The sequence below is a fragment of the Gossypium raimondii genome, chromosome 1 (genome assembly GCF_025698545.1).
Source record: "Gossypium raimondii isolate GPD5lz chromosome 1, ASM2569854v1, whole genome shotgun sequence".
In the NCBI taxonomy this organism is placed as follows: Eukaryota; Viridiplantae; Streptophyta; class Magnoliopsida; order Malvales; family Malvaceae; genus Gossypium; species Gossypium raimondii.
Window position 1 is genome coordinate 43,651,283 of NC_068565.1, and position 72,089 is coordinate 43,723,371.

Genomic DNA, 72,089 nt, shown 5'->3' on the forward strand with positions numbered 1-72,089 from the left:
ATTTCCTCTAATAAGTCGTTCTTCCATTGAAACAACCTTTCAAAACACTTATTTTGAAGCTAAATATTCAAAACCAATTTTGCTAATAACACGTCTAGCATCTACCTTTTGTGCAAACATTACAAATCTGAACCTAACACCCTTTTTATTATGTTTTGCTGGATTGAAAGAACCCACCACTTTCCCATAGAGTTCAAAGACTTTCCACAATCCTTTCTAATGGAATTTAAGTGGGATACTAAAAAATACAACATCGTCGCCATGCTTTTTTTTCCAAGTTTTTTGCCAATTGCACCTTAAAGAAAAGATGATGGAGTGTCTGCCTTATTTTGATTGGGAATTTTTTTACTAAATCTGTTTGGACCTTAATTTGATGAATGTCGGTGTTTGTTAGCAACCCATTATTGAAGACTAAATATGTTAGAATCAAGCCAAGTAAGGATCAAATTGAAGACTTTCAATACAATCAAAGTTCCCTTAAATAAAAGATTTGATCTTCAAAGGAGTTTGGCTACTAGAAAACCTCTTCCATTATTGAATATTGAAAACCTTTTAAGGTGGTTATTTATAAGATTATGTTATTGTAATTCAACAAGCCTATTTACTTGTATATATATTGAAAGACTTGTTTAGGTTAAAAGCATGAATTGAGAAAGGATTATACCTGTTCAATTAGAAAGTGTTTTATTGTGTGCAAATTTTGTAAGTAAACTGAATTAAGTCAATTAGTTTACAACTAAGCTTTAAGGAGGAAAGTCTTAAAGGGAGAATATCTAGCTTGAAGTATAGGAGTGAGATTGCCTTTAGAGGGAGAATTATCTAAGTTGCTACTTGGTGAATGGGTTGAACTTCAATCATACGTACTTGTTGAATATAATGAATTAATTCTTTGGATAAAATTTATTAGTTGTAAAAAAAATTCGAACTATATAAATCATTTTCTGGTATTCATCTTTTTTCTTTCTTTCTTTCTTTTTACGGTTAGAACTTAATAAATATCTAATTTTTCTTTTAAAGATAACACAATCAACTATATAAAAATTTCTTGCCTTTTAACTTCAATTACTTCCCAAATCTATTTTGCTAATAGTTTAATATACTCATATAAACCAAACATTTGGATTTGTCTTTTAGATTCATGGCATCTTTGAATGCTATTTTTGAACATGAGATTCGAAATGTGTCATGTAATACGTTTAAATAGATTTGACTCTAGTTGTTTAATGTTCATATTCATAGAAATAGGAATTTGGAGCCCTATTTTAGGCTTCTGGATATTAGAATGTCATTTCCAAATCTGGGGTTCCAAATATGTCATGCAATACGTTCAACTGAAATGACTATTAATCATATATACATATAAATTAAGGTAATGATGGTCTCATCATATAATATATTGAATCAATTCCAATAAATATATAGTTTTTTTTTAAATTCGAGTATATATATATATATATTCGTGCATTGATCATAGCATATCTCACCAACAGCATTGACGACAGGCTGCTAATCATTCACATGGAAAGGTCCCAAAAACATTGCTTAAACCAACAATGTTCATATTCATGGAGATGTACCCTTCTGGGGCCATAAAAGAAATGGGTTCATATGTCAGCTGTCAAGGAAAAAATCAGAAATAAAAAGGCACCAACTGGTCACGTTGAATTAATTACATGTAAAATATTTTACAAATCCATAACCATTCAACAAATATAAATAAATATTTAATTTTATATTTAATTTTTAATAACCTAAAATCACTAAACTATGGGTGAGTTTTCGTTTTGGTCTTGAACTAAACTAGGCTTCACTTTTAGCATCAATCGAAAGTTCTCTGTTCCTTCCTCTATGAATCTACGAACAAAATTCAAACAATATTTTCTTCGATCTTCGACACTGACTGCTAGATCGACTTGAGTCTAAGATATGTTATTCTACTCGTCAATGGATACTGATCTACCATACTGGTCTTCGAATCGTCACTTGGAACTCGCTGACGGAACTTTTAAAAAAAAAACTTAACAAACAATAAAAAATTTTGAATAGTTCAATGGTTTATATGAATACTTTCGAATAATTTAATGATGAAATTGTAACTTCTTTTAGTTAAATGATCAAATTGTAACTTTTTTTTAGTTAAATAATCAAAACAAAAGTTTACGTATAATTTAATACTTAACGTAATAATCTATCCTTATTTTTAAAACACGTCTCGAAAATCAAATTCAGAAACTGTTTCGACATTGACCAACGCTAATGGTAAAAAATTTCAACTACTTAAAGAGACCGGAAGCAATCAGAAACGAACTTTAGAATAAATAGCTTTCAGCATGCATATATATATATATATATATATATATATATATATATATATTATCATATCTTTGCAGTTAGGCAATGGTCAACCTAGCAATTTGTTTCTACAAAAAATAGAAAAATTCAAAGGTGGAAGCTCTTCTGAGGAAGGCTTTCACTATATTTGAAACCGTAAAGGGATAAAAAATGAATCTTGTCAAAGAAGGGATGGTCCACTGCATTAAATGTAACAGAACCTAGACTAAGTACATTGTTTTCAACTGTGAGAGTTGAAAGACGTGACTTTTTAACGTAGATTTGATGGAGTTTGAACAACATTATCCGAATTGTCCATCTCTTTGATAAATTTCTAGTGGTTGAGATAAGGGTTTTGTGAACATGATTGCATGATCAGCTTTCCTTTCTATCATTTTTTTTCCCTTTGATAAACATGGACCCGTCACCCGTGGGATCTATCTCTTATCTTGAGATTGTGACATTTGGCTTCTGGTTTATTTGACTTTGGATACCATGTACATTGAATGTCACCTTGAACACTAAGTTTAAAGCTTTAAAATGGTGATTAGAATCGCATGCACCAAATAAATGCAACCCTAAGGAGCTTATAATCCAAAACAAACTTCAATTCTGAAAGAAATACTTCTTTGTAGTCTCATTATTTGATACTATATCCCTCAAAGTTACATCGTGGTTCCAACTTGCTAGGTTAATAATGGAAGGAACAGCAGGAAGCTTATGTAGGACCCCATAAATAGAACTGAACTTCTATTTCATTCCAAGCTGTTGGGCTTTCTTTTCCATTGATTTGTATTTTTCTTTCATCTTTTTCATAATTTGTACAATGATCTGTTTATTTGGATCTGTCTAATCTTTCTTACTTCTGAGTCAAATGAAGGGTGCAAAATCGCGTAGATTTCATCTGTATGTATGTCCTGTAATGTGTTTTCATATTTTTTTAAATATATTATCAATCTTTTTTTTTGTTTTGACTTGGTATCCAAAAGTCATAAAAATCTCGATTAAATATAGAGTTAAACCGGATCGAACTCTATATACTGATAATTTCTTCCCAACCCATAAATATAAGGGTAATGCGTTTCAATACATTAAACTCACGTCTTTTTGCATCGACAATAATACCCATTCTAATCGATCTAAAACTCAATCAACACTAAAAGAAATATTTATAATATTATAATTCCAAACATATCTTCTATACCAAAAGTAAATTATTTTGATTAAAAATATCAATTTCATCAACCCTATTTGATATGTAAATCTTAAAATATGAAATTAAAATTTTGTCCAAATTTATTTATAAATTATAAATGATTAATATGAGTCTCACGCATATTTTTAATTTTTTAAATATAGCCTTTTAGTATTTAATTTTTTATATGCATTTTACTACCATTATATATATTATTAAATTTCTAAATATAAAAACTTATCATATTTTAATATTTACGTTATATTATACTATATTTTATTTTAATATATTATAAATTACATCGAAAAAATCAATATATTATACAATTGAAAACGATTTGAGTTTGATTCATTAGAGTTCAAACTCAACCAATAATTTAAACAAGACTAATATTTTTATGCAAGCTTACTAATATAATAATTTTAAATATTGGATAAATTTTAAGCTTGAATAGAACTTGACTTATTTGTAGGTCTAGAAATAACTAGAAATATCTATGAATCAAGCTGAACATTTTTCCCAAATCTAGGCTCGAGCTCAATCTTACCTATTTTATAATTTAAAAATTAATATTAATTTTTGAGATTGAAAAATCTAAACTCGAGCTTTAAACTCAAAACGTACAGGTCCTCCAACCACGAATTCCTCTAAAAGATTTTTATTTTTATTTTTTGAGAAATGTTTATATTTTATAAAAAGTGTATGGCTACGGGGCCAGATAGGGATTCCTGAAATTAAAATGAGAAACATATAAAATCAAAGACAATGGAACGTCCTTTCTTACGCATTTAATATTAATGTTAGGTAAAGGGACATATCTGCTTTCTTTTTATCCACCTTTCTCCATCATTTATATATATATATATCCTGAGAAAGTTCTCCATAATTGTATTTGTATGACATTCAACATAAAAAATGTATTTATCTATTAAAATAATTTACATTTAACACAATCGGGAAGCTCATTTCCAGAAGCATTAAATCATCATCCATCAAACACGTTTAACTGTAATTAATTATTATATTAGTTGAAGTAAAGATAACCATACATTATTATATCTATATTATTAATAATTTACATATTCTTATAAAAAGCAAATTATTTACATGTACACACCACAACTTCAACCTACAATATAAAATTTAAGATCAACACCCATATTCAATGGACCGTATATTGAATTTCTTATTTTATTTTAATTTAAATTTGCAATTCTTTTTTTAAAATCAAAATCAAAATTAAAATTGCATTGTTTTATATGTTATATTTATTTATCTTTACTATATTTAAATAGTTGATTGCGTTGATAGATTTTAACTTATTTAATCAATTATTGATAATATTATGAAATTAATTTTTCATTTTAAATTATGTAAAAATCTAAAAATATATACTTGATGAGCTATTTCACCTAAAGCCTCATTTGTTGTTAACATTTTTATTAATTTATTTGTTACATATTTTTTTCAGAGTTACATAATATTTTTATCACTCGAATTGTGGCGTGTGTCATAATCTAGTACTATATTTAAGCTTTTGGTGAAGTGATGTCATCTATCAATTGGATCTTAATTTGGTCAAATTAAAAAGTAACCAAAAGTCTTATTTTTACAAAGCAATATGTATTATTTTGAGGATACTTACATATGATGGGATTTGGACCATAAATATTATAATTTTAATCTCTCAATTTTACCATTTTAACCAAAGCCTTATTTAGTAGTTATATCAATTATTTTTTTTTAGATTTGTTACATAATTTTTTTACCAATATTATGAGTGTGTCGTAATGTAGTAAAGAATTAATTGTTTTTGCCTATAAGGTTTGGTCATTGTTTGCAAAAGCTAAGGTCCCAAATTTGAATCTCATCATGCGCAATTGTTATACATGAGTCTTCAGTCTTATTATGTGTTGTTATAATATCTCAGCTTTAGTTTGAATTATTCTGATTTTTAGTCTATTTATTGATTTAATTTTATTTTGCAATTATTTAGGCATATATTTATAATTACATTAAATTTTTAAAAAAATTTGTTTGTTAATTTCACCCGTCATTTGTTGACCTTGGATTAAAATAATATTTTACTAGGGAACTAAACTAAAGTGAACAATGGAATGGATAATTGAAAACCCAATTCTTTGAGCATTTTATACGTAATAAGTAAGCAAGGGTTTTTAGCCTAAGCCAAGGTGAACTAATTAGTTCCACCATAAAGAGAGTAAAAAGTAGAGTGATCCTGTGAAAATGGACGACCCAACAGTGGTTTCCACCATTGGAAACCAAACATTGCACGTTGGGTGGATAATTATTAAAAATATAATCCAATATTTCATGTTATTTCATACTCGCTTTTTCCCAGTTTTACGACTACAAGTATAAATAACATATAATTATAAAAACATATATTTGAATAATTATAAAGTATGGTTAAATTAATATAAAACATAAATGAAGAATTAAAATATAATAAAAATAATTTGTACATAATAAAATTATTTAATGCTCTTGACTTTTATCATTTTTCAAGCACTTGTTTTTGAAAAGCGATTAACAGGGTTTCATTGTATGAAAGATACACATAGAATTTCAAAATTATATAAGTGAAAGAAAGACCTCGATTGATATGTAGAGTAAAATAAGTTTGTTTCCGACCAAAAATATACTTTTGATGAATATTTCATCGAAGAAACTTTTTTTTTTTTTTGGCTGGCAGGAAAATTATTTTCTCAAAATTTATGAGAAATGTGAAATGGGAGGGGTTTGAAATTGAAATAATGGTGCATATTCAAGGAGAATAAAGTATATATCCACTATGGATGGATGGAGTGCCATTTATTCACCTTAAGATTCTTTTAAGAGTCAAAATACTATTTATGTAATTGTCTAATTGTGGCCTATTAAACGATGTTCAATTTTTTAAGAATAATTTGAATTGAATCATAGTTGTAAAAACATATTTTAAAAATTTATTTTGATTTTTATATGTTTAAAATGACTAAAAGTATTGGTGTACATTAAAAAAATGATCATGTCAAATGAAACAAGAATTAAATGTCAAGATTTAATTCAAAATATGAAGGGATATTTTTAAGTGACATGGTATGCTTTTTGAGGGGTCAATTTTTTTAGAGAAGTCTTTGAAGTGTCGTTCGTTGGATAGTTAGTTGAACCCCTAACTGTTGCAGGCCATTTTGCCCGGGCCTAGTAATAAACCCCCAACCCAAAGCCCATCAAAACTAATACAAACCCAAAACAAATTAAACCCAAACTTTCAATACCCAACTAACTTAAACAGCCCAAATGGCCCAACCAAAAAAGAAAACAAAAAAACCCTAGCAGAAAACAGAAGAACCCTAGGCGCCGTTCCTAGGGTCTTCTGACCTTTGGTTTTCTGCCCACCTGCTCTGCCAACAACCACCATCAACTGCCACAGTCACCTCCGCCCACGTGCGCCCATACCTGCAATGACAGAAAGGAAACAATAGCAATTAAAAATAGACTAAAAAAAAACTCTTGTAAATCGGCTATAAAGCCACCAAAAATCTTTGTAAACGGGGGGATGAAAAACAAAAAAAAACATTGGAGAAATAAGAAAAAGACAGTTTCAAAGGTGATTTTTTTTAAGTTTTTCAATTCGGTTCTATTTTTTCTTTTCTTTTATTTTACTTCACGTTTAAAATATAACTTAAAAAAAGTAACAAATCGAACTTACGGCGAAGTAGTGTGTGGGCGTCACGAGTCCTTGGTCACCGAAAATGGACAGGGATGGCGATTCTTGTTTTTTTTTCTTGGCTTTAGGGATAGGAAAGCCTGATCTATAAATGGCTTCTGAAGCGGGGCTAAAAAACCCGACCTTTCGCCTTCTAACCGCCGCCTACGGCGGCAAGCACCGATCGGTGCGGTGGCTCATGGCACGAGCCCTTTAAGGTGAAAGGAGAGGGGTGGAGAGAATGTTTTGAAGTTTTTTTTTGTTTTAAACAGAAAAGAATGATGAAATAAATAAAAAAACAAACTTAAATAGACTCCTTAAACGGCGTCGTTTTGGACTGGCCCCTATAGTCCCAAAACAGCGTCATTTTGACATGGATCGAGTTGACCCGACCTGACCCGATGAAGGTCCGCGTGTTTTCGCACCTAAGGGTATATTTTCTATTCTGGTCCTTCCGTGTTTATTATTTTTCTAATTAACTCCTTTTGTTCAATATTATTTTCTTTTAATTCAGCCCCGAGATTTCGTTTGTTTTTCGATTTCGTCCCCGACCCTCTGGCGCATGGAGAAATGTACACGTGTCCTTTTAAGGGTCTTATTACTTGTTTGGTCCTTGACATTTACGCGCATTTCCATTTTAATCTTTCTTGTTTGTTTTATTGTAGTTTTTACCTTGTAATTTCATTTTGCTCTCGATTTCATCCTACTATTTTGTTTATTTGTTAATGTAATCCTTTTTTATTATGACTTTCATTATCATTAAACTAACTATTATTATTATTATGGTTATCTTTGTTATTATTATTATTTTTTTACTATGGTTTATGTATCCATATCCTTTAACTTTATATACATATGTACATATTTTTTTTATATATATACGCATGTACCCATTTATATATATATTTTATATTTTATAATTTATATATGCATATAGATCTATATATTTTCCTTACGAATACACATATATTAATATCTCTTCTTTTGTCCTTTTATATACACATACATACATATATGTATATACCTATATGAGTTTTTTATTATATATATTTAATAACTTTAAGACATAAATATATGTATGTTTTCATGTTTTATAAGCATATATATATATAAATATTTTTCTTATATACGCATGATTTTTTTATATATATTTTATAATCTGGATGAATTTTCCTTTTATTATTTTGTTTTATTTAATGTTCATTGGTCTATTTATTCATATGGCCATTTTATGTGTTAGTTTATTTATTTGTCATTATATGTACATGATGAATTTGGTTCATTTTTATTTATTTATTATTTGTTTTTGCTCATAATATTTTTAGTCATGTCACATTTATTATTCCATTACGCATATAAATGCCATATTTCAAAAAAGGAAAATGTTTTAAAATAAGGCAATATTTCGCGTTTGGGAAATTCGAGAAAACATGCCCTAAGGTGCTGGGTGTTGATTTTTCTCGTCCAACCATATGGCTTAATATCCTTTTAAAACTTTTAAGAATAAGGCAATGTTTTGCGTTTGGGAAATTCGAGAAAACATGCCCTAAGGTGCTGGGTGTTGATTTTCCTCGTTAAACCAAATGGCTTAATATCCTTCTAAAAATTTCAAAATAAGGCAATGTTTTGCATTTGGAAATTCGAGGAACGTGCCCTAAGGTGTTGGGTTTCGGTTTCTCGTTTAACCAAATTGTCAAATATCCTCTTGAATTTTAATCTATGCTATTCGAGTTTAATACAAGGATCGTATTTTTTCAAATTTTCCAAAATTCTCAGTTTTCGACGTTAAGACATTAAGTAATCAACTAAGGTACCAATTTTGGGCGTATCGAGGGTGCTAATCCTTCCTCGTGCGCAACCGACTCCCGAACCCGTTTTCTAAATTTTGTGGACCACAACCGTTGTTTTAATAAAATCAAATTATTTATTAAAAACAACCTTTTTCAAGGTGACCCAATCACACCTAAAAAAGGATTGGTGGCGACTCCCGTTTTTATTTTCAAAATCCAAGTCGACCCCGTTTTCATAAAAAAAATGGTGTCAACACCAACAATCAAAGGTATTGTCCCTATATCAGGGTTTTGTCCTCAACCTCCTCTAAAAGCCATGTACAGTTCACAGAGGGCACCTCCCTTAGTGGTGATACAAGGATACAACTTGCAAGACTCAATAGAGGTTAAATAAGCTGTGCATGCATATGTTTGCAAGTATATTTGTTAAGTGTTATATGATTTCGAATTTGTCGAATAGATGTATGATGAAGCGTATGTGATAGTCACTAGCTCGATGAATTGCATGAACTATATTATTAGAGTGCATGCAGAGTAAGAAGGTATTTACCTTGACGGGGTAAATGAAGTTACGAATATTGGTGGAATAGAGGATTGGGTAGATTGATAAGGGAATGCAGGGGAGTATGGTTGTGTCGTGGAATGATATCGTTAGGCTCGCTAGAATGAAACCGTGACGACGGTTATCAACTGGTTCTTCGGGGCGACACCGTGATGATGATTCGTGCGGTCCATTGAGCAACATCGTGACGATGGTCTGCAGGCTTTATGGGGTGACATCGTGACGATAGTATATAGGTCCTACGGGGCGGCACCTCAAAGAGGTTCTAGGTGTAATGCTATAGCTTGGCTATGGCAACCAATAGAGTCCATCTAGATAGTAAACACGAGGATTTCAGGGTGAAAGACCATAGTTCGGCTATGACAACCAATAGAGTCCACCAGGATAGTAAACACGAAGATTTCAAGGTGTAATTTCATAGCTTAGCTATGACAACCAATAGAGTCTATCAAAACATTAAACATGGGTTCATACTAAGTAAGACCATAGCTCAGCTATGGTGTCAGGTAAAGTCCGTCAAGATGTTGAATGATTATGGCGTATCTGAGAACGCGCGTAAATTGAGTAGCTCAAAGATCCTCCAAAATGTAATGATAAGAAAAAGCATGTAAAAATGTCTGAAGTTGCAGGTAAGCCCTTGTAACGATAATTAATTATGTTGAGTTGTGGAGAATCTGCAAGTATGAGTCCGCAGGTTTTAGGCAAGTAAACCTAAATTAGGGGTTATAATAGATGATCGAGCAGAACCTAATTCAAAGAGTCGGTGGTTAAAAGGCAGCCAGAGACAGGTAAGTCCACTGAGATCCACTTGGAAGTAATAATTACTCGAACGGTCTAACAGGTAGAGTCAATCAGAAATCTGCAGAGAAGAGGAGTGTTGACCAGAATTACGTAACACCAATTACACCACATGGGGCTAACAGAAGAAGGAGTTTGCCAAGGGCTACGTTGGACGGATATTCTGTTGGAAAGTGGTAGGTTACAGCTTGATATAAATTAGATGTTAATTTCCTTTACCCAGAAGTTTGGAACGAGATAAACCAAAAGTCTAGGGCCAATTTGTAAGCGTAATAATTCGAAATTAAGGAGAATATTGGTGGAAGATAGCCAGTGGTAGGCAATGAACTTTTATCCAAAAGGTAAGTTGGTTAATGTGCAAAGGAATTTGATGTGAGGCAGAATTAGATCAAGACCATAGAGATTTTGTATCAAGAAAAGGGGGCATATATGTCTAAGATAGAGAATAAATTCATCAACGACGAACTATGGGAAAGGGTAGGGTGACGATTACGCCGGTGAGAACTGTAGAAGGCCAAGGATAAACAGGGAGTTGGAAACTTCTAATTTTAAAATTTTTATTTCCTAAATTTTACAAAAGATAGTTGTGTACTATTTTCATAGAATCTCACTAAGTTTAATTGAACTTATGAAATTACTGCTTATTTGCAGGATAAATGTTTGACTCAAGAATCGACAAGAGAGACCAAACTAGACGATGCCAGTTGGACGGGTAGACGTAGATGTCATTCATGTGTATAGAGGGAAAATTCCTAGAGGCTATGCCTCGAGGACTAAATTAGATATATTAGTGTTATAAACTTAAATCAAAATTGTAAATACTGTCAAATCTACTAGTGTAATAAAATTGTAAAAATTGTAGCGTTAGAACAATGAGGATTTTTAGCTGAAGCTAAATCTTGTAATTTAATAGGGTCAAAATATTTATAATAAGTCAAACTAGAAGTCATGTCAAGCTTTCAAGTTGATTGTGACATTCGGTACCCGAACCTGGCGATCGGGTCAAGTATACGGTGTTGCAATTGCACCTTAATGTACCTGCATTGGGATTGAGAATCAACACAAAAACAATCAATAATAGGGTGGCATACTGCAGGTGTAACAGGTTGAGTTGTAATATTTTTAGTGTTACAATAAAACATTCATGTATTTTAAGGATCGAACCCAAGAGAGTTTGGGGACAAAGTGATTCCTAAGCAACAAGCATGCAAATAGGAAGTCTAGTTAACTACTCACTAAGTATCATATTACAATAATTCATAGTCAAGAGTAAATTACACTAATCAGCTATCTAACACCAAATAGGACCAAATTGTAAAATAAGTAAAATTACACAAGTAATGATTCAAGAAACACAAGTGGTCGATTGGCTTTCATGTTGTTGATTAGTCAGTGGATTAGGGATCTAAAAGGCTTAAACTTCTAATTGACTCAATTTTACCTCTTGGTCACCAATTTACCAAATTAGACGATTTAGTCCGGTTTATCTCTCGACCTCACCAAACTAACTCAAGCTAAACAAGTTAATGTTCAATAGGATCTCCTCTCAGTCTCACCTATCTATACGTCCCTTAAAGGCATCAATTCTAAATTTTAAAGTTTATTCAATTTAGTCCTTTTTTTTACAATTTAATCTTTGTACCAAAAACTAACCAAACAACATTTCCATCAACCAACCACCAAAAATGTAGCTACTCATCATCATTTCCATACAAGCACACTCCCACATACAATCAAAATATACATTAAAAGTAAGCACAAAAATAGGGTTAAAGAAATTTTAGAGTTTTCTTGATAGATGCTTGAAGAAAATGAAGATGGCAATAATAGTGGTGGAAAATAACCACTAAAGTTCAATTTTTTATCTAAGAAAATAAAATGGAGCTGAGCTATAGTAATGATTAAGGATTAAACTAAAAATACAAATAGAGTTAGAGAACTAAAAGGCAAATAAAACCAAGCTACGATAAAAACTAACTAACTAACACCAAAAAAAAAAGAAAGCTTAAACTAAACCATAGAAATGAAGAACTAAGACAACTAAAAGACTAAAAAGATGAAAGGAAAGTAAAAAGTGAACAACCTATTTAGTTCTCAGCCAAAAGTGGCTTTTAACTTATGATTACAACCCAAAATTTTGAACCAAAATGCCCTTGGACTTTGTATTTTGAATGGTGTTGGTGTTGGACAAAAACTACTCTTACAGTCAATTTTCTCTTCATCAGGCAACGATATCATGATACCCAGGCTCTGGTGTTGCAATACCCTAGGCAGTATTGAATTTGAGAGTCATGGGGGTCTTGGTGTTGTGATACCCATCCTTGGTATTGCGATATAACCAAATTTTGCCTTAATTTTCTTCACTTCAGTACTATTAGGGGTATCACAACTTCCATGGCTTAGTGTCGTGATACCCTCCCTTTGAAAATATTTCAAGTTTGGGCCATTATCGACTTTCTACACCAACTTAATCATATCGTTAAGTCCCTATGGCACCATTTGGCCAATTTGTGTCTCAAAAGGGCATAAAACTAAAAAAAATCATTTATTAACAACAAAAGCTAAAAATTGACAAAAGTAAAGAAAAAACACCTAAATTGCTTGAGAATAAGCTCCTCGAGTGTAATGGAGAGCCTAATTTGACATACCAAATTACGACAAACCAATAAATTGTCTCCAATGTTGCAGAAAACCTATAACTTCTTAACCACACATTAGAAAATCCCAACTTAGCTTGCCGTAAGCTTTAAACATATCAACTTTAAGTGCCACAAGAATTCCCTTCCCTTACCTCTTTGATAGAATGATATGAATGATTTCACCACCTAATATTACATTATCCATGACACTTTTCTCTTTAACAATGACATTTTGAAAAGGTGAAACCAAATCTTTCATCAACTATCTTTTAATAGTTAATAAGTGATAAGTGCTCATAATTTATGTATTTTAGGCTCTTATTGCTTTACTTTTTATTGATCTTCAAGTAAAATATCATGTCTTAGCTTCATTTGCGTAGTTAGTGTTACTTTTGCATACATTAGCTTTTTTTTCTTTATTTCTACTTTGATTTTATATTAGTTAGTATTAAATAATTATTTTAATATTTTCGTGACTTTAATTAGGTGCATATGAGCTTGGGATACAATATTGAGGATTACCGTGAGCAAAACTGAATGATAACGAGGAAGGATGAAAAATGATAAGTGGGCCACGACCCAAAATATAATAGCCTGTTTTCAGTGAAATCGAAACAGTGGTTTCGAGACCACAAATCCGAGTTTGAAAGAAAATTTATTTTAATATTATTTTATGATTTGCATTATGATTGAAATATTTCATGAAAATTTCGTAAAGAAATGTTACTGATTTTATGTCTAATCTGATAAAAATGACCAAATTGCATAAAATACAAAAGTTGAGTTCTACTAGCTAAAAGTATCAAATAGTTATGGGATTCAAAATTTGAGGTCCTTATATGGAATTAGACCAATAAGTGGAGTTAGTAGATAAGTATGATGATTCATCCATGGAAAATCTAATAAAGAAAAGATTAAATTGGAAAGAAAAAGATGAAAAGATGATAAATTAATAAAATAATAAAATTTCATCATTTTTCATCATCTTTCCCAAAATTAAATCCATGGAAGCCTTAGCTAAGATAAGAGAGTTCAAGCAAACTTTATTGGCTTAATTAGGTATGTATCCTTACCTGTTTTTAATGATTTTTACATTTCCGAGATCGTAATAGCTTAATCTAGCCATCTCGGGGATTAATTTGTAAAGATATCAAAGTACTAGGGTTTTTCCATGGATGAGTATGCATGAATTATGAAATTTATGGTAGAAAATGAAAGGTTGTTGATAGGTAAACAACTTTTGTACAGTGAATTTTGATGAAATTATGATTTAGGGGCTAAATTGAAAAGATGTAAAATTCAAGAAAAAATTCTGATTTTTGTGAAATACATGGGCTGTAAATATTATATGTAAAAATTGGCTAGGCTTGGAATAATGATTAAATTGCATGAATTTTATTTTCTGAGCCTAGGGACAAAATCATAATTAATCAAAAGTATGGGGGCAAAACGATAATTTTGCCTAATATGTGAGTTAGAAGGAATTGAATGTGATTTTTTTTAAATTGAGTTAAATTTACTCGTATAGATCCGGATAGACCTAGTTCGGAATTGGATCGGGGAAAACAAAAAACATCGGAATAGTAGTCTATGAAAACGAACATTGTCGAGGTAAGTTCGTGTAAATAAATTGAGAATTTATATGTGTTAATTGAATTGTATGTATGTGTTTGTATTATTGTTATGTATATGAAATTGACTATATATCTGACAAAGCCCGATAAATGTCAAGTCTCGTTTGAATAAATGAAAATTTGATGGATACATGATTTCTCGTATTGGTTATGGTTCTGCATATGTTGCGGACACACCACAGCTCAAAAGAGAGTCCCGTTATAAGCCCTCTCAAGCTTCCCGTTATATAGTTCTTGCGAGCTTCCCGTTAATAGCTTTTCGGAGCATCTCGATTGGTTGTGACTCTACATGTGTTGTAGACACACCACATCTCTTATGAGCATTCCATTATATGGCTCTCCGTGAGTTTCCCGATTAAAAACTCTTTATGAGCTTCCTAATTAATGGCTCCCCAGAGTTTCCCGATATGGCTCACTTGAACTTCCCGATATATGGCTATTCGGAGCTTCCCGTTAATGGCTCTTCAGAGCTACCCATTATTGGCCCACATGAGCTTCTTGAATATGGCTCTTATGAGCTTCCCGTTATACAGCCCGGATAAGCTTCCCGTTACATAGCTCATAAGACCTTCCTGTTATATGGCTTGAGAGAGTGCTTCCTGTTTATGTGCTCGTATGAGCATTCCCGAATATGAATTGACGAATTTCAGATTTGTACACTTCTTATGTACTACTCGTTTATCGATTGATATTATAAATGATTCAACGAGCAAAATCCTGATATGAGAACATATGAATTCAAAATGAATAGTTACCCGTATATATATAAATATATATATATATATGAAATACATGGAACTTGACTTTTGATGAGCTCATCCTTATTCTTGATATTCACATGAAATAAATAACTAACATGTTTGGTGAGATTATGTGCTTAGGCTTTTGGCCAAGTTGTTTGGAACGTATTTGTATGTTTACCGTAAATGTAAATGAATGGTAAGATAATTTCCGTCATACAAACTTACTAAGTATTAATTGCTTACTCTATTTTATTTCATCTGTTTTATAGTACTCAGAGGCTCGTAAAGGTTGGAAGTTGGTCGAAGCTACATCACCCTATCCTCAGCTCGTTTTGGTATAAATAACAAACTTTCTTTTGAGTATAATGGCATGTATAGGCTAAAGTGGTCAAGGATGGCATGTATGTGTTTAGTTGGAATTAGCCATTGGTATGGCTTGTAAATGGTATGTTTTGATATATAGAATGGTCTTAATATGCTTAATGTGTGTTTGAAATGGATGATTAAGATTAATGAAAACCATATAGGCATATTGGTTATGATAGTAAGATTGATAGAATATGCCTATATATACATATGGCATTTTGGTAAGTATAGATGCTTGAACATATGTGTTGATATGTCTTATATAAAAATTATTTTGGCTTGATTTGAATGATTTATATTAGATTGAGAATGTGTTTAAATGTTAATGTAGGTGGAAGACAAGTTTGGGTGAGAAATAAGGCTTGGAAACGACCGTGTGCACGGGCGTGTGGTTCGACCATGTGTCCCCTACATCTTTAAAATTTTAAAACAGAATGCTCAGGTATTTTTACACGGGCAGAGACACAAGCGTGTGTCTCAGCCGTGTGTAGCACACGGCCTAGCACATAGGCGTATGGCTTGGCTATGTGACCCAAGTCAGTAACCACCCTAATTTGGACACTGGCTGGGACACAGCAGTGTGCCCCTTTTTTGAGTGCCTACACGGCCTAGGACACGGACGTGTCTCTTGGCTGTGTGAGCCACACGACCTAGCCACACGGGCGTATGTCCCCTGCACTTAGGAAAAATTTTGAAATTTTGTGAAAAATTCTCTGAGTTCCCGGTTTAGTCCTAACTTGTTTTAAATACATGTTTTGGACCTCAATGACCCATTTAAGGGGCAATATGATTGATTTCGAATATGAATAGTAAATAATATGAATTAACTGTATTTGTTCTGTAAACTTTAGTAATGCTCTGTAACCCTATTTCGGTGACAGATATGAGTTAAGGGTGTTACACAAAATACTTGCGCCCCAACGCAAAATTGCACAACTTAATGCCCAGACTTAGCGCCCCAACCCAAACACAATGCCCTAGCACAATGCCTTCGCGTGCCTCAACAGAAAGACTTTGTGAGCCCCAACATTGTGATGCCAAGCCACTATGTCAATACTTGCATACCATGGAATTTCACGCCATTTTGATTTCAGACTCAAGGTTATTTTTGTCCTTTTTCAAATATTAGAGTCCAAGCAAATATTGTAGCCTAATTTAGGCCAAATAGACTTTATAAATAGGATATTTTTTTAAGGTTAGACAACTTTTCTTCCGTTAACTTTTAGCTTATTGCAAACTTATTGTTTTTTGCGTTTTTCTTATTCTATGAATTGTTAAACCCTATTTTCTAGTCAAAGGAATTTCAAAGTTATGATTCTACAAAGCTTGTGACATTTAAGTGTTCTTAATCTTTTCTTTGTTCTTTGGTATTTGCATGTCTTTTGATTTAATTACAAACATACAGGTTTGTTGAATATAGGGCTCGTATTCAATTGCTTAGAATATTTACCTTGTCAGAATTATTAAATCCATAATTATTCAATTTATTCTAATACTTGTGATGAGCAACATAGGTAGGTATGATGAAGATATGCATTCTATGTTGTGTAGGCATGCGATATAACTTAAATAAATCTTATTTGTGTGTTTGTTGGTTAGAATTGAATCTCTTTCATTCTTAATGCTATCGATAGATTAAATCCTAAGCATTTATTATAGGGTTATTTATCGAAAAGAGAAATAATTAATGTCGTTCATCTTGACTATCGAGAATGTAAAAAGAGATCGATGGTTACTAGACATTAGTTGGTAACTATAACCAATTAATTAAAGAATACTAAAATTATATTTACATTAATGATTAAATTCATGAATCAAATGAAAATTTTACCTTTGGTTGTAGTTTCATATTATTTACTTTCCCTCAACTTTTGATTATTATTATTTTGTTAAGTTTTAATTTTAGTTTTCTTTAAAAAGAAACCTTCGTCTTATTTATTAGAATTATCATTGGTCTATATGGATATGACACTACTCACTGCTATTTGTAAGTTTATTTTTTAGTATGAATTATTTTCAGTGGTCTTGATAACCGTACAAATTTTTGCGATGCTGCTGGTGCAGGACTGCGTTGCGGTTCGATTTCTTGAGTGCCTCGACGTGCACAATGCACACCCCATCACCCTGAAGTCCCTTCTCTCAAGGAGTAATGACGATCGTGCCACAACGTAAACTTTACACCTCAAAATTCAAAGCCTGCACACCTCGGCACAAGATCTGGTGCCCCATCACCACTGATCTCCTTGGCCTCGATGTTTGGCAACGCCATTATTCGCGCCCCGACACCCTCGACTCTGCACCCTAGCATCATGCTCCTTGCACGATGTAGAAAACCTTTATTATTAAGAAAATATTAATTAAAGATTTTTAAACAATTGAATCATAAGTAGAATGTAACTCTTAAATGGATCTAATTCGTATTAGATGGGATCAATTTAGATAAAATCAATTTGAGTTTTAAGATGTTTGTGTTGAGGCGTGAGTTTTTTAGTAGTTTCAAATATTTCAGATTTTCGCGTTTAACGTCTTAATAATCAAAACAGATTTTTGAAATCCTATCAACATTGATAGGTCTATTTATACCGTGGAACATTAATATATTGAAGAAAATGAACAGATCTCCCATGAACTTGATTGACTCCCTTGCTCTCAACTTATATGAAGCTTCTCTCTTTTGAGTTTGGAGTTAATTTCTTTTTTTCTATTTTCCGTCTCTTTTACCGTAGAGGTGTGGAGCCCAAAAATGGACCTCTGCTTTGCTGGCTTCAAGCTCGCCATTGTTGGTTTTTTATGGGTTTTGTCTGCTGAGAATTAGAGGGATAAAAAAAATAGAAAGAAAGAAAGAGGAGAGGAGAAAAAGGAAAGAAAGAGATTTTATATTTTTTAAGTTGTTGGGGCCAAACCCCAAATCTTTCATATAAAATGACTTCTCCTTTTGAAGAATGACGAAAAAAGAAAAAGAAAAACTCGCCCCTTTCGTTTTTCTGTTATGTTCTTTTCTTCTTCTACTTCAATTATCTCAGCACTAGTTGAAACAATCCAATCCAAACCAAACCAAACCAAATCAAAAGCCAAAACCCAAATCCGAACTTCTTTTTTCCTTCTCTTTTGATGTGATTGATCCATAGATCTGTTGATTCTGGTTTCAAGCATAAACCGAAGTGGTCAAAGAAAATAAAAGGGTAAGCTTCTTTTTCATATTAATTTTTTAATATTTAGTGTGGGAATTATGAGTGGAATTGTGATTACTAATGGGTCGTTTAAGGGATATGTGAAACACGGTTGTTTTAAAGTTCTCAATGTGAAACATTAGACCTTCTGGATATTCTAATGCCTGACCAAACTACTTTGAATAAAGAAAGAAAAAAAAAAGTGAGCTTTGACCGATTCTGTTGTTTTTAGAAACCCTTCATGTGTTTGTTGATTTTTCCAGCAAAGTTACGGTCATGGCTTTCCTCTTTTAAACTAAAACAATTTAAGAAGGTAGCTTCTTGTACATCATTTATTGGTCTACTACTGCTAGCTGTTGATTATATTGTTATCAAGTTTATTGTATTATCTGATTGATGCTCTTTACTATTCCTTGAGGCTTCAGCAGTAGGAGAAAATACTAACTTCTACTTGAGGTTTCCTTGATTTAGCTGCTTTTGAGTCGTAATTTTACATTGCAGTACTGTTAACTTTTTGGCGTGCTTTCTTGTTTATGTTGCTGTAGTGTTCCATTATTGTGTCAAGAAGCAAAGGAGCTAAGGCTCACGGGTCAGGTTTCTAGGTCCTAGTTGTATTCAGTGCTCATTTAGATGTGGAGAATTTGGAGGGTTTTTTGGAGGAGATGAGGGATGTTATCTGGGTTTATGAACTTCTTGAGGGCCTGTTTTCGGCCGAGGTCGGATCGATATGTTCACTCAAGTTCGGATGCTGGAGGTCGCCAGGATGGGCTTTTGTGGTACAAGGACACAGGGCAACACTTCAATGGTGAGTTCTCGATGGCAGTGGTTCAGGCCAATAATTTACTTGAGGATCAGAGCCAGCTTGAGTCTGGTGGTTTGAGTTCACATGAGTGTGGTCCCTATGGTACTTTTGTTGGTGTATATGATGGGCATGGGGGCCCTGAGACTTCACGTTACATCAATGATCATCTCTTTCAACATCTCAAGCGTAAGTATAATGTCTTTGCTAGGGTTAAATTCTTTTTAAGCTCTATTTTACCGATTAAGTAGATGAAAGAAATATTAAATAAGCAATTGTTTTGGATAGAGTTAAAGGATTGAAGGAATTACGTGAACTTGTTGGTGTTTTTGTTCCAAGTCCAAACAGTTATAGGTTCCTAAGTGTCATTTTGTTATGTTGTGCTTCACTGCTGAACTTTAGCTGCGGAGCCTGGTGTTTATCATTTATTTATTTTTGGCTCTTCTGTTTGGTGATATTTGTTATTCATGTGACACTTATATGCTCAGGGTTCACCTCAGAGCAACAGACAATGTCAGTTGACGTGATACGAAAAGCTTATCAAGCAACAGAAGAGGGTTTTTTGTCTCTCGTTACCAGACAATGGCCTGTGAACCCACAAATTGCTGCTGTTGGATCCTGCTGCCTGGTCGGTGTTATCTGTGGTGGAACCCTTTATGTTGCCAACCTCGGTGATTCCCGTGCTGTTCTGGGGAGAGCTGTGAAAGCAACGGGAGAGGTTCTAGCCATTCAGCTCTCAGCTGAGCATAATGCGTGTATAGAATCTGTGAGACAGGAGCTGCAATCATTGCACCCTGATGACTCGCAAATTGTAGTTTTGAAGCACAATGTGTGGCGTGTAAAAGGTCTCATACAGGTATTTCACTATGCTAACAATTTTTATTTTGAGTAGTTACTTAACTGCTACTATTGTTAAATAATAACATCAATTTCTAAACTGCAACACTTGTTCATAGGTGTGATAAGTGGTTGGGGAAAAAATAGAATTGAGACTTGCTTCTAATTGTGGCTTATGTATCATTTGTCTACAAGGTGCTTTCTTTGTGCCACTTTCATTCATCTGTGCTGCAGATGCTAGAGATTTTTGAACCAGTTCTTGTCCAAATTGAGCACTATAGAGCATACTACTAATGAAAATTTCAAAAGTTCGTCTGTGTTAGCTTGATTATTCTTGATTCTTAGGGAAGAAGCATGAACCTGGGAAAGTGATCATCTGCTTATGCTTACTTTTTAAAATAAGAACTGAAAACAGGTCTTTTAGTGTTCCTGGATCAAGAATCTATTTTATGGTTGCAATTTGAAGGCAACATTCATGGGAAAGAAGGGGTTTGATCTTTTAGAAAGAAAGAGTCATATCACCTGCGTGATATCTTCTCCTCCTATCAGATAAATATTGGGTGGAAGGATGTCCACTATAATTTATTGATTCCAGTCAGATGCATGGATTTATCTGCAAAGCTAAAAGAGAGAAGGGAAACGGGAAACTTTGGTAATTGGCAAAGATTATAGGAAGGGATAAGTAGTGCTACTGGCTGTTGCCAAAAAGTTATGCAATAAAAATTTTTTTTGGACTGTGTGTTGTGCATGGTTGTTATTGATATTGCATGTATCCATATATTCCAAGTCAAGCACTATTTTAGTGCATGCTATCTGTCTAGGAATTCAGAATTGTAATTTTGTTTATATGGTTTTCCATGGTCTGTTATGCCTCTGATTCCCCCTCCCCGTTCTTTTTGTTGAGAGTTTTAATTATAGAATTCTAAACCTTTCAGATATCCAAATCTATTGGTGATGTATATTTAAAAAAGGCTGAGTTCAACAGGGAGCCTTTGTACCCTAAATTCCGCCTCCGTGAACCTTTCCAAAAGCCGATATTGAGCGCAGACCCATCAATAACAGTGCACCAGCTGCAGCCACATGATCAGTTTGTGATATTTGCATCTGATGGGCTGTGGGAGCACCTAAGCAATCAAGAAGCTGTTGATATAGTTCAGAATCATTCACGAAGTGTAAGTTTATGCCTCAATATTTTATGTCATCTATCTTGTTATGAGCACTACTCTTTTCTCTCATCCCTCTGAAAATGTCATTTGCTTAGAGTATGAAAGTCTTTTCTATTTGGTTGCTGATTATAGATTATAGAGTATAGAAAGTTAATGAAGCTTTGATCGTTTATCTTGAGAATACTTCCTTTGTCGCATGAGCTGTGGCATTTTGCAGCTGCTGCTCATTCACTATTTTTCCTTTCTGTTATTGCCACTTGACAATTACAATTTTAATCCAAAAGCAAAATACTTCAATTGTGACAAATCATCCAGTGGAACACAGCCACCCTACTCCACATTCTATTCAATCTTAGACTAACTGACCAACTATGAATGGTGATATGCTCCATAAGGAATATGTTTCTTTACTTCTTGGGTAGTTATTAGCGCATGTTGGACAAGTGACTTGCACGCATGCATACACAAATGGATGCTCATGCAGGGAGGAGACATGATTTTACTTTTTCCTCTCAGTTGTTTGTTTATTTTGGTTTTATTTCTTTTTCGGAATTTCAGGTATAATTTCATTGATAAATGTTGCATATGCATCATATCGGTGACATCAAGTTTATCTTAAGGGTAACAAAAGAACAGAATTTGTTTTTGTAACTTTTGTTGGCTTTGGACTTCATGCAGGGAATTGCAAGGAGGCTGGTGAAAATTGCTCTACAAGAAGCAGCAAAGAAAAGAGAAATGAGGTATTCTGACTTGAAGAAAATTGACCGTGGTGTCCGTCGCCATTTCCATGACGACATCACCGTAATTGTGGTGTTTCTTAACTCAAACCTCGTGAGCAAGGCCTCCTCTGTTAAGGGTCCTAATCTATCTGTTCGAGGGGGAGGAGTTACCTTACCTCCTCGTACTCTGGCTCCTTGTGCCATGCCAGTCTAATCTGGCAGTACCTGATCATATGCCGTATTGCATGTTTTTCATGTTGTATCATTTTCTTATGTGAATATCAGGTAGCTTCCGAAAGCGATGCAAGCCTTCGATTCTTTAATGTACACTGTAACACTTGACTGGAAACTCATACTTGCATTTTGCATCTGCGTGGGAACACCTAAAAAGAGAACTAGAAAGGAGTACAAGGTACAAGATGACAATGATTGTAGTTAATTACTTGGGGTAGTTCCCTCAAGTCTTTATATAATAGTTTCCTTTTGATCTTTATCTGGTGCATTCCACTCTTTGCTGGACCTTTAATAAGACAAATGGCCGACACCTAGTTTCTTACTGGATCTTAATGGTAGCTAAAAACAGAAAAAACCATAAGGAAGGAATGGATGATAATAAAATACACTATTAAACAACTTGAATGTTGATCTGTAATAGACCTGGCATGTTGTACGTACCTGCTGCTTACAGTGTTGCATTGTGCAAAGGTTGTGAGATTGGGTGAGGCAGGTCGAGGTTATTACATCACTGCACCTGGCTGGGGTGGAACTAGTCAGTGAGGAACAACTCCATGTTTCATCTCAGGGTTCCTAATCGAATTTTAGCTGTTCAGGCTTACCTGGTTGTCGGCTGGTTACCCAGTTTGTCACCTAATACTATATCATTAATCCAGTAATGGTTGTTCTATTCTTCCTGGTCGATAAACTTTAGCTGCGTATTAACAAAAGAAAACCGAAGTTTATTTCTATTAATTCATATAATCACTTTTGGAAAAAATAACTTAAGTCTCTTAATTTTTGTACCTTTAAATTTATAAAGAAATTATAAAACAATGGTTGTTGGGACATGAACTGAAACCAGGTTGAGGTTGTCCAAGGTTTTTTAACTCTCTTACTCTCTGCTCCATTGGAAACCCAAAATAAAAAGCCCTTCAACTCTCTTTGACTGGTGTCGTTACGTTTTTTATTTCTTGACATTCAATCTAATCCAACTCTAGATTCTTGTTCAATTCAAAGGGAGAATACAATATTTTTGGGGCAAACCAAACTTGGGGTATTGAAAATGGAGGAAGTAGGCAATTCCCGAGGTGAGGAATAGTGGCTTTTTTCCCTCAACATTTGTCAGATTGTGTCAAGCCATTTTCTCGCTAAACCCACACCAAATAGCCCCTTCACATTATTTATTAGTCCTTCCAACCCTACACTATGGCTCCATTCTCAAAGCCATTGAGCCTTCATCTTCAGCATCAAACAATAAACAAAGCCAAAACCCACCAAAACACCACTAACACAAACCCCTTTGCATTTGCAACTGCTCCTCAACTAAGGTTTCATGTAAACTAAACACCTGTAATTTGGCAATTGCAGTGGGTGACAAACACAGACTAAAAGTGAGTTACATATAGAGTTTGTGTGTTAGGATTGCGCAAACTACTAATACTTTGACTTGAAATGGAATATTGAGATTTGATTCTTTTATCTCTAGAGGACTTTTGAGGCCTTTCCCCATGATCCTTGGGGTGCATTTTCTCAGCTGAATTTTCAGCATTGTCCTCTGTACTGAAACCCAAGAATCTTATGAATAATATTTTGTTAAGTACATTAATTCTCAAACTTAAACTTGGATATTTGCAAACATATGAGGATTTGTTTTCCTTTCACAAAAAAGGGAAAACAGTAGAGTGAAGCTGATGCCACATTGTAAAACACCGGCTAATTATAACCTGCAACTTCATGTGGAATTGTCAGTAGTTTCTGGCATATCATATAATTCATTTATGGACCAAACAAGAACCTTCTTTTTCTAAACATCACCACTCAGAATTCCAAATCCTTGCAAAAATATAATGCTATTCACCTATTGCCAAATATAATCTCAGTCAAAGAAAGGGAAAGGCAGTCTAAAAATCTTCGAAGATAACAGATTTATCCATATTAGTAAAGACAATGACATTCAAGCTTAAACCTTTCTGCTTTTGTAATTTCCCCCACTTAACAACTCATTAAAGAATTTAAACAAGTAATACAATTAACCTAATGATATTAGAGAGATTGTATAATCTGAATACACTACAAAAGTAATTTAAGCTCAACATAAGCATAATATAATACAAAATATATTACATACTTCCAAGCAAAAGACAACTCTCTTTCCTTTCTCTGGGGTGTTTGCAGTGGTGTGGTCACCATCCTTTAACTAGAGTACAGTTGACTCTTCTTTTTACTCACCAGACTGCCCAATGGGGTGGACACTGTCTGCTTATAAGAAAACCTGTGCTAAATTTTCTCAGAAAAATAATATACATTTTTTTAGTGTTTTTATTGCACTAAAAAAGATAAATAGAGTCTGATTGCCGTTGTTTTACACCAATTTTATAGTGTCCAAATAATTAAACAAAAAATGATTTCTCTCTCCTTCTCGAGCCCCTACCTTCTTTACTTTACCTTAATATCTCTAATCTCTTTCTTGCCCTTTAACTCTGTCATTTACTGTGTCACTTGCCATTTCTCTTATCAGTTAATCTCACTCTTTCATCATAGTTATCTATTATCCAAAACTAAATATGTTTTAAGTGTCCGAATAAGTAACTAATCTTAGCAAGGGCATTATATTTAAAATCTTATACTTTGCAGGGGCTAGCAGGCTAGAAGATTTCAAGAAGAAAACTATCTTTCTTTCTTTTTAAATCAAGAGATGAAATGGTTCTAAAACTTCTCATAAAGCTACATTTTCCTTCTTTTGCCTTGTCCCAAACCCTTGTAAAATTTAGCTCATTCTTTCTTCCATTTGTTGCAACCCCACCTCTTCCTTCTTTTAAGAAAAGAACACTTAGATTCCTCCAAAAGATCATCTTACTTTACCCTATCCCCATATATTCAAAAGTTAGTAGCTTCTACGCCTATTGTAACCAGAAAAACAAAAAGGAAAGGAAAAAAACACTCTCCAGGCTTTAGCAAAGAGAAATGGGTTGTGTTGCTTCTAAACTGGAGGAAGAAGAAGAAGTTGTGTCAATTTGTAGAGAAAGGAAACGACTTATAAAGTTAGCAGTAGATAGAAGATATGCACTTGCAGAAGCACATTTTAGGTACTGTCAAGCTCTTTATGCAGTGTCAGCTGCCATTAAGCTCTTTGTAGCTCGTCATTCATCACCTCCTTCACCTTTTCTCATCACTTTTCCTCCACCTTGTCCACCTACACCACCAGCCACTGATCAAAATGTGATAACCAACCCAATGTTGCTTCAACAAAGACCTTCTGAGTCCACCCATGAAGCTATTGCTTGTGAGTCATGTGGTTCTTCAACAAGCTCAGATATTTCAGATGAAGAGACTGAACCAGAGGTTGTAAGAGAAGAGCAGCAGCAGCAGCAGAAACAACAACACCAACACCAACACCAACACCAACACCAACCACCACCACCTTGTGGGTACTTTTATATGCAAATGCCGCCACCAATGCCATCACCACAAAGAGATTTTGGCTGGGACTTCTTTAATCCATTTGATGTTGTTAGACCAGAGATTATAAGTGGATACAACAGGTGTTCTGATGATGATTTAAGAGCGGTGAGGGAACAGGAAGGGATACCAGAGCTAGAAGAGGAAGGAGATACCAAAGAGGAAGAGAAAAAAGTTGTCCTTGTTGAAGAAAAAGATACTAAGAGGGAACAGGAGGAGAGTGAAAGTGGCTTGTTGAAAGTAAAGGAAGAGACTCATGTGAGCCAAGGAGAACAGAAAGGGCTAACAGTGATTGATAGCCCAGAAAAAGGAAGGGAACTTTTAGAAGCCTTGAAAGATATTGAGGATTATTTCATTAGGGCTTATGATTCTGGCAAAGATGTTTCAAGAATGTTGGAGGCTAATATGGTTCATTTACAGTCTGGTCTGGAGGGTATTAAAGGTGGGTTTTTTTTTTCCCCTTCACTCAACTTTTACTCTGTTGAGGTAGCCTTTCCTCTTATTCCAGAAAAACTGTTAAGTTTCCATTTGAAGTTATCTTCTGCTTGAAACTTGTGGGCTGACCTCCATTTTATAAGTATTTTTCCAGAAATGAGGAAAAAAAAAAGGGAGAGGGGTATGTATCTCAGGTTAGCTTTGCATGAGTCTTAGTTTCTTTGGGTGTTTGCTATCTCACCATTTATGTTTCTTTTTCATTCTCTCCAGCATGATGTTAAATAAAAAGCCTTGCAATGATTTGTTTTTGTTTATAAAATCTGGAAATCTTTGAGCCGTTAAACCCTGCATTTGCTCATGTGGCTCTAACATTTAGTTATTACCTTGCCTAGCACATATTCGGATAAATACGTGGAAAGACTTAGAAAAGTTAAAACATACTCGTAAGTCGTATCCCATGCTTGCCACCAAGTATAAAGCTAAATTTGGATCGTCTTAATGTCCATATCAATATCTAGTAATCATTAGACTCTGCTAATTTTATTGCAGAGAACTCAACCAAACTCATCCAAGCTATCACATGGCATCGATCCACTTTGTCGAAGCCTCAATCATGTAAGAGTCTTGTGGCTTCAAGTTCTAAAAGTTCTTCAGCATGGACTGAATATAAGAACGATCTTTTTGATCAGTATGGGGGAATGGATTCAGGAAGTCATTCCTTAACACTAGAAAGACTTTATGCATGGGAAAAGAAGCTCTATGAAGAGGTTAAGGTAAACAAAAATACTAACAATTAATCTTTATTTTTCTGCAAACTTAATGATTTATTCCTACAAAGATTTCAGGGTTTGTATAGTGTGTGAAGTAGTAATAACTTTGGCGGCTTCTTTTTGAGTTCATAATAGTGGACTGTATGTAGCTCGTATTCGACACTTATGTTTGACACGTATCAGAACATAGTTACGAGAGTTCTGCATTTGCATGTATGGCATGAATTCTGCTTCGGATAAAACTCTGATTTGTTAACTTACTTTACAGGCTGGTGATAGTACAAGGAAAATATATGAGAGAAAATGCTCTCGACTGAGAAACCAGGATGTGAAGGGATATGATGAGCTTACAATGGATAAAACCAGAGCTGCAGTAAAGGATTTGTATGCCAGAATCTTGATTGCGATTCGAAGTGCCGAATCAATCTCAAAGAGAATTCAGAATTTAAGAGATGAAGAACTATTGCCTCAAATTATTGAACTGTTAAAAGGGTAGGTAAAAGAATCTTCAAAAAAGAACCAGACAAGACTGTGTCTTCAATTTTCATCCAAACTTGGGGTTTCTGATTCTACTTTTCCTTTGTTGCAGCCTAACCCGAACCTGGAAAGTTATGCTTGAATCTCATGAAACCCAAAACAAAATCCTTTCTGAAGTGAAAACTTTTGCTTGTCCTTTGTATGGAAAATTCTGCAACGATTCCCACCGGCTTGCTACGCTTCAACTTGAAGCCGAGCTTCAAAACTGGCGTGCTTGCTTTACAGAGTATGTTGCAGCTCAAAGAGCATACATTCAGGCTCTTCATGGTTGGCTAACTAAGTTCTTGGTTCCTGAAGTTGAATTTTATTCAAGAGGAAGGAGCTCTGGTGCACCATATGGAGCTAATGGGCCTCCACTTCTTGTTATATGTTATAACTGGTTAACTTCCATGGATGAGTTACCAGATAAGGCTGTCACCTTTTCACTGAAAAGCTTTTCTAAAGATGTAAAGGCACTGTGGGTTCAGCAAGGGGAAGAACAGCAACAAAAGAGGAAAGTTGATGGTATGGCTAAAGAACTTGATAGAAGGACTATGGCCTTCCAGAAGGCAGAAACCAGGTTCTTGGAGTCCAAGCTAACGGAATATAAATCTGAGATGGAGACAGAACAGCAGAATGAATATCTAACGGAGAAGAAAGATCAGTTGGAGATGATGAGGAAGAGGTTAGATGTGGAAAGAGAGAAACACCACAATCACATGCAAGAAACACAAAGAATCACATTAAATGGATTGCAGACTGGATTTTCAACTGTTTTCGAGTCCTTAATTGAATTCTCCAAGGCTTCTATGAAAATATACAATGACATTGTGACACTAAGTGAAAAAATGGGGAATGTGTCGTATATAGAAGGCAGCTCCCAGGTTGAGGAAAATAGTAGCAGATGACATAAAAAAGCTAAAGAGATTTGAGAATCTTAGGTTGATGGTTTTGATGTAGTTCCACTTGTATATTATTACATCATGTTGATGCAGCTTGCCTAGGCAAATTTAGTTATGTTTTCCATGTTTTCGTTCTGATGAATAGCTGATTGTTTATTATCACATGTCTAATGGCTGTTGATGAAAATATCTTTGCAAGAACTTCAAAATTATCAGTATCATCCTTCTGTTTCTTGGGTAGATTGTGACCTCAACTGTTGCATTTAAATAACCATAAGAAACTTTAGCATCTTTGAATACACTTAAAGACAGTTTCAGCAGGTTTTGCATCTTAAACACGATAACAATTTGGTTTGGGACAACTCTGTTCATAAATTCTATTGGTTTCTTGTAACCAAAATGCGTTGTTCCAGAAATGGTAGAAAGGAGTAATATATAAAATGATTTATAACGATGATATTTTATTTAGCTAGCTTGTTTGACAAATACGATGTGCAAAAGCTACAAAAATATCATATAAATTTTGAGTGTGATTAAAAAATCCATGAAAAATATATAAAATAAATTATTCCAAATTCAGATAATAAGAAATGAGAAGATTAAATTAGTTCAAACTTCATTTTTTTCTTTCATTTTCAACTTTATTGAACAATAAATGAATAGTTTATTTTTTCTTTCGATTTTTGAACTTTTTACCAAACACGCCAAAAGAAAAGAAAAAGAAAATTTTAATTTTTTTTTACAATTTTAGTTTTTTACTTTTCCAATTTTCTTTCCACTCTACCAAGTAAAGACCAAGTGCCAAGGTATATGAAATTCAACAAATCAAATTTAAATATTAACCCTTCTAGAAATGGTAGATTACTGCTCTATGAATAGTCATTGCAGCAGTATTATTTGAAATTACCAAGGACAGAAAAGCACCCAAGACACAAACAGAATAGGTTTCCCTTGAGGCAGACCAGGCCCGACACACAAGTAGAAGAGTTGTCTTCATCATTTCACTATCCACCTTTTCAGTAAAAGTTGTCTTTTGGGTTTTATTCCACATTGCTTGGATGCAAAAAGAAAGTGAGGGCTCACAGGTACCATGCATTAGCACTAACAGCTACTTATAGAAAACCGATCACTTCAGTAGGAATGCATGAAAGTAATGGAGCCAACCCATCAAACAAAAGATACTCGTTCAAACATAATATCGGGTTTTCAGAAGGATTGGAGTTTCATTATCTTCTAACTGTAATTTTGTACAACATCTAATGATACACATCCTAGCAGACTTGATTATGATCATGAAAATGAATAGTTACAGGTTTTACAATTTAAATAACAAAAACATCCAACTTATTCCTACCGTAGATAGAGAGAAACCAAGAATTGAGAGAAGAGTATAATTTCACCAACTACAGTAGCTGGAGAGTGTATTCCAAGAAATGGGACTATGTCTACCTGCAACCAGTTTTCAACGGCTGATCCCACCACTGCACCAGCAACAAGCCCCCCTATAGTTATTAATGTAGCCTTACCTGCATAAGGGAAAAATGATATATTTTTTTCCAAACTGAAGTTTAAACAAATTCGGAACTCACACAAGTATGCAGTGGCAATCTAATATATTGGAAGAAAGGGTCATAAAATCCCAAAGGTGCCAACTTCCTTTTGCTTTAAAGGACTTCAATAGCAAAGCTTCATCTCTAATTGGGGAAAAATGTCAACGTTCTCATAGAGAGAAATTAATCAAAATTTCTAAAAATTCACTACGATCCTATAACCATGAGAAACCTTCTTCTATGATTGATAAGGGGAATTCAGGGAATTTCTAGAAATAAAATTTCATAAGCAATACCATAAGACAGCTGGATACAAATAAATACTATTAAAGTAATAACTAATGTGGCTTGAACTATAGTAAATTGCCAGCATGATATATACATTTTGCCATCATATACAATGTTTCTGCTCTTCTCTCTTGCTCCCTCGTCTTTCCTTCTCCATTTAAGAAGAAAAACAATCTGAATAGCAACTGAACTTTCATATTTGAGAAAATAACATAAAACTAAAGTTCTATTATATATGCAAGAAGCCACATTACCTAACTTCAAGTTCCTTCTGGTCATGAAATACAAGGAAGCTCCGAAGCTACTTGCTAAGATAAGCCCAACAACATCAGGTCCAGCATAAGGAATTGCAGAGGATGTAGAAGTTTCATTCACATAAGTCAGGACCATAAGAGCTCCATATACTCCAGCTTGTAAGCCCAAATCACCTGTAGATGGTGTTTCAACTGAAACAGGTAAACTCTTCGTAGTCGTTTGCACCCACTGAGGCATTGATCTCACTCCAAGAGGATTAACAGGTTTAACATCCGCAAATCTAATGCTTCTGTCTACAACTTTTCCAGCTCGTCGTTGTGTTAAGCTCCTCATAAGCAACATGTCATATGCAGCCTCAACCTAAAACACAAATCAAAGTATTAAGAAAGCAAAACTATAGAGAACCATACAGGAGTCAATATCCTCACCGGACAAAAGAATAGATGTAATAAAATAGAAAATATACAATTCACATTCATCCAAAAGAAAAAAAAACAAGCTTATCAGTTAAGTGAGAAAAACATGCATAGATGAACCACCATAAGCATCATAGGACCACTTTGTTACAACGATATAATATTTGTTTAATCTAAAAAATGGGAAATGTTCCACCAGACACCATCCTAAATATATATATAACAAATGGGAAAAATCACATGCTATACAGAAAACTCCCTCTCTCTCTCTCTCTCTCTCTCTCTCTGGTTGGAAAAGTGCTCTATAAAGAACAATTCAAAATCCAAGCAATGCACACTAAGTAAAAAACTGAAACTCCTATTGAAAACATAAATACATGTCAGAATTTTGTTGATTTATAAAGCTCACATAGCAGATGACAAAAGATAACAAGTTATTAAGGAAACATTCAATAAGCCCCTGCAATACCAAAGAGACAAATCTCAAAAATTTTCTATAAATAGATTCATTAATATCTAAAAGCTCACCATCCAAAACATCAAACTTTAAGTGAATGACAAAAGAAAGAAAAATAATACATATGAATAAGTTCAATACTCAGAAGCAAAATTATCAATATTTTGACCAAAATTTAAACACTTCTGACCCAAATCTTAAAAATTTTCGATGTGAAAAAAAGGAAGGCAATGAATCAACCTGAGCGATGGCTTCTTGGTTATCCTTAATAGAGGCAACAATCGAATTCTTGGCGCGAAGAATATCATCAAAAGAAGCACTTTCGGAGACTCCAAGGAGGTTGAGCGCGTTCTCAACAGACATCTCGAACGGAGCGGAGTCATCAGCTCGTGAACCGGCACGAGCGGCTAATGGTCGTCGCGTATGGAGGATTGCGGCGGCTCTCCAGGGCTCGGTTTTAGCGGGTTTTAAAGAAGGGTGGGTTTGGTTAGGGAGGCGCACCGGCGGTCTGGGAATAGGGGAGCCGGGAGTTAGACGGTCAGGCCGGACGGAGAGTGTGTGTGCAGCCATTTCGGAAGAAGAAAAATAGCAAGGACTTGATATTTTTTGGACAACAAAATATAAGGCCAATGTAATAGTAACTGGGAGTATTATATATGCAAATATAAATTTTAAATTAGTAATTAAGTTGAATAAATTAGTTAAATGATCCTATCTCATTTTTAAATTTAATTATAAAAACAATTAAGATAAAAATATTAAAAATTAGTTTAAATTATTAAAATTTCGTATCCCTTGATGCTAGTCTGTAGAAGTCAATATTAGTTGAAATACACCAAAACACAAACAAAATTTGATAAAAACAAAATTATACATATAGGCTACTACTGATTATTATAGTTTGGACTAGAGATGTTCATAGGTTGTCTCAATTCGGGTTTGGACTGAGTTTAAGCATGAAAATAGCACATTTTTATGCTAATTTAAGCTTGACTTAACTCGAAATATGGGCTTAAAATTTTACTTAAACCCATCTATATTTACAAATAGTTAACCCAAGCCCATTTTAGATTTGCTCATATTATTTCTTATTTTTTAAATTTTTATATTATTTTTAATTTAATAATTTAATTTTTATTCATTTATTAAATTTTTAACATAGACCACTTAATATTTTTTAATATTTACATTATAGTATTATATATTACTATAGATTTAATATATTTTTTGCTTATAAATTACATAACATAGCATATTACAAAATTAAAAACAGAATGAATCGAACTCAAGTTTTGAATATTCAAGCTTGAGATGAGCCTATTTTTAAACATATTTATATTTTGTTCAAACTCATTTTTGAACAAATTGTCTAAAACTTGTAGATTTTGAGGCTTAGAGTAAACCAATCTAATTTCGACGAGAATGTTTAATTATTAAGAAAACTTTAAATTTATAGATAATTATATTTAAAACTAGAAAATTAAAAAGAGTTTGAAAGTCGTAATTGAAGCAAATAATTAAGATGCTCTAGCTATACTAATTCAATGATATCATCCATTTATTATAATAATATTTGAGATGCTCTAGTTACAATTTCTTTTCATTTTATTGTAATTTTAATACTTCTTCAAACTATATTTTTGTTGGATGTGGTATTTTTAAATGAAATAAAATTAATAATTTCAATATCACTTAAGACAAAAAAAAGTAATGAAATCAATGTAAAATTAGAATAAAGAAGAGTGCACTGTGTAGACGTCAGCAAGTTACTTGTTATGGTATAAAGGAATAAGATGGACAGGAAACATGTTTGCCTGTGACTAAATGGTCTGTGAGTTGATTTGATTTTAATGTGGATCAATTTAACTCCAGAATATAAATTTTAAGATTTTTAAATTACTTTGTTTTGAGTTTAGATCATTTTTAATTTTAATTTAAATTATTTCAAGTTTAAATTAATTTGGACCCGAGTTAATTTTTTCATAATGCAATATGGCCACTAATAAGCATGGTTTTTCCATTGTACTTCCTGTCGAGGAAGATGAGCCTCACATTCAAGCACTTAGGAACTTAAATACAAGGCTTAAAACAGATTATCAGCCAACTGATTATTTTCCTAGGTAAACCTAATATAAATATTGTATATATGAAATTATGAATGCACCTATGGGTTTGGAGAAAATGCAAGGCTGAAACAGTAACAGCTAACTTCGAGACAAATCATATTCAGGATGCAACTTTCTTTGTTTTCCATCTACTATATACAGTAGTTTACAAGAGCATCCATGTTAAGCAGGGATGGATCCATAAAAGAACTCATTCGATAATTGTTTCAAATTCGAAAGATGATTAAGAATAACTAGCTAATGAGAAACATCAGCCTGCTTTTGATGTTCTTACCACTGGTGGGAGGATAACGGAATCAAGATTCTTTGGATAGGGAGTCCACAAGCCAAATCCGCCTCGACTCTCTTTCATGCTACTACCATTTCCCTTAAATTCGCTCAAACTTTTAATCCACTCTACTTTAGAAGAATGCTCTCGAGTATGCAGGTGCAAGACAAATAGTGAATTGTACTCGCAATTCTGAAACATAAAGAACTTAAACAAGCCCCTTAACCTGTAAACAATGTAGCCAAAGCTAAGCTGGTCTCTTGGTGTGAAGAGATAGACCTCGTTGAACCACAAGCAATTGAACAAATTACTCAGAGCAGTATGTTCCCTTATAATTATGGCTCCCTCAGGCACGTCTGCATTTGGTTATGACGAAATATTTAGTTTGCATTGACAGAACTAATAACAAGAATATTACACATTCTTTATGAACTCAGATTTCATGTAAGAATAATATGTATCCCTTCGTACCACTAATAGTATTTTTCTTCAAACTCCATGGCTCCATTCCCTCATAGTAATATATATTCATCTGCAGATCAATAAGAAGTCTGGCATATCGCTTTCTCCGTTTGTTTGCATCAGCCTCCTCATATATACTCCTATGATGTTTGTGCTGAGCAATCGCATAAGTATGTTTTTCATGCCATAAGTATCTGCCAGTAAGAAATAATTCAATCTAACAGCTTCTGCATCAAGATAATAATTCAAACTTCATATAGCTTGGGAGAAAATAAATCAGTAAGTCCTAACCAGAAAGGTTATTGGTTGAATGCTTCCTTTCAAACAGGTAAAATTTATGTTATATCAAAAGATCATAATGCATGCTTCTCGCAAATTAAGATTCTTTAAGAAAAATCTTAACTCAATCTATCAGCAATCATCGATCACATGGTCACCTATTGCATTTAAGACACAATTATTACTACAAACAGAATATTAACTAACTTCAAAGAGTGCCATAATAAACCTAAAGTAATTGTATCATTTCCTCTAATTCATTCACAGGGAAAATTATGTAAGCTGCAAAGTTCTTAACAATTCATTAACATGAGAATTTACCTAATTTATAAATAGTTATATCCATGGTGCGTGCTTTAATAAATTAAAAGAGATTGTCTTTCCTCTAATTCATCAACAGGGAGACAATATGGAAATGGAAAAGTTCTTAACAATTAAACAACACGTAAATATACCTTTCGAGAATAAGCAATGGATCAACTATCAGCTCCATTTTACCATCAATCCATATGCTGTACTGTGCTTCAGGGAATAACCTGTGGGTTAAAATTTTGGGAACCTTCCCTTTCCTTCTAGGCTCATCATAAGGTAGATGCTTCAATGGGATAAGCTGCCATATGCCTACCCACATCCCCTCATCTCTATCTTTCCTGACGGTCACATTCTTTTTAATAAACTTGAGAGATACTTCATCAACAACCACCAGAAAACAGAAGAGCTTCTTAGAACGAATACTTATATTTGATGGTTGATGAGGTACATCATATCCATCAAAAGTCCCAGATGCAACCACAAACCTACATTTCTTGACATATTCAATATCTACAAGATTCATGTTAGCACCGCCATTTCGCAGAAATCCACAGTGTGCCTGTTAGAGATTGACCCGATTAAGCAAGAAACAAGTAAAAATAACAGAAGAAATTGAGAAATTGAACACACAAATTTAATGTGGAAAAATTCCTCCAAAGAGGATAAAAAACTACGGGTAAAGATAATTTTACTATAATGGCAAAAGAAACGAAGAGTACAAAAAGATGGAGATAAAAACTAAACCCCGAAAACCCGAAAAGAAAGAACTCTCAAAACGTAAACACAAAATTCTCTAAATGTGTTATAAGTTCTAATATCTAATGAGTGTATTTTCTAAGGTTGTAAAAGAGCCTATTTATAGGCTAAATTCATATGTCAAATAATAATAAAATAATCTAAACTAATCACTGTTTGATTGAACAAATAAACAGAGTTTAACTAGAAGATTATTTCTCAAATTTGACTGAAATAGGAGCCATACTTAACAAATCTCCACGTGGACTCATATTTTTACAACGCCATCTTTGCCAAAGCTCGCCACGAGCCTATCTTGAACTATGCAGGGAACTAACTGAGTCGAATTTGTGCTTAGAAACTGGAAGACTTCTAGCATTCGACTTGTACACTGCCAAATAAAAACTAGCCTGGGTCTGATTTTCACGAACACAATGCCCTAACTTTTCAAAACCTGCATCCAAAAGAGAACCTTTCTTCAATGAAACGGTCATACATTTTTCCCTCCTATGACCAAATTGCCTCCGCTCCAAACGAGTTGACTTCGACTCTATAACGGATGAGGGACATTCGATTTCACCAGTCACTGTAGAACCTTCCAGAATATAAAGACTGCCAGTACTTTTACCTTTTAACAAAATGAGAGCTCCACGAGATACTTTAATGCCACTCGACTCGATGTTGATTCTACATCCTTTTAAGTCTAAAATACTCAAGGAGATGAGATTCTTTCATAAATCAGGTACATACCTGACATCTGAGAGTGTCCTAATCGTCCCATCGTGTATCCTAATTTTAACAGTACCAATACCAATTACCTTACTAGATGAATCGTTTTTCATGCGGACAACTCCACCTTTAACCGAACTGTATGTAGAGAACCATTCTCTATTGGGACACATGTGGAAAGAACATCCCGAATCTAGGATCCACTCGGACGTGAGCTTGGAGTTATCGCTCGTTGACACTAACAAGAAATCATCACCGCTTTCATCGGCCAAATTAGCACCAGCTACATCTTCCTCGTTACTCTCAACAGCTCTTTTATTTCGCAATTTATAACAATCTGCTTTGACGTGACCTAACTTTTTACAATAACGACACCTTTTGTCACGTTTCTTTGATGCTATCCAAACAGAAGCTTGCCTATCTGCCTTGCTATCCAAATGAAGCTCATTGTCGAGTTTGTCTCTACTCAACAAATGACCCTTCACATCTTCAAACGAGAGTTTGTCTCTATCATAAATCAGGGTCTCCTTGAAATACTTGTATGAAGAGGGTAAAGAGCACAATAATAGCATAGCTTGATCTTCATCATCAATATGAACCTCAACGTTCTTTAAATCATTTAAAAGAGTAATGAATTGACTGATGTGATCTCTAAGAAGCTCACCTTCGTTCATGCGAAACGTAAATAGATGTTGTTTCAACACTAAACGGTTAACCAGAGACTTAGTTGCATAAAGAGTTTCTAACCTTTTCCACAAGGCAGATGAGGTCTTCTCCATTAATACCTCCTGTAATACCGTATTCGCGAGGCACAATTGGATTGCAGACAAAGCCTTTTCATCAAGCTTTTCCCATTCTGTTTTATTTAGATTCTCAGGTTTTTTTCCCCGTAACAACCTTTTTAAAATCGGAGTGAACTAGAATTGTCATCATCCGAACTTACCATAGATTGAAATTTATCTCACCATCGAACTTCTCAATTTTAAACCTTATTGCTGCCATATCTGAATGAGCTAATTTTCAAAAATTAAACTAGCTCTGATACCACTTGTTAGAGATTGACCCGATTAAGCAAGAAACAAGTAAAAATAACAGAAGAAATTGAACACACAAATTTAACGTGGAAAAACTCCTCCAAAGAGGATAAAAAACTATGGGAAAAGATAATTTTACTATAATGGCAAAAGAAATGAAGAGTACAAAAAGATGGAGATAAAAACTAAACCCCAGAAACCCGAAAACAAAGAACCCTCAAAACGTAAACACAAAATTCTCTAAATGTGTTTTAAGTTCTAATATCTAATGGGTGTATTTTATAAGGTTGTAAAAGAATCTATTTATAGGCTAAATTCATATGTCAAATAATAATAAAATAATCTAAACTAATCAGTATTTGATTGAAACAAATAAACAGAGTTTAATTAAAAGATTATTTCTCAAATTTGACTGAAATAGGAGTCATACTTAACAGGTAAAATTTTAATACAAAAGAGAATCACTTAATTTTATTTTCAGCCATCTAAAAGAGGTAAACAAAGGCAAGGGTAGAGGCAAGAGTGAGACATTTTCGTCCTCAACATATATGATACGGAACCTAATGAATTAGGGGAAAAGAATTGCTTCTATCCCCGGGATCTAGGCCATTATTTTCTTTAGTTATGAATAAGAGCAAGGGATTAAAAGCAAAAAAATAAGTTCTACCTCCATATTAGGCTTTAATTTGAAATTCTTTTCTCTTTGCAGCCAGCTTTGGTTACCTCCAAATAATGGGAAGGTATGAGATCCATTGTTAACCAAATCCTCTTCCTCAATATAGGTTAAACCTTTAACAATTACATCTGGTGTTTTTCCATCTGGAATAACTATTTTCTCAGGGTCACTGGCTACTGGAATTGGACAACCTATTTGATCAATTTACAATAAATTTTAATAGTATAAAAGCAGAGAGATCAGAGTTTAGGAAAAGAAGAGTTTGCATGACCTTACGATGTTCTGCTTTTGGAGTCAATCCATGCAAGTCCTTCGAGATGAATACCTTGCTCTCTTTGTTACCAATAGGTGCATAAAAGAGGAACAATATATCATCTCAAACCAATTATGAAACATGGTTACAATTTGCAGACCATAATTTTAGATTGCACAGGACATTTTCACCAAGAATGGATGTAACCTACGACTACATCGAGAATTAGTGAAGCACATGGAAAGGAAACAAAGCAACTTCTGAATTGCTTTTTAGGAAATTCCCTAATATAGGAAAGGACCACACCAATCTTTTTCCAAGTATAACCAGATTAATTAATTAACAAATGCAAAGGACATCACTTCATCAAACCATGTCTTAACATAGATGTTGAAGTAACTGCATTCATTATATATATGTGCACTATAGGCTAATGCTGGAACATAATTCCGGTGATCTTTACAATGACCACTTGCTGGAAGGAAATTAGCTCAGGGAAGGAGCTTAACATCTTTCAGGTTTTAGGAACTAATACAAGACCACCAACCTGAGCCTAGTTCGCTCACTGGACTCATTGGCAACTAGATCAGAATCCATTAAAATATTTGATCAAAGTACCAGAAAAGTATTAACTCCGTTCATTCTCCTAACTTGTGTGTATCCAAAAGGTAACAGGAAGCCGATTACTTAAATCCAAATGAAGATAAATGTACAAATATACCAAAGTGAACATAGGCCAAAAAGAAGAATGGAACCAGACTTGAAAGAAAGAAAACGAAGATTGGCAAGAAAAAACACGAATAGTAATCCAACAAGAATGACCAACAGCCATAGAATGCCTGCGACAAAAACCAATCGAATAAAGCCTTGCTTCCACATGATCTTGATGGGATTCTCTTGGGGCAACCTCCTAGAAGAAAGCAAACCACCTCCATCATCTGCATCAAGACAATCAGAATCTGCATATCTACATCTTATCAAGTGATTCCAATGATCAATATCCATAAACCAAAACATGTAACAATTACAAAAATTACCCTCCATTTTAAAGAATACAAAGATATACTAAGTACAACATAAACCAATGCCATAATCATAACCCAAGTTTTTATTCCATCAACATATGTGAAGAAAAGATACTATGGATTTTGTTCACCTGTAGCATACGGGTGTTGATTATTACATTCTCCTCTACGGCTTAAGCGAAAAGAGAGGCCGTTGAAGCTCGGTATCCATTATTACCCTACCTTCACTTCATCACTAATCAATAACTTCAAAAAAATGTAGATTAAGATCAGACCAGGAAAGTATTAAATCCACCTAAAAAATTGAAACTTCAACAAAAAGTATCAGAAATTAGGATTCTTGGCAGAACATAAAGAAACAACAAGAAGAACGACTTTTGAGTGCAAAAAATCAAGTTACGAAAATATTAATACCTACCCATGTCAGAGAAATTCATAAACATAAACATGGAAGACCTAAGAGCTTGCCGACTCTTGAGAAAACAAAGGACTCTAATAGGGGTATTGTACTATTGGGAGCTAGCTCATCGTCTACATGCAAGTGAGGTACTATAGCAGGCAAAATTGAACTGGAGTACAGGAAAGGGAGCTAATACAAAAAATCTAGGCAATCGAAGTTGGAGAATGGTGAAACAGAAACAAGTCATGCAAAGGAAAAGGGTTGTGAAGATGCATATATTCCCTCCACAAAAAGAGGGGAATAGTGAAACTAAAGAAGTTGAACTTAAACATTTGTTCCTTCAGGGATCGAGTAAGGGAAGAACAGATGCTTACTAAAAGCTCATAATTGACAGAACAGAATACGGGTACTGTGATAGCTGCTGTTAAGCCCTTGCTTTCTGTGGAGCCTCTGATGGCGTTACACTTAATTTTATTGAAGGTAGACCGACGTTGAAATGCAGTTTCCATGGTTTAAGATTTAATGGATAATTGTGATGTGTTAATGACGAAAATGGGTATGTTCTGTTTTAATTTTTAGGTTAAATTGTAAGTACGGTCCCTCTAGTTGTAGATTTGTGCAAATTAAGAGCCAGTTTGGTATTGTTATTGCGAAGTTGAAATGTTTTTGAAAGGTTGCAGGAAAAATGCTTTTGAAAAGAACCTACTGTAAAAAAAAAAACGTGATTTAATGTTACTATTTTAAAAATATAATTTCCAATCTATAAATATATTTCAGATATATGAATAATGTGACTATTTTAATGTTATTTTAAATATTACTATTTTATTTTTGGCTAAAATATAATTTCCAATCTATAAATATATTTCGGATATATGAATAATTCGATTAGAAGTTGTAAACTTATAATGCAACAAGTAAACATGAATATATATATACATACAGCGCGAAGCTAGAATATTTTTAAGGGGGGTCGAATGAAATTTTAATTTTTTATAGTCTATATCTTTATAACTTTTAAAAGATTAAATCGAATTTTTATAATCTTAGGGAAGAGCCAAAGTAGAATTTTACCTTTATTAATTTAAAATTTTTAAAAAAAATTAAGGGCTTAAATAATAATTTTACATTTTAGGGGGAGCCGGGGATCATGCTAGCCCCCTCTAGATTCACCACTGTATACATATACTTATTCGATAACACAATTTGATAGAGCTACTTTCGTTATGTTTGATCGAAGAGAATGGAATAGTCATTTTCCTTTCATTCATTATGCTTTTATAACACAATTGTTTAATTAAGTGAAATTTTATTCCGGTGTTAGTGAAGTTGTGAAATAAGCATTTAGCCCTCAACCATAAGGATGGTTATTTGACTCTCATAGAAAATAGCAAAAGTAAATATCTTTCCAAAATATCCTTTCCCAAATTGCTAAATTACAAGGTATTATTTTCACAAATTCTATAAACACAACCATAAAAAATTAGTATGGGTAAATCATCAGTTAAAGATGGCGTCACCATCCTTAAGATATACAAATGTACACTGAATTCTAAATTTTCTCTTGAATCTGGTTGAATGCTTAGATATTAGAGAAAGAGACAAAGAAAGATGCTTAAATGTTAAAAAAGGGAGATCATGAGTAGCAAATATGAATACTTTTGGGCTTTCATGCTGGTTAGGTAAGAGAAAAGAGTAAGAAAGGAGCAATAGACGAAGTGAGGAAGAAACAAAAAGATGAATAAAAAAATTACTTGAAAATGAGAAAGAGAGAATTAAGAAAAAAAAATTGAAAAGAGAGAAAACTAAAAAGAAATGCCAAAAAAAGGGAGAGCTCAAATATGAGAAAGAAATTAGATATTTTAGAAAATATAATATGTTATTTTATGTGTAATTATAAATAAATTTTAGGTATAATTATTAAAATAAAATATATTATATTTATTAAGATATTTTATCAACTAAACAATGTAATATCATTCAATCAATTAAACTATATAATACTTATTACCCTCTACTCTATTATTATCTAATAATCATCATAATCACACTCTATTCCATTGCAACAACCAACAAGTTAAAAGTAATTTTTTTTGTATTGGTAAAAAGGAGAGGATAAAAAGGATTATGCTTTTATATACCTGACATTACAACAACCAACAAGTTACAATAACAAATAGTTAAAAGGTAATTGTTTGGCGAAATTAGGGGTGTTCAAACGGTCGATTTGGTTATTAACCGAACCAAACCGAACTATCACTATCTGAATTAACCGAACTGTATAATCCTTTAACTGTTAACTAAACCAAAATTTTTCAAATAAAATTAACCGAACCAAAATATCTTGGTTAACTGAATTAACTGTGTTGGGGATCGACTTGATTAAGCAACGAACAAGTAAAAATAGCATAAGAAATTGAGAAATTGAACACACAAATTTAACGTGGAAAAACCCCTCCAAAGAGGATAAAAAACCACGAGCAAAGATAATTTTACTATAATGGTAAAAGAACGAAGAGTACAAAAGATGGAGATAAAAAACAAAACCCCGAAACCCGAAAATAATGAACCCGAAAACAATGTAAACACAAAATTCTCCAAAAGTGTTATGAGTTCTAATTTTTAATGGGTGCATTTTCTAAGATTGTAAAAGAGCCTATTTATAGGTTAAATTCGTAGGTCAAATAATAAAATAATCTAGACTAATCAGAGTTCGACTTAAACAAATAAACAAAGTTTAACTGGGAGATTATCTCTCAAATTTGACTAAAATGTGAGGCATACTCAACAAATCTCCACCTTAACTCGTATTTCCACAACACCATCTTTACCAAATCCTGCCTCAAGCCTATCTTGAACTATTCAGGGAATTAATTAAGTCGAATCTATGCTTAAAAGCTGGAAGACTTCTAACTTTCGACTTATGCACTACCAAATCAAAACTAACCCAAGTCTAATTTTCACAAACATAGTGCCCTAACTTTTCAAAAACCTGCATCCAAAAAAGAATCTTTCTTCAACGAAATGGTCATACATTTTTCCCTCCTATGACCAAGTTGCCTCCACTCCAAACGAGTTGCCTTCAACTCCATAACAAACAAGGGATGTTCGGTTTCATCAGTCACTATAGAACCTTCTGGAATATAAAGACTGTCAATCATTTTACCTTTTAACAAAACAAGAGCCCCACGAGACTCCTTAATACCACTCGACTCGATGTTGATTCTGTAACCTTTCAAGTCTAAAATACTCAATAAGATGAGATTTTTTCATAAATCAAGTACATGATTGGCATCTAAGAGTGTCCTAATCATCCCATCATGCATCTTAATTTTAGCAATACCAATACCGATTACCTTAATGGATGAATCATTTCCCATGCGCACAACTCCACCTTCAATTGAATTGTATGTGGAGAACCATTCTATGTTAGGACACATGTGGAAAGAACATTCCAAATCTAGGATCCACTTGGACGTAAATTCGGAGCTATCGCTCATTGACACTAACGAGAAATAACCACCGCTTTCGTTGGCCAAATTAACACCAGCTACATCTTCCTCGTTACTTTCAGCAGTCCTTTTGTTTTGTAGTTTATAATAATTTTTTTTGACATGACTTAACTTCTTACAATAGCGACACATTTTGTGTTACTTCTTTGATACTATCAAAACGAAAGCTTGCCTATCTTCCTTACTATCCGAACCAAACTCATTGTCAAGTTTTTCTTTACTCAACAAATGACCCTTCACATCCTCGAACGAGAGTTTGTCTCTGCCATAAATCATGGTCTCCCTGAAAGACCTGTATGAAGAGGACAAAGAGCACAATAATAGCATAGTATGATTTTCATCGTCAATCTTAACCTCGACATTCTTTAAATCATTAAAAAGAGTAATAAATTGACTAATTTAATCTCTAAAAAGCTCTCCTTTGTTCATGTGAAACGCAAATAGACATTGTTTCAATACTAAACGGTTAGCCAAAGAATTAGTTGCATAAAGAGTTGCTAACCTTTTTTATAAGGTGGATGAGGTTTTCTCCATCAATACCTCCTACAATACCATAGTCGCGAGACACAATTGGATTGTAGATAGGGCCTTTTCATCAAGCTCTTCCCATTTTATCTAATTTAGATTCTTAGGCTTTTTCCTGATAACGACATTTTTCAAGCCGATCTGAATTAAAATTGTCATCATCCGAACTTGCCATAGATTGAAATTTTATGGCACTATCGAATTTCTCAATATCAAATCCTGTTGTTGTCATCTCCGAATGGACTGATCTACAAAAATTGAACTAGCTCTGATACACTTATTGGGGATCGACCCGATTAAGCAACGAACAAGTAAATATAGAAGAAAAAAATGAGAAATTGAACACACAAATTTAACGTGAAAAACTCCCTCCAAAGAGGATAAAAAACCACGAGAAAAGATAATTTTACTATAATGACAAAAGAACAAAGAGTGTAAAAGATGGAGATAAAAATTTAAACCCCGAAACCTGAAAACAAATAACCCTCAAAACTTAAACACAAAATTCTCCAAAAGTGTTATGAGTTTTAATATTTAATGAGTGTATTTTCTAAGGTTGTAAAAGAGCTTATTTATAAGCTAAATTCATAGGTCAAATAATAATAAAATAACCTAGACTAATTAGGGTTCAATGAAACAAATAAATGAGTTTAACTGGAAGATTATCTCTCAAATTTGATTGAAATATGAGGTATACTCAACAAACTAAAATTTATATATTTTTGTCTTTTGGTTAAAACAAGTTTAAAACATCAAAAATACATTGAAATTAACCGAAATATATGTTTTTATCTTGAAAGTTAACCAAAAATTTATATCGTGAAACACTACGTAATTAAAAACACTATATAAGTCTTGAAATTAACACATAATATTAATTATTAAGTTTGATTAATTCGGGTAATTCAATTAATTACCCTATTTCGAATTGAATTAACCCGATAACTGAAATCCAAAAAATCATTAACTAACTTTCGACCAAACTAAGTTCAGCCATCGACCGATAAACCAAACTAGATCGATTCAATCAATTAATTCGATTTTAACCGAAATTTGAACACCTCTAAGCGAAATACTGCTCTGCAATTTCTTGGAGAAACATGGGAGAGAAATGGATGTTGCAAATAAATCTAGCGATCATGCTTGAATAAAGATAATAAAGGTTAAATGGTATTATACATCGCAAACCTCAAAAGCTATTGCACCTTTCTCTACCATTTTTTGTTTAGTTCTAAAAGTTCCAAAGTGCTTCTATATCCCAAACACACTATGTTTGGGATTCACTTTTGCAGTACAAAAGTGCATTTGGGACTCAAGAAGCAACCTCGAATGTAGCCTGTCTATTTATTTTTAGGGTAATTGTATATTTAGTTTTCTAATTTTTATGAATTTTTATTTTGGGTATAAAAAATTTTAAAAAATACATTTTACGCATTATTGTTAACAATTGTTTTCATTTTGGTCACCCATTGTTAATTTGAGGTTAGGTAATGTTATTTTACACTCATTTTAGTCAAGGTAAGTTTTCATTTTGGCCGCTCATTTTCATTTTTATAATTAATTTTATTTATTTTCAAAAAGACCCTTAATTTTGACAAGGAATTGAGTTATTTAGTTGCAGAGATTGAAACCCAAATTTTTCCTATAAAAAGTTGATGTTTTTTTTTCTTTTTTACTAGAAAACTAAAATTAATTCTAAAAATAAAAAAATGGGTTTTACCTTTAAAAACCCAAGTAATTATATGTAAAACATCAAGTTTTTCTCTGTAAAATTCCATGTAAGAAATTAAGAACAAGTGTAAAATTCCATGTAAAAAAATCAAGAATAAATGCCAATGAGGCCTTGTCGTAGTTAGCAAAGTCGGAAGTCTCAGGTCTTCAATACCTTAATTCGAATACACTCAGTGCAACTAATATTGTTGGCATGTCTAGATTTTAGTTCGATTTAACCAATATTAGTATGGATTATTCTAATATTTAATTTGTTTGTACTATAATAATTGCTTTTATTTGTGGTTGTTAGGATTTCAGTAATTTAATTGTAACCCTTCAAAGTAACGATAAAAGTACTAGGGAAGCCCTTGTACTTAGGGGCAGATTGCATCTCGACTCTTCTACTGAAAAATTGGCAAATTAGCCTTTATACATTTCAGAATCTGCAAATTAGTCTCTCTATTAAATTTTATATGTTAAATGATGACATAGACATGCTAAAAATTATTTTTTATGGTTAACCTATAGAAATGGTCACCCAACTATGCCTTTCATTCTATTTTGGTCACCCAACAATTAATTTTTCTGATTTAGTCACTAAACTTTTAGAAATTAAATATTTTAGTCATTTTGAGTGATGTGGACTTCTTTTTATTGTTCTAGTAACAAAGTTAGTCCAATAGTGTTTCTGATTCTATTAATTTAATCCTAAATATAAAAATTCAACAAATTTAGCTCTAAATGCTCACAGAATTTGTCATTTTCATTACAATTCTAAAATTTAATAAATTTAACCCTCACCATTTATAAAATCTATCGATTTAGTCCTAACTCTAAAAATTAAAATATATATATTTAAAAATTATTTTAGCCTTCTATAACCCATGGGCTAATCCATATGAGATATTAAAATAAGAAAAAGAGTACCCTTTTCAAGTCACTTGCAACAATTTCTTTTAAAAGAGTACCCAGTGTGAAGCCTAAATTATAGTAAATGTTCAGAGCCAAATTTATTGAATTTTTTAGAATTAGAACTAATGATGTGAGTCTCAAGGCCCAATTTCAGGCCCATGGATATGATGGGCTTACACTATCCCAACGCCCAATAACAAGGTCAAAAGTCAAGCAAAACAAACCAAGATTCGATCAAAGACAATATGTGAGGATGAATCTTTTCAAAGAAAGGAGGAATGATACATGCACAAAATGGATGAAATTTATTAAAGTCAATTCAACCAAGCTGCTAATTTTTCAAGCTGAAAAGATTAATCAACTTGCGACGAATTTTTTAATGGGATACAGGCATTTATGGGCTTAGATGTCTGCAAAGCGTTTGAAGAGTTATCTCTTATCTTTGAAACGCATTTTGAATCACTCGATTTCGAGTTCAGGAGCTCAAGTTATGACCATTTTAATGAAGACTGCACAAGCAGAATTTTTGGACAGGATTATTACGAAAATTACAAGTTTCAGTCTTTTTATTCGAGTTTAAATTATATTGGGTTCGATTTTTAGGCTTAATTTTTATTATACACGAGTCAAATATTGTATTTATTAAGTTTTATTATTTTATTATTTATCTATTCTGAATTTTGGATAATTTTTAAGTATTTTAAGTTATTTAGGAGGTTTAAGTCAACAAGAAAGTTTAGTTTAAAATTACTTCTTGTTTAGATTAATTAGAGTTTCAGTATACATAAGAATTTTGTTTGGATTTAAATAGTTGGCCTATAACGGACCCGAAAGTCAGTGGTGTCGGAAATTACGATTCTAAAATACCATTTCCATAAACCATGTTTTTAAATATTAATATTTAATATTTACGAGGCTAGTATAAAAATATATTAAAATTTGGTCTAGTAATTTTGTTTAATTTATAGTTAATTAAGGTACAAGTGTAATAATCCTAAAGTCAATGGTATTGGAAATTTTGATTTCGGGACGCCATTTTCGTAAACCGAACTCGTAAATATTTTTATTAAATATTTACTGAGTTATTGAGTAGGTGAATTGAATTTTGGGTAGGTAATTTTATCAAAATGGTGATTAATTAAGGTACACGAACTAAATTGTAAAAGAGGTAAAATCTCAATTACTATAAGTTTTAATAAAATTGTTAAACCAATTTTTTTTTGGAAATTTATTTTGATATAACAAAGTAAAATGTTTTTGAATAAAAATCAAGTATAAGGAAAGAACTTCAAACATTTTGAAACACTTAGAAATTGTTTTTGTAAGAGCAAGTTATGTTATGATACTCAAACAAACACTTTAGAATTTTCAAAAAAGTTGGAATTTGTAACAGCCCAATTTCCAGTGGTGTCGGAAATAATGGTTCAAGACCACTAAATCCGACGACTGAGTTCAAAAATTGTATTACTTATTATTTATGAGTTAAGTGTGATTTTAGAAAGATTTTTGAATTAGTGATTTGTGTTTTAAAAGAATTTATTAGGTTAAGTGGTTCTGAAAACGAGGTATCAATACCTCGATTTCATAAATCGAGCTGTAAAAATATTTTTATAAATATTTATGGAGTGTCATTAAGTTAGTATTAAGGTTTCATTAGAAAATTTTAACGTTTTGATAGTTAATTAATTAAAAAGGACTAAATTGAAAAAGGTGAAAAACTTGCCAGAGTGATAAAATAGCCTAAATGTTAAATGAGGAAGGACTTGAAGGGTAAATAAGCCTAAAATAAGAGGCTGGACAACATGAGTGTAGAAAAATCATGAAATTAGTGTGAACAATGGGTAAAATTGGAAATAAAATAAAACTTAATAGTTAAAAATAGGATTTAATTGAATATCTAGACATTTCTTCATAATTCTCAGCCAAAAACACCATTGAAGAACCCTTAAGAAGCTAGTTTTCATATTTTGCTACATATCAAGAGCTCGTAGATTAACGAGAAAAAAGGAAATTAGCCGAGTAGTCTCTGAACTATTACCAATTTTACAATCCAACCCAGGTAAGTTCATATGGTTAAACTTTCATGATTATTTGTTAATTTAGGAATGGTATAATATATTTATTCATATTTTGTTGTTGAAATTAAGATTATTGTAAAAGTATAAAAATTGAATTGAATGTTTAAAATGAGTAGAACGCAAGATTGAGTACGATCGTTCCGTGGAAAAGAATGAATTGACGGATAAGACCATGGTTGGACCATGGCAATGTTTAAATGTAAGACCATAGTTGGGCTATGACATTTTAATGAAAAGACCATAATTGGGTTTTGGCACCTTGAACGTAAGACCATGGTTGGACCATGGCAGTATATATACATGTGTAAGATCATAGCTGGGATATGACATTCTGATGATAAGACCATAACTAGGTTATGGCACTACAAATGTAAGACCATGGCAGGGTCATGGCAATGCATGTGTAAGACCATAGTTGGACTATGGCACAAAAAGAACGATGTACTCATAATCGTAAGATGTTCTTCGATTCAGTAAGAAATGGTAAAAGACTTATGTGATTGAATTGAAAGATTTATAGATTACTATTGATATTGATCTGAAGGAAGTGTGTTTATTGATTATATTGTATTTGACAGGGAAAAATGTATGATTTATTTATAATTTAATTTATTATATTAAGTTTAGTAAGATCAATGTTTAACCTATTGAACTTACTAAGCTTCATTAAGCTTACTCGCATTGTTTAATGATTTTGTAGATTAGCATGTAATCGGGAGATCGGATCAACACATCAAGCTATATTATCCAGTTTAATCCGGTAGTTTTTGCAATGTAAATTTTGGTTTATATGGCATGTATAGGGTTGGTTTGGCAATGAAATAGTTTGAATTGTGGTTGTGAATCTTAAATGTTTGTATGTATGTAATTAGTAGTAGAATTTGATAAATCAATGAAATGAGTTAAATAGGTAAGTATAAGTAATTGAAATATTTGTGATGTTATGTCATGTTGAGAACATGTTTTAGCTTGTATTGATTGCTTGGTTGAGATATATTGGTGTATGTGAATGTTGAGTGCGGATTAATTTCAAAATGGGTGAGAAAAGTGGCTTTAAAATGGCCCTAAAATGACCTATTTTTGTCCACACGGGCAGAGACACGAGTGTGTGTCTCAGCCATGTGTGACACATGGCCTGACACATGGGCGTGTGGTCTGGCCGTGTGACCCAAGTAAGAGAGTTATAGGGTAAGGACACAGTCGTGTGCCTTATATCGAATGCCCACACGGCCTAAGACACGGGCGTGTCTCTTGGCCATGTGAGCCACATGGCTGGCCACACGAACGTGTGTCCCCTGCTTCTAAGAAAATTTTGAAATTTTGGGAAAAATTCCCTAAGTACCCGGTTTAGTTTCAATTCACTAAGGTGAATATTGGGCCTCGAGGGTCCAACTAAGGGACAGTATGAGTGTTATATAATTGATTCTTAATATGTGTAACAAAGGTTGTGAAATGTCCGTATTGAAGTTCTAAAGTTAGGTAATTTTCCATAACGCTGTTTCGGTGACGGATAAGGGTTAGTGGTGTTACAAAATTGCTCCAGTCCAAAAAGTATCGATACTTTTTGGTAAGATCGATATTTTTCAATTTTATCGATACCTCTATAAAAATCTATACTAAATTGGCATTTTGACTGTCAAACAATCTAGCTATGTATCGATCCAGTATTAATACCTTTTATTTAGTATCGATAAATTTTATTTGGTATCGATATCTCTAGCTCCAACGATCACTGAATTTTGCATTAAATGCTAAAAATATGGATACTTTATTAGCAACTACCAATACTCTTGGTTGCAGGTGAATTAAATGCACTATTTATTTCATTTCTCTAACTACCACAATGGTTGGAAATTAATTAAGAGGTATAAATACCATCTTTAAAATGCCCTACAACAACAAGAGAGATTGCCAAGCTTAAAGATCAATCAAAACAACTTTGTGTTTTCAGTTCTTAATATTTTTCTTTATACACACTTTTGAGCTTTCATTGTATTCATTCAGTTCAAGTGTTTCTCCTTGTATTTGTACTTAATTTTCAAACACTCTAATCTTGTAAATGTTACTTTTTAGTTTGCTATTTGTAATCACTCTTTAAGAAGGTTTTACCTTAAGGTTTAGGTAGAAACCTTAATGGAGTTTGTAAGGTTAAACATTATCCTCAGAGGTTAATCAAATTAGTGAATTTGGGAAAATCCTTAATAGTGGAAAGTTAAGGTAGTGGAGTAGGCAATTGGGGTCGAACCACTATAAATCCTTGTGTTCATTCTTTCAATTTTCTCTGTGTAGCTTCCACAAATTTTTAAAAGTCAATTCATCCCCCTCTTAGTAATTTTGAGTTGGTTAATTGAGCTAGCAATTGGTGTCAAAGCTAGTCTGTAACGATTCGATAGTCACAGGTGTCGAAAAGTGCATTTTTGAGATTTTATTTTCATAAAACGGATTCATAAAAATATTTACGAAGTTAGTTGTGTAGTTAATTAGGTTTTGGTTAGGTGAATTTGCATGAATTAAGAGTAATTAGGTATAAGAACTAAATTGCATAAAGAGTGGAAGTTGAATTATAGATTAAAGAAAAAGTAAAGGGACTAAAGAAGCAATTAAGCCTTATTCCAACAAGTGGATGGTGTTGGTGAGTACATGTGTAAAATTTATATACATATATTTATTAATAAATTATACTTACTTAATATTTAAGTATATATATTATATAATAATAATAAGTAAATGAAATAATAATAAAACAAAACAAAGAAATAGATAAAAGTATTAGAAAAGAAAGCAGAGATAGAAATGAAAACAGAACGGGAAAGAAATAAAAAGAAAAAGAGAAAGAAAGAAAGGAGAAATTAGGGTTTCAAAGTTCAAAGCTCAATTGGTTAGTCCATTTTCTTGTAATTTTTATGTTTTAGAATCCCGGTATTAAATACTACCCAACCCATGTCAAAATTTTAGAAATTGTTGAGTTTTTAAGTGTTGTCTATGTTGAATAATTTTAGTATTAGGGATTAAACTGATAGATTTTTAAGTTAGAAAGGAAAAGAATTGAATTGTAAAATAAATTGTAAATTTTGAGTAATAGGGACTAAATTGTGAAAAATTTGAAATTTAGGAATTTAAGTGAGATTAGGGAGTTAAATTTAGTTTAAAGTAGAATTTTATGAAAATATAATATTAATTGTGGAGCAATAAAGTTAGTCTCGATTTAGGGACTAAATTGAAATTTAGGCAAATACTGAGTAAAAATTTAAGTATTAAATATGAGATTGAATTGTGTTGTATTGATGAATTTTATTTTTTTAATTCCGTAGCTAACGTCGTACCAGAATCCTCGACTAAAGGGAAAAAGATAAAGTCGACAGGGAATAGCTTGGAATTTTTGTTTGTATTTCTATAATCCGAAGCTAGTTATTAATTGTTGTAATTTTTATTTAATGTATATGGTAAGTGTTGAGGTAAGTAATTAATATTTTGATAATTGATTGAATGAATTGAATTGGTAGATATATATACATTGAATGGATTGATTTTTGAATTGAAAAGAATATATGTGTAATTATGTGATTATATGAAAAGTCAGTATTGTATATTGATTTAATCTGAAATGTGAAATTAAACCCTGTTAACTGTATCGGGCTAAGTCGGATATAGATGGCATGCCATAGGATTGGAAGAGTTTAGGGATTTCTTTGACTTTGAGTCAATGAGACACTGGGTGTCAATTTACTACTTCGGATTAATTCGATGAGGCACTGGGTGCCAATTCACTTTGATTTAGCCGATGAGACACTAGGTGTCAATTTATTACTTCGAATTATCTGATGAGGTACTGGGTGCCAAACTGGTGTGTTTGGTTGGATCCGTGTATCCGTCTGAGTCCGAGTCGTGTTAATAGGGGTAAATGAAATAAAGTTTTATGATTGATATTGAAATGGCATGGTATGAGTAATGGAAGTGAAATAGTAAATTGAAAATAGAATGTGAAATATGTTGCAAATATATAGAATATATGAGTTATATACTCATGAAATGATTATGGAATAGATAATGCAATTGTAGAATGCAATGTGAAATAAATTGTGAAAAGCTATTTACATAGCAAGTATAAGAATTGAAATATTTGTGAAACAAATGAAATATGATATGGTTATTGTAATAATTAAATATTAATATATGTTAATATTTCAATCGTGTATTTGTAATTTTTTAACCTTTAAATATTCAGATTATAGAAATACCACTAAGTTTTTACTCAGTGTACGGTTTTGTTTTTCGTGCACAAGTTAGGTACTTAATTTTGATCGCCGATTCAGCATCCAACAACGATCCTGAATTCAAACGTGGTGATGTTTTTCCTTTTGTGTCGGCATGTACCTAGGGTGTCTAAATATTAATCCTTTTGTGGATTGATTGTAAATAAGATGATAAGTTAATATTGGATGGTTATATACATATAAATATGTGTTTATGTTTGAGGGCATATTATGGCAAGTTTAAGTTAATGTTTAAATGAACATGAAATAGGTAAAATAGATTGAATTTGGCATGTTTATAAATTGGATTTGAATGATGATTTATTGATATGCTTTGATGATATAATTGTGGTACCTATGAGGGTACATTGGTTAGGCACCTAGGATGATTGTTTTGATGATATGTTTGATTGTGTTTTGAATTGGTTAAATGAATGATTTTTTAGTTGCTTATTATTCAAGATTGCAGGGAATGGTAAACTTGTTGTTAAAGGTACATTTTGAATCCACACGGCCTGACCACACGGGCGTGTGAACCCTGCAGCTTTGAAAATTTTTAATATTTTTGAAAAATTCTCTGAGTTTCCAAATTAGTCCTGATTTATTTCTAACGTGTATTTTGAGCCTCGAGGGCTCAATTAAGGGACTATATGTATGAGTTTAATTTTTTTTTGTATGATTATAATATGATGAAAAATGTTCTTAATTTAAGTCTGTTTGGTCGATAAGCTTCGGTAATGCTCTGAAACCTTATTCCGGCGACGAATGTAGGTTAGGGGTGTTACATAGTCTCTCTTAGACGATTTAACAATCAAAGAGGAGATCCTTGAGGAGGCTCATCAATAAACAACTCTATCCATAAACAATGACATCTACATTTGGGTCAATTTTCCTTAGAGTATCTCAATCTATCTCCAAGCCTCCTTATTTCAATGGCCTCCTTTTTTCAATGGTGCAAATTATTCTTACTGGAAAACAAGGATGATGTTATTCATTCAAGCTAATGACCTTGCGATTTTAGATATTATCTTGGATAGTCCTACAATTCCATTCAAACAAGAATCAAAGCTTTTAGTTCCAAAGAGCAAGAAAGAATAGAACGAAGAAGATAGGAGTATTCAACTTAATGCCAAGGCCAATCACACTTTCTTTTGTGCACTTGGTCCCAACGAGTATACTAGAGTGTCATCATGTTCTAATGCCAAGAAAATTTAAGACAAATTAGAAGTCACTCTTAAGGGAACTAGTCAAGTTAAGAAATCAAATGTTGGAATTCTCACACTCAATTATGAAACATTCAAGATGAAACCTGTAACGGCCTGTTTTTTAGTGGTGCAAGAAACAGTGGTTTTGGGGCCACCAAATCTAACGAGTAAGTTTGTAAATATTATTATTTAATATTTACAAGTCAAATTTGATTTTAAAAAAAGGTTTTTAATTTGATAATTTATGTTATTTAAGCGATTAATTAAATTCAAGTGGTAAGACCCTAAGGTCTAGTGGTTTTAAAAAATAAGGTATCAGGACCTCATTTCTATAAACCAAGCCGTAAATATTTTTATAAATAATTACGGAGTGTCATTAAGGTGGTATTAAAGTTTCATTGAAAAATTTTAACTTTTCGATAGTTAATTTAGCGAAAAGGACTAAATCGTAAAACTTAAAAAATGAATCGCTATTAGTTTAAAGGTGTTAATTGATTAAAGAATTATAATTAGATGACCTTATTAAGTAAAATAGTCATCCTAAAGATAGTGGGACGGTTGGATGCTTTAATTTCTTTTAATTATAATGCTTTATGTGTTATTTTATTAATAAAATAAAATAAAATGTTAATATAATAATGAAAACATAATAAAAATAAAACAGAAGTGAATATTCATCATCTTTCTTCTATTTTGGAACTAAATACCATGGAGTTAAGGATGAAGCTTTAGGCCATAGTGATTTTCTCTTGCATGGTAAGTGATTTTTACCCGGTTTTTAATAATTTTGATGTTTTTGAGATCGTTGCAACTAGGTCCAGTTAGCCGTACCTTCGATTTTGAAACTATTAAAGATTTTGAATGTTTCCATTGATAAATATAGTGATTTTTTATGTTCAATGATGAATTTGTAATATTAGTTTTTATTTAAAAGTATTTTGTTAAGTGATTTTTGATGAATTTATCGATTAGGGATTAAGTTGCTAAAATAATAAAAGTGCAAGGATTTGATGTGAAATTGTTGCAAAATTGGGCTGAAATGGAGGCTATGAATATTCGGCTATGTAAAATTTCAATAAAATGGTTAATTTGCATGTTTTAGGCTCAGGGACTAAATTGAGTAAAAGTAAAATTTTAGGGGTAATTTTGTAAAAATGTAAAAATGAATAAATTGCATAAAATGCATTGTTTTACTATCTAAATTAACAGTTTGAATAAAATTATTAATTTAGATCAAGATCGAGTGGAAAGTTGAGGAGAATGAAAAATTACCAAAATGCCCTTAAACTTTGTCATTTTTGCAATTTAGCCAGGTAAGTTCGTAACTTGGTTAGTACAATTAATTATTGTTTCGATAATTATTATCTATTTGTGTATATATGTTAATCAAATTTTTCAAGTTGAAGGAAACGAATAAAACTAGGGTTGAAAGACACTATAGCAACACAAAATAAAAATGTACAAGACCATAGTTGGACCATGACAATGTTTCTGTAAGACCATAGCGAGGCTATAGCAGTTTTTTAAACGTAAGACCATGGTTGGACCATGGCTATATATATATATATGTAAGACCATAGTTAGGCTATAGCATTCTAATGATAAGACCATAACCAGGCTATGGCACTATGAGCGTTAGACCATGGCAAGGTCGTAGCAGTGTACATGTAAGACCATAGTTGCATATGGCACAATATGAAACGTGTACTGGGGTTTCAATTGTCTTTACAGTGTTCATCGAATATGAAAAGGGATGGTTTCGACCATTGATTAAAGAAAAGAGATGGTTTCGACCATTATTTAGCACCCTTGTATGAGCTCTGGTAAGGGTTCTGATTGACTTCAGTACGACAAATAGGGAAAGGTATGATGTACCAATGATCAAAGTATGAATATTCATGATTATGAAAGGTATTATTTAAATGATGTTATGTTTATGTACCATATCTTACCATGTAATGATATTGCTAAGTTATGTGTTTAATCACTAGCTTGTGACTATGGTAAATGTTATGTTTATGTATTTTGTGTTATGCAAATGAAATGATAAGTGTTTAATATGAACCAAGACATGTGTGTATGAAACTTATTGAAATGGTGATACATGGAAAACATGATATGTTATGAAGGATAATAAATCCAATTGGATCATGCTCAAGTATAATGGTTATCTATGTTAAGTTCACATGAATTATATTCAATTATGCTAACATGTGTTGTTGTTGGTGCTTAAGCTTGTGCCAAGTTTATGATTGAATTATATGATGTTTAATCTTAATGAAATACATTGAAATGGTAAGTGCTTAATTGGTAACGTACTTATGTCCATGAAAAGGTGAAATAAATCAAAGTATGTAATTTCTTATGCAATGGTTGATTATGTAGTTGATTCCAAAAAAGCTATGTTTAAATGCACTAGCTTGTAGTCATGGTTGATGTTATGCTTACAACTTGTGTGTTATGTATATGAAACGGGTGAGGAAAGGTAATGAAATGGTAAATTCATAGTTGAAATGAAATTTATGAAAAGGGAGTAATGAGTTTGAATGATGTACTGTATGTGAGAAATTTACGTATGTTATGGATGAGTATACCTATATCATGGATAAATACATTAAGTCGGGAATTTATAATGTTGTTTAGGCTTATCATAAGCTTTGGAAACGGAATGAAAAGAGAGTAAATTGAGAAGTGTATAATGTTGTTTAGGCTTGCCATAAAATCCTATCACGTTATGAATGATAAATATATGAGACATTAATGATCTTACTCATTTGTGAGTTGTTGATAATATCGATTTATGAATCTTATGGCATTGGCACAGATTTATGTTTATTATATGAAGTTTATTATTGAAATGGAATATTATGCTTAAATTTTATACGAACTTACTAAGCATACATTGCTTACGTAGTTATTTTTCCCTTACTTTACAGATTATCAGAAGCTCGATCGGGTTGGAAGCTAGTCGGAGATCCATTACACTATCTATCAAATTTATCAATAGATTTTGAGGTTTTAGTCCTGGTTATAATGGCATGTATAGGTGGACTATGTCTAATGCTTAATTGATGAGTTTGGCATGTATATGTCATTTTGGTTGATGACTATGGCATGAAATGTTGCCTTGGATTTGAGTTAGTTAAGTTACTAATGATGTCTTGTTGGTTATGGATAATATGATCAAATTGATGCATGGTTTTATGGCCAAAGTGGTATGTGTTGGCATGTATATATGTGGTTTTGTGAGTGATGACTTTTTGACATTTTGGTGCTTAAATGGTTAATGTTGAAATGGTCAAGTAGATGTGCGTTTTTAATGATCAATTTGATATACTTTGTTGAGGTTTGACATATGATCAATTGTGCTGTCTTGGCATGATGATTTGTGGTTGTGTATATTGCTTTATGCCAAAACATGTATGTGTTTAGGTTGATTTTAAGATTTATGTTTGAGGTGCCTTTTGGGCATATTGGTTGTATGCAAAAATGCCATATTGATCTAGTTTTATTATTCATGTTTAAGGTACATTTTTGAATGTCTGAAATAGGTGCAAATGGCTTGTATGTATGAACATGTTTTGGGTGAGAGAAATGGCTTGAAAATGACCTATTTCTTGTCCACACGACCTGAGACACGGGCGTGTGTTCCCTGTAGGTTTTTAAAGGTTGCATTTCGAGAGTTACACGGCCTGGCACACGGGTATGTGGCTTGGCTGTGTGAGTCAAGTCAGAGAGTTACACGAGCACAGACAAGGGCTGGGACACGGTCATGTGTCCCTACTTCGAATGTCCACACGGCCTGAGACACGGGAGTCACACGACCGTGTGACCCCTGTAGTATGAATTTTTCTATCTTTTGCCATGAAATTTTATTTTTTTTCATTTAGTCCCGAATCGTTCTAAAGTGTTTCTATGGCCTCAAGGGCTCGAAAAAGGGTTGTTATGCATGTGTTTGATTGGTTTTTGCAATGATTATGAAATGTTGGAAATGAATTATTTGAGTTGCATTTTTACGGAAATACTCTGTAACCTTATTTCAGCGACGGATACAAGTTAAAGGTGTTACAGAACCCGAAGAGGATATTAAGGCAATGTTTGATCGATTTACAATTATTATCAATGGGCTCAAATCATTTGGGAAGAATTATCCCAATGAAGAAGTTGTGATAAAAAATGCTAAAAAGTTTGCCAAAGCCATGGGAAGCTAAAGTGATAGCCATTGAAGAACCAAAGAACTTGGAAACACTTTCATTAGATAAGCTTATTAGTTCATTGCTAACTCATGAGATGATGATTAAAGAAGGGGTTGAAGAAGAAGGTCGGTGTAGCCCTCAAATCCACAACAATTGAAGAAAGTGATTCAAGTGATATGTAGATGGGGATAAAGAGATGACCATGTTTGCTAGGAGATTCAAGAGATTCAGTAGGTCCAATAAGGAAAAGAGATCTCAAAATAATGATGGATTGAAGCTTGAATCTACAAAAGCAAAGTATCCTATCATATGCTATAAGTGCATAAAGCTGGGATACATCAAATTTGATTGTCCCCAATGGAAGAAGAAGGGATCAAGCAAACAAAAGCTCAAGGTTAAAGTTGCTACTTGAAGTGACGAAGATTCATTCGATGATGAAGAACATGAAGAAGCAAATCTTTGTCTTATGGCCATAGAACAACCAAATGTAACTTCTAACTTATCTAGCTCAATTTATTATTCTTTTGATGAGTTACAAGATGCTTGTGATGAACTAGGATTAGAATTTGAAATCATGGTTTCAGAATATAAGAAAAATATTTAAAAATTGAAAGAATATGATTTACTCTCTAAAGCCAAGCATGAACTTGAAAGTAAAATTAATGACATGCAAACGATTGTAAATGGTTTTGAGAAAAAGAATTTAAAATTGCATAATTTACTTTCTAAAGTTCATGATGATCATGAAAAGCAACTTGAGTTGCTCAAGAAAGAGAAAGTTTTTCAAACAAAGTTTCTCCAAAAAGATTTGAAAAAAGAAAAGCAAAATCAAACTTTGTTGGAACAAACTTTAATTGCTATAAATATATAAGTCCCTCAAGATTTTATAAGGGAAAATTATTAAGAGTATATGGGTCCCTAAAGGATTTAGTGCTACTCAAGACAAGAAAATTCTTTCAAAATGGATTCTCAAAGGGATAAAAATTTTAGGAACTAATATTTATGGACCCAAAATAATTTGGCACAAAAAACCAAAAATTAATTCTATGTTTGTAAAAGAATGAGTATTGCTTCAAGGTGGACAAATTAAGTACAAACTCATGGTACCTTGATAGTGGATTCTCAAGACATATGATCAGTGACAAGAATAATTTTATGGTGCTAAATCCAAAAAGTGGAGGAGAAGTTACATTTGGTGACAACTCCAAAGGACTCATTGAAGGAATTGACTCAATTGGTAAAAACTCTTTAATCTTCATTGAAAATGTGTTATATGTCAACGATCTTGAGCATAAAATTTTGAGTATTAGTCAATTATGTGATAAAAGACTCAATGTCTTTTGTTAATCTAATGGTTGTAAAGTTATTGACATTGTGCCTAATAAGATTATGCTTGCAGGTCATAGAATAGGAAACATTTACATGGTGCATTTAGATGAATTGCATGATTCAAATGTTTGTTCAATTGCCAAAAATGAAAATTCTTCTTGGTTATGGCATAGAAAACTAGAACATGCTAGTATGAACATATTGCACAAATTAGTTAAAAATGACTTAGTTAGAGAACTTCAAAATTTTACTTTGATTTAGATAAAGTTTGTGATGCATATACTAAGGGCAAACATATAATAGTTTCATTTAAACCTATTAATGATGTACCTACTAGTAAGTTCATCTAATTCACATAGATTTTTTAGACCTATTAGAACAACTAGCTTGGGTGGAAAACATTTTGCATTTGTGCTTGTTGATAATTATTCTAGATTCACTTTGGTTCTTTTCTTAAGTACTAAAGATGATAATTTAGAAAAATTCATCACATTTTCAAAAATGAATCAAAATGAAAAAATGTTACTCTATCACTAGTATTAGAAGTGACCATGGAACTGATTTTAAAATCCTAGTTATGATGATTTTTGCAACTCGAATGATATTAGTCATAATTTCTCAACACCTAGAACCCCTCAACTAAATGGAGTTGAAAGGAAAAATAGAAATTTGGAAGAAATGGTTAGAACTATGCTTTGTGAAAATAATTTGCCAAAATATTTTTTAGCAGAAGCCACAAACACGGCATGTTACCTTGTAAGTCGAGTAATGATTAGGTCTATTTTGAAGAAAAATCCATATGAATTTTTCAAAAATAAAAAGTCTAACATTAGCTATTTTCATTCTTCTGGAAGTAAGTGTTTTGTTTTAAATAATGGAAAATATAATCTTGGCAAATTTGATGCAAAAAGTGAAGAAGGAATTTGTCCTAGTTATTCATTAAATTTTAAAGCTTATCAAGTCTTTAACAAAAGAAATTTAGTAGTAGAAGAGTCTATACATGTTGTTTTATTATTCTAACCTTCCTCCCAGAAAGGATTCTTATATTGATGATGATGATGATGTAAAAAATTTAATAATGATGAGAAAGTGGATCAATCATCAAGTGAAAATATATAAGAACAAACTCAAGATGCTCTAAAGAAACTTATATTAGAGGAGAGGGGAGTCAGCCATCCAAGGGAGTATAACTATGTGAAAAATGGTAAGATGGAGATCCACCTAAAAGGGTAACTACTAGATCTTTTCTTAAAAATACATGTAATTATGTTGCATTTATATCATACATAGAGCCTAAAAATATTAAAGAAGCATTAAAATATGAATATTGGATATTGACTATGCAAGATGTGTTTAATCAATTTGAGAGAAGTAATGTATGGACCCTAGTTGAAAGACCTAGTGAAAAATCTACTATAGATACTAAGTGGGTTTTTAGGAATAAACTATATGAGAGTGGTAACATAGTGAGGAACAAGGCTCGGTTTGTTGCTCAAGGTTACACTCAAGAGGAAGGAATAGATTATCATGAAACCTATGCTCGTATAGCTAGAATGGAAGCCATTAGAATGTTTTTAGCTTTTGCATGCTATAATGATTTCAAATCATTTCAAATGGATGTAAAAAGTACTTTTCTAAATGGTTTTATAAATAAAAAAAATTTGTACGTTGAAAAACCACTCGATTTTGAAGATCCAAAATTTTCTAACATGTTTTTCATTTTTCAAAAGTTTTATATGGTTTGAAACAAGCTCCTAGAGCTTGGTATGAAAGACTTCTAAATTTTCTTGTTGAAAAAAGTTTTCCTAAAGGGAAGGTTGACACAACACTTTTTATTAAGAGAAAATGAAAAGATTTATTAGTAGTACAAATTTACGTTGATGGTATTATTTTTTGTGATACTAATGAAATTATTTGTGAATATATTTTGAAGCTAATGTAATGTGAATTTGAGATGATCATGATGAGAGAACTCTTATTTTTTTTGGGGATTCAAATCAATTAAAAGAAGAATGACATCTTCATCAATCAGGCCATGTATATAAAGGAAATGCTTAAGATGTTTGGGATGAACATCCTCAAACCTCAAGCCACTCTTTTGAGCCCTTCCACAAAGCTTAACAAAGATGATGAAGGTAAATGTGTAGATATTAAATTGTATAAGTCTATAATTGGTTCTTTGCTTCATCTTACCGCAAGTCTATAATGTGTAGATATTATGTTTCAAATATGAATGCTAGATGAAATGAAATGAAATGTCTGATAATTAATTTGTAAACTCCGGTAATGCTCTGTAACCCTGTTTTGGTGACATATTCGGATTAGGGGTGTTACATTTATTGGTATTAGAGCTACGGTTTAGTCGGTTCTCGGACCGAACGCAGCATATGTGAAGTCTGAAAATACATGCCATTATATAACCTGTGATAGTGTGATATCTCTCAACTCTGATGAGATTTGTTTTACTTATAGACAGAGATGCTTTCTCAACCGAGCTAATTCCGATAATGTTGAAAGTGATACTCAATTATATGAGTAAAAAGTTTATTATGATGAATCGGAACTCATAAAGGTATGAATAAATGTTTTATAATACTTGTCGATGATGAATGTTATTTTATATGTGTTATTAAAAGAAAAACATATTGCTACAAGAAATATTGTGCTAATGACTAAATTTCAAAACATGTAAAACTGATATATAAAGTACATGATATGGATTATTAGTGAATTACGGATGAATAGTAAATTTTGAAATATATTACATGTATTAAAGGTAGAGAAGATATAAATATACATATTATTGGTACAAGGATTAAATTGTAAAGTATGTAAAAGCATTTTGCGAAAAGTGTAAAAGTGATATGCATGCATGATATAATTTGCCCAAGTAGATGAGATTAGAACTACTAGGATATTAGTGGTATATCATTAAGGGACCCTAGCACACTCTCTGATTACTAGCACGCTAGTGCTCTCCGATTATTAAAACATTTATGCTCTTTGTATAACACTTTAGTACTCTCTTTTTAATAATGCATAATAATAATGCACCTCGGTATCAGTTCTATATATCCTAAGTGTTCTGTTTAATCTACTGGGCCTCTGCTAAAGGGTTACCTCTGATTCATGTTTGAAATATTGAATTAAAGATAAATTGTGATAAGAATGGACAGAAAAGGATAATCGAAAGAATATAGAAATAATGAAGTTCATGATCAAAAGAAAACAAATAAATTTTGAGGACGAAAATTATTTTTAGGGGGAGAGAAATGTAAAACCGAAAATTACTATAGTAAGAAAGTAAGATAGTATCATTGATATAGTAAAATAAGGAAATAAAGTAACAATAAGAGAAATTTTGAGTTATGTCAACATTGGGAAGTATATTATGACATATTAATGCAATAAAGGATTAAATCGTAAAAGTGAGAACAGTTTTGTTGCCCAAGAGTAAATACTCAAAATTTGAAGGATTAAAATGTAAATATGAAAAAGTTGAATGACCAATAGTAAAAATATTTTAAGGGTGGAATGATCTAGAAATTGAGGAAAATGGATGAATTAGGACCAAATTGAGTAGGTCAAGAATTATGAGGGACTAAATCATAATTTTACCAAATTAAGTAATGACTCAAGGATGGAATTAAAAAAGATCATAAAAGGCAAAATGGTCAATTAGAAAGAGAGAGAACTCTAGAAGGTAATGATGGTGTTGGTGATATTTTTAATTAATTAATTAGATAAATGTTATTTAATTAATATTTTAATAACATTTTTAGTATTATTTTATTATTAAATGATTAATATAAAAGGGAGGAAAGATGAAGAGAATTTTTCATCTTTTCATGCCTCCAACGTGAGAAGAAAACAAAAGAAAATTTTTTTTCTTTACAATTTGGTCTTTTCACCAAAAATCCACCATTTTCACTTAGAAATCAAAAAAATTTGCATAGCCACCACGAGAGAAAATTCACAAGGAGACTATGGAGAGCTAGAATATCAAGTTAGATTCAAGAAATAGAATCTGGATGAGAGAGAAAATTAAGTTAAAGATTGAAATCAATATGACAAGGTAATAACATCAAGATTTCAATATATTTATGAGTTTGATATTATTGAAAAAGTATGAAATTGATGTTAAAGTAGAGTTTATTTATATAAGGTTCTATGTTCTTGATATGTTAGTGAAGGTAAATAAGAGGAAGTGATGGTAAATATTGTAGAAAAAGGAAAGGAGGGTGTTATAAATTTGGTTATCAACATTTTACACTGAAACAATTTTGGACAGCAGTAGCAGTCAGACTTTGAAAAATTCACCAAAAATCGTAGAAATTGAATTAGAGGTTGAAAAAGATATGAAATAAAATCTTATTGAGTCTAGTTTTACATAGAAGAAATTGTGCAAGCAAGAGAATTTCATATTATGAGATATTTTAATTTTTATGAGACAGGGTCAGAGTGATTTTGGAATCCCTTGTTCTGACTTTGGAAAATCATTAAAAATTGTTTAAAAATATTATGGGTTAAAATTTATATGTTTAAAATTATTAATGAGTTTATTTTCAACAGAAACAAACGATAACATCATCTTAATCCCGTACGAGGAGATAATTAATTTTTAGTGAAGAAGGGTCAAAACTGTGAGACAGCAGAACATGGATGACTTTAAAGAATAAACTATACTTATTGGATAAACCATAAATTCTAAAAATTTTATGGTAAGAAGATATGTGAGTCTAGTTTTAGAGAAATTTAGCGGATCTTAATTTGGAGTTCCATAGCTCAAGATATAAATAATTTATTGACTATGACTCGCGTGGACAGCTTTTATATGAACATAAGTAAATAGTAGAATTATAGATAATATTACACATAAGCATGTTGTATACATTAAGGATGTGGAATGAAGAGGAGGAGGAGAAAATATATGAATATTTTGCTAGCATGAGTTTGCATTAAAAATGGTTAATTTGCATGATTTGGACTTAGTGACTAAATTGAATAAAAGTAAAATTTTAGGGGCAATTTTGTAAGAATGTCAAAATGATCAAATTGCATGAAATTAATTTTTTATTATTTAAATTAATAAATTGAATGAAATATTAATTTAAATCAAGATCGGCTGAAAAATAGAGGGAAATGGAAAATTACCAAAATGCCCTATATCTTGGTATTCCTGCAATTTAGCCTGGTAAGTTCGTATAAACTATATTCTGTATAATTTTGATTAAAGTGAATGTTATTTGGTGATGAATATTACATAAATATGTGTTTTATTGTTGGAATTGAATTATTATTGGAAATATATTATCAAATTTAATGCTCAGTTTGGATTGAACGCGTGATTGAGTACAATCGTTTTGTGGTAAAGGATGAATTGACGGATAAGACCATGGCAGTGTTTATATGTAAGACCATAGCTGAGCTATGGCATTCTGATGATAAGACCATAACTGGGTTATGGCACTATGAACGTAAGACCATGGTTGGACCATGGCAGTGTTTATATGTAAGACCATAGCTGGGCTATGGCATTCTGATGATAAGACCATAACTAAGTTATGGCACTACGAATGTAAAGGACGAATTGATGGCAAATTACCCGAGTAAAATGAGGTTCAGCATTTGTTGTGAACTTTTGTGTTTACTATCTGTTTAGCTCTCATGAGCTTCTATTCAGCCTTTGGGCTTTTGAAAACAATGTACTCATATCCGTAAGTCGTTCTTCGAAAGGTAAAATATCGAGAGTTGTTTTGAATGATATATATATGAATATGAAGAAATGGTAAGAAAATGATATGTATTATGATATGTATTTAAATCAATATCTTGATATGTTGATATATGGAACTTATGTAAGTGGAGACAAGTAAATAACTCAAGTGTGACATGTGAAGAAAATAAGTTTATCAAAGTTGAAATTATATGTAATATGTGCACATATGCTAACTAGTGTTGTTGTTTGATGCTTAGGCAAGTGCCAAGCTATTGGTTGAATGGTAATATGATTATTTATATGATGCATTGAATTGGTAAGTATTTAAGTGAAAATATGCTAGTGCTCATGAAAAGTGGTAAGGTTTAAATTAAGCAATTACTTATGAAATGACTTATCATGTGATTAGTTCGGGAAAGGCTTTGGTTAAATGCACTAGCTTGTGACCATGGTTGAATGATATGTTTATGACTTGTGTGACATGCATATGGAATAAGCGTGGAAAGTAAAGAAATGCAAATGAAAATAAAGAGATTATGAAGAGTTAAAGTTATATAAAATCCTACTAAGCTTGGGATAATATGTTTAAGTGATACTGAGTATTTATTCACCTTGTGAGTTGATGAATATAGCTTCATGAATATTGTGGTATCAATATTGGGTTATCCTTGATATGTATAGATTTCATATTTTAAACGAACTAATATGATTAAAGACTACAGGAGCTTACTAAGCATTCATTGCTTACGTATTTGTTTTTATTTACCCTACAGATTATCGGAAGCTCGATTAGGTTGGAAGCTTGTCGGAGATATATCACACTATCCATTAGTTCTATCTGTAATTTTGGATGATTTGATTCTGGTTATAATAGCATGTATAAGTTAATTTGGCCAACATTGGCTCATTAAAGTTTTAATTATGATTGGTTTCAAATATGAATGCCAGATGAAATAAAATGTCTGATAATTAATTTGTAAACTTCGGTAATGCTCCGTAACCCTTTTTCGGCGACAGATTTCAGTAGGGTGTTACAGTTTTCATTTCGAAGTGAAACTGTAACACCCCTAACCCATATCCGTCACCGGATTAGGATTACGAGGCATTACCGAACAAGACACGGTTCAACACAGTCATTTATCACCTTTCATACACCAAGAATAACGATACATTTATAACATTATCAAACTTGAATATCCTCAATTCACTTATTTTAAATTCAAATATATAAATGATAATTACAATTCAAATCAATCATACCTTACTAAGCATGTATCACAAATAAACACATTTCAAAATTCAAACTAATTCAATTTAAACATACATCAAAACTCAATCGAACATATTCTATAATTAACAAATTGAACCAAACTTGTATACATCGAGTCATGTTAAATTATATAATCCTTTCAATATTCGATTTCGCTAAATCCATTGTATTAATGACATTTTCATAATTAAATCATATTCAAGCATATATCTTCACTTTTCATATACGAAAATATGTCCGTACATAATTTCACTATCTAAATATCAAACATTGCATTTCATAACTTCGTATTTGTACATAATGAAACCAATATGTATACAATTTAATGTCCAATCACATATACAACATTAGTAACATTATATTATGGCCGTACATACCTTTGATGTCATTATATTATACACATATGACCATTTCAATGAAATCATTCAATCATAAACTATACACGCTCAATACAAATCAACTTATCCCTTAATCGACTAATCCAATAAATTTATAAAAGCTAAATTCAAACTTGTATTACTCACTTAACTATCATTACCCGAATTTGTATGTATCTTATTCATAAATTTTAAGCCTACTTTAAAATCATTTATATATATCATTTAAAAGACCAAATGTGATAGCCGAAATAGGGCCTAATCGAAATAGTGGTTTCAGTAACCATAAATCCAAGTGAAATAATTTAATTTTATAAATTTTTATTAATTACTGATTGATTAAAATATTGTGTGAAAATATGGACAGAAAATTTTAATGATTTAGTGCCTAATTGAATTTTTAGGACTAAATCGAGAAAAATGCAAAGTGTGTCTAATTAGTGATTAAATGACTTAATTGAATTATTGCATGAAATTTGAAGTGTTTATGTGGCAATTAGACCATAAATTAGTGTTATGGACACAAAAGGGTATTTCTAGAAAAATATCTAAGTAATGGGTCAAGGGCATTTTTGTCCAAATTGGGAAAAAGACAAAATAAAGAGAAAATAAGTGTCCATCTTCTTCAAAATCAGAAGCTTGCTGCCGAAAGTTTCATGTTACCATAGCTAAGGTTCTTGATTTTCTAAGCTCAATTGTAAGTGATTTCTTGCCCGCTTTTAATTATTTTCATATTTTTATGCTTATTGATGCTTGAATTTCATGTTTCTACCATTTAATTTAAATGAAATTGAAGTTTAAAAATTGACCCATTCATGATATAATTGTAAATTGATTAGATGTTAGATAATGAATGTTTGAAGTGTTAATTACAAGTTTTACTAGATGAATTTCAATGAAAATGTTGAAAAGGGCTAAATTGTGAAAGATGGTAAAGTGTGCATAAAGTTGTGATTTTGTGAAATTGAGGGCTGTTATGAGCATGAAATATGATTTAGTGAAGTTTGAAATTTAAGAATTTAGTGAATTTTATTTTTACGAGCTTAGGGACAAAAGTGGAATTTTGAAAAGTTTTGGGGAAAAATGTAAATTTGCCAAAATGTTGTGTATGAATTGTATTTGAATGAAATGTTGATAAAATGTATTAAATTGTGTTAATATAGATCAAGAAAGAAGAAATAGTGCAAGTGATCGGGGAAAAGAGAAAGTTATCGACTAAATTACAAAAATAGTCGTTTTGCATCCGAGGTAAGTTACGTGTAAATAATAGTTATATTTTTATAAATTGTGAATTATATTTGATATGTGAATTAATATTGAATGTGGAAGGAAAATTGTTCATGAATTATTCAAGTGATAAAGTGTTGAAAATAAAGTGTTAAGTGTAAATTCCCGGTTGAACTTAGGAATAGAAGTGGATACAAGTGACATGTCACTAGAGATTAGTGTTACAGTGTTACAGTGAGTCCCGGGTGCTGGGTGATCTAGCATGTCTTGCAGACACCTGACAGCTTGTGTGAGCAGGCCCGTGGACATTTCCAGTGTTATTGATCAGTGGTAGCTTGGCTACGTTTGATGGTAGCCGGCTACATTTCATGGTAGCCGGCTACATAACGATGGTAGCTTTGGCTACATATCGGTGTTGCACTTATGTGCTAAATCTCTACGTATCTGTGTATATTCCGAGTGTTCAACGGGATTAATGATGGGTTAAAGTGAATATGAAATGAAGTGTGTATGCAGGTACAATTGAAAGAATTGAGCATATGTGATAAATGTTAAGTGTGAAAATGTATATGCAAGTGAATTGGTAAGATTGTGCATGTGTAAGTGATTGAAATTGCTAAGAAATGTTTTGATTAGTTATATGCTAAAAGTGCTAATTATTAAATGAGTAATTATTGTTTACATGTAACTTACTAAGCTATTTATAGCTTACACCTTTCTTCTTTTCCTTTGTTTTATAGTGATTTGAACTTGATCGAATTGGGGATCGTCGGAGCTCGTATCACACTATCATAATCATCTCGGTATTATGTGCTTTTCAAAATGTTTAAACTATGGCATGTATAGAGTCTTAATCATTTTGAGCATGTTCAAATGATATAGCTAATATTAGCTATTGAAGTAGCTATTAAAGAATATGTTTTGGTGTTATGTATGTTAAAATGGTAACTAATTCAAAGAAGCAGTTTCTTTGACAGCAGCAGTGACGTGAATGTGAAAAATCACCATAAATAGTAGAAATTGAATTAGAGAGTGAATTATATATGGAATTAAATCTTATCAAGTCTATTTTTATATGAAAGAAACGGTGTAGGCAAAGAAATTCTGTATTTTGAGATATTTTAATTTTAGTGAGATAGGGTCAGAATGGTTTTTGAAGTCCCCTGTTCTGACTTTGAAAAATCATTATAAATTGTACAGAAATAATTATGGGTCATAATTTATATTTGTAGATTTCTTAGTGAGTCTATTTTCAAAATAAACAAACGATAACCTTATATGTATTCTGTACAAAGAGATAATTGATTTTTAGTGCCAAGAGGTCAGATCTGTCGAGCTGTGAAACAGGGGATACTTTAATGAATAAACTGTACTAATTGGCTACGTCAAAAATTCTAAAAATTTTATGGTAAGTAGGAATATGAGTCTAGTTTCAGGGAAAAATTACGGATTTAAATTTTGAGTTCTGTAACTCGAGCTATAATTAAATTAGTGAAAGTCATGCAGGTAGACAGTTTTGTTGTGAACAGTGAATTTAATTTTAAAAGCAATTTTTTTATGCTCCGAATTGGTAAGTTAAATTGGATAACATCTCGTACTCGATTCCGGCGACGGTCTCGGGTAAGGGGTGTTACACCAAAAACATGCATATTTATCTATTACAAGTTTGCGCATATGAATACACCATTTTAGCCATATCCAAAAATCCATACGATTCATATCATTTTACAAATATAAAATCGAATATTAAGTCCACTTGCATAAGCAAATCGTACCTTTATTAAATACACCACATTTCTAATTTATTTCATAACAAATTGGCATCCATAAATAACCTCATAAATTGTATAAGATTTAGCCATTAAATCATAAGTAAAAATATGCAATTTCATAATCAAACCATATCGATTCAAATAATAAAATCATACATATCAATTCACATTTTCCAAACCTATATCCATACACCAATTTATAGCATAAAACACACTTCCAAAATAGGTCTAGATCATGACCAAATATACACATATTCTTCCATACCTTATAACCGTACATACATATGCACATTACTAGTTTCTTTCAAATCAATTTATTAATGCAAATATACTCTTACAAACCAAATTTAACTGTCATTTCATCTATGATTTACTTATCATTTCACCTATATTTACTTATAAATAAATCGAGTTCACTTAATTACTAAATTACATAACAATACCTTAACAAAGCATATCAAACAAGATTCACATATATTTACTTATAAATAAACCATAGCGAAACACCAAGACCAAAACCAAACATATCACACATATCATATATATATATAACACATAACCAAGATTAATTAAGCTTGAATATCATTTACCTCATTATGAAGCACATGACTAAAACACCATAACATATATATACCATGTAATTTCTATCCATATAAGATTAAACCATGGCCGATTCAGAGATTAACATAATTATACCAAACTCACTTCACTTATATGCTTTAACTAAGCTCACCTATGCCGAATTATTTACCACCTTCTTAACAAAACATATCATACATAATTCACATAAATAAATATGTCATAGCCGAAATACCAAAATCAACATATCTATCACTTGATCAAAAGCATAAAAACCATGCTTGACAAAATAAATAAGCCATTTTTGCATGGCTCATATTTACATACCCAAAAATCAAACATATTAACTAGACTATACATGCCATAAGTTTAAATTAAAACTTAGTAAAATAACGAAAACATTCGATAGTGTGATAGACTTCTCTGACGATCCCCGTGCTCTTAACCAACTTCCAAATCTATAAAATTGAAAGCAATTACACACAGTAAGCTATTAAAGCTTAGTAAGTCATAAGCAAATAAACACTTAATCATTTACATAAATTAAGCTAGAAAATTAATAATAAACCATTATAATTTCACATATAATTCAATTTATCAACTTATATATCAAAACTTATATAATTTGTAATAACTTCCCTCTTTACCGAATAATCAATTGAACATTAATATAACCAATCATCAATTTCCTCAATGCACATATATATCAAAGGCCGAATACATATATATATTCAAATATGTAATCACATGATTCATATTTCACATAACTTCATATCATTAATTCAAGTATACAACTTACCTTATTTTAAAATAGGTAATCAACTATCACATACCTGGTCACTTAGCCTGATTTATACATTCGTACACAACTTATCTTTGCCCGTTGAACCATTCGGAATTAAAAAGGATACTTGGATAGTCAGAAGACTCGTACAATCCCAACGTCCCAGACGTGGTCTTACATGTAATCACATATCGATGCCACTGTCCCAGACAGGGTCTTACACTAATCAAATACGATGCCAATGTCCCAGACATGGTCTTACATGTAAACACAAGTCGATGCCAACGTCCCAGACGTGGTCTTACACGAAAACACATATCGAAATCTTATGTCATGACATATGTATCCTAACTATTCCTAAGGCTCATACGGGGCTTTCGGATGTCATAACTCAGTCAAAAACGAATTCATAAACATACATGCCAAGCTTGTACACATTCGGCTAATACATATTGTAATGCCTAAATTTTGCCCAGCCCTTAATAAATAAAAATAATAAGAGTCCAGTATTTTACAAGTCCAGAACAAAATGAGGTGGCCCAAAATAGTGACAGAAACCCTAGGGTTTCTGGGATGAACTCGCGCCGCAACCAGGATATCCGCACGAGCCGCCT

General features: G+C 32.3%; 4 protein-coding genes across 16 annotated transcripts; 2 read left to right on the forward strand and 2 right to left on the reverse strand.

Annotated features, from left to right (window-relative positions):
* Positions 1-18,466: 18,466 nt before the first annotated feature.
* Positions 18,467-22,954, forward strand: LOC105785936 (probable protein phosphatase 2C 46). 2 transcript variants are annotated; one of them, XM_012612142.2, is made up of 5 exons: positions 18,467-18,952; positions 19,486-19,928; positions 20,228-20,595; positions 21,512-21,748; positions 22,421-22,954. In XM_012612142.2, the coding sequence occupies exons 2-5, from the start codon at positions 19,610-19,612 to the stop codon at positions 22,673-22,675; spliced, it is 1,179 nt and encodes a 392-aa protein (XP_012467596.1). In that variant the 5' UTR covers positions 18,467-18,952; positions 19,486-19,609; the 3' UTR covers positions 22,676-22,954. The 2 variants fall into 2 exon arrangements, with proteins under 2 accessions (XP_012467596.1, XP_012467597.1); XM_012612143.2 differs by lacking the exon at positions 18,467-18,952 and adding an exon at positions 19,104-19,253.
* Positions 22,955-25,068: 2,114 nt separating this feature from the next.
* LOC105785937 (protein ALTERED PHOSPHATE STARVATION RESPONSE 1) lies at positions 25,069-28,999 on the forward strand. The gene is made up of 4 exons (XM_012612145.2): positions 25,069-26,578; positions 27,121-27,344; positions 27,610-27,833; positions 27,931-28,999. Exons 1-4 carry the CDS (start codon positions 25,642-25,644, stop codon positions 28,763-28,765), a joined length of 2,220 nt encoding a protein of 739 aa, XP_012467599.1. The 5' UTR covers positions 25,069-25,641; the 3' UTR covers positions 28,766-28,999.
* A 963-nt stretch (positions 29,000-29,962) lies between these two features.
* On the reverse strand, positions 29,963-32,350 carry LOC105785938 (protein CHAPERONE-LIKE PROTEIN OF POR1, chloroplastic). Its single transcript, XM_012612147.2, has 3 exons — positions 31,966-32,350; positions 30,852-31,212; positions 29,963-30,285 (listed from the first exon to the last, which is right to left on the reverse strand). Exons 1-3 carry the CDS (start codon positions 32,293-32,295, stop codon positions 30,110-30,112), a joined length of 867 nt encoding a protein of 288 aa, XP_012467601.1. The 5' UTR covers positions 32,296-32,350; the 3' UTR covers positions 29,963-30,109.
* A 1,573-nt stretch (positions 32,351-33,923) lies between these two features.
* Positions 33,924-40,543, reverse strand: LOC105787050 (probable hexosyltransferase MUCI70). 12 transcript variants are annotated; one of them, XM_052634107.1, is made up of 7 exons: positions 40,399-40,504; positions 39,756-39,870; positions 38,618-39,537; positions 38,338-38,537; positions 35,316-35,731; positions 34,591-34,775; positions 33,924-34,475 (listed from the first exon to the last, which is right to left on the reverse strand). In XM_052634107.1, exons 4-7 carry the CDS (start codon positions 38,341-38,343, stop codon positions 34,102-34,104), a joined length of 981 nt encoding a protein of 326 aa, XP_052490067.1. In that variant the 5' UTR covers positions 38,344-38,537; positions 38,618-39,537; positions 39,756-39,870; positions 40,399-40,504; the 3' UTR covers positions 33,924-34,101. The 12 variants fall into 12 exon arrangements, with proteins under 12 accessions (XP_052490067.1, XP_052490073.1, XP_052490064.1 ...); XM_052634113.1 differs by lacking the exon at positions 40,399-40,504 and adding an exon at positions 40,043-40,388 and having other exon boundaries at positions 39,756-39,859; XM_052634104.1 differs by lacking the exon at positions 40,399-40,504 and adding an exon at positions 40,043-40,388.
* Positions 40,544-72,089: the final 31,546 nt, after the last annotated feature.

Excerpts from the sequence above, each read along its gene's own strand:
- LOC105785936 (XM_012612142.2), top strand. The coding sequence starts at position 19,610 with ATGTTATCTGGGTTTATGAACTTCTTGAGGGCCTGTTTTCGGCCGAGG. Across the intron at positions 19,929-20,227 it reads TCTCTTTCAACATCTCAAGC|GGTTCACCTCAGAGCAACAG; the intron begins GTAAGTATAATG and ends TTATATGCTCAG. Across the intron at positions 20,596-21,511 it reads GTGTAAAAGGTCTCATACAG|ATATCCAAATCTATTGGTGA; the intron begins GTATTTCACTAT and ends TAAACCTTTCAG.
- LOC105785937 (XM_012612145.2), top strand. The coding sequence starts at position 25,642 with ATGGGTTGTGTTGCTTCTAAACTGGAGGAAGAAGAAGAAGTTGTGTCA. Across the intron at positions 26,579-27,120 it reads TGGTCTGGAGGGTATTAAAG|AGAACTCAACCAAACTCATC; the intron begins GTGGGTTTTTTT and ends ATTTTATTGCAG. Across the intron at positions 27,834-27,930 it reads ATTATTGAACTGTTAAAAGG|CCTAACCCGAACCTGGAAAG; the intron begins GTAGGTAAAAGA and ends CCTTTGTTGCAG.
- LOC105785938 (XM_012612147.2), bottom strand. The coding sequence starts at position 32,295 with ATGGCTGCACACACACTCTCCGTCCGGCCTGACCGTCTAACTCCCGGC. Across the intron at positions 31,213-31,965 it reads ACCAAGAAGCCATCGCTCAG|GTTGAGGCTGCATATGACAT; the intron begins GTTGATTCATTG and ends TTTGTGTTTTAG. Across the intron at positions 30,286-30,851 it reads CAGAAGGAACTTGAAGTTAG|GTAAGGCTACATTAATAACT; the intron begins GTAATGTGGCTT and ends TCCCTTATGCAG.
- LOC105787050 (XM_052634094.1), bottom strand. Across the intron at positions 34,776-35,315 it reads CCATTGCTTATTCTCGAAAG|ATACTTATGGCATGAAAAAC; the intron begins GTATATTTACGT and ends TCTTACTGGCAG. Across the intron at positions 34,476-34,590 it reads GAAGAAAAATACTATTAGTG|ACGTGCCTGAGGGAGCCATA; the intron begins GTACGAAGGGAT and ends AACCAAATGCAG.